The 72,089-nt window shown below is 41.0% G+C and overlaps 3 protein-coding genes across 3 annotated transcripts; 2 read left to right on the forward strand and 1 right to left on the reverse strand.

The window, feature by feature from the left end:
* Positions 1 to 2,137: 2,137 nt before the first annotated feature.
* On the forward strand, positions 2,138 to 24,840 carry SPL7 (squamosa promoter binding protein-like 7). Its single transcript, XM_010281129.3, has 10 exons — positions 2,138 to 2,862; positions 5,894 to 6,066; positions 6,347 to 6,573; positions 6,707 to 6,781; positions 6,886 to 6,993; positions 8,767 to 8,884; positions 18,027 to 18,162; positions 21,782 to 21,944; positions 23,052 to 23,606; positions 24,321 to 24,840. The coding sequence occupies exons 1-10, from the start codon at positions 2,327 to 2,329 to the stop codon at positions 24,630 to 24,632; spliced, it is 2,403 nt and encodes an 800-aa protein (XP_010279431.1). The 5' UTR covers positions 2,138 to 2,326; the 3' UTR covers positions 24,633 to 24,840.
* Positions 24,841 to 25,995: 1,155 nt separating this feature from the next.
* On the reverse strand, positions 25,996 to 27,447 carry LOC104613332 (protein VAPYRIN-LIKE-like). The gene has a single exon (XM_010281114.3). The coding sequence runs from the start codon at positions 27,445 to 27,447 to the stop codon at positions 25,996 to 25,998; it is 1,452 nt and encodes a 483-aa protein (XP_010279416.1).
* A 16,875-nt stretch (positions 27,448 to 44,322) lies between these two features.
* Positions 44,323 to 50,363, forward strand: LOC104613317 (Major facilitator superfamily protein). Its single transcript, XM_010281093.3, has 18 exons — positions 44,323 to 44,639; positions 45,184 to 45,246; positions 47,531 to 47,620; positions 47,712 to 47,771; positions 47,848 to 47,913; positions 48,066 to 48,131; positions 48,223 to 48,298; positions 48,375 to 48,439; positions 48,547 to 48,639; positions 48,726 to 48,806; positions 48,926 to 49,010; positions 49,100 to 49,143; positions 49,219 to 49,281; positions 49,368 to 49,427; positions 49,515 to 49,568; positions 49,665 to 49,724; positions 49,875 to 49,989; positions 50,079 to 50,363. The coding sequence occupies exons 1-18, from the start codon at positions 44,460 to 44,462 to the stop codon at positions 50,192 to 50,194; spliced, it is 1,437 nt and encodes a 478-aa protein (XP_010279395.1). The 5' UTR covers positions 44,323 to 44,459; the 3' UTR covers positions 50,195 to 50,363.
* The last annotated feature ends 21,726 nt before the right edge of the window (positions 50,364 to 72,089 follow it).

Below are 72,089 nucleotides of genomic sequence, written 5' to 3' on the forward strand. Positions count from 1 at the left end.
TTGGTCCAATCCAATATGTCTTATTCTGTCCGATTTAATTTTGGAATGGACGGGGTCCAATCCAAAACCGGTCCATTGACACCCTTACTTTATTCATGCGCGTCTACAGGAAACCAAGTGGCTCACAACCTGGCGAGGCTTCTCTGATACAAAGCTTTCTTAATTACTTGGTCTTCTTTACCTGAGTTTATTGCCGACCTTCTACCATAATTAGAGCTTTGTTTTCATAAAAAAAAGCCACGTTTCGATTTAGATTACGGGAGAATGATTATCGTCTAATGGATGCTAGTTTTATAGATAACATTTTACAAATAAGTATTAAACAGTGATTAAGAGTGGTAGATTAGATGATCTAATCCGCTTAACGTAAAGGGGTTTCCCCAATTGTCGTTCAATTATTTAAACAACTTGTAATAATTAATACACCAACTTGGACAAAAAAACAAATCAGCAAATAGGTGGATAGAGGGTGACCAATTATTGCCGTTAAAATATTTATTCAGGTCATTAAGAATAGAGGGACGTGTGGTCACCACGCGGACCTTTTAGGCTTTTAGATTAAGATGTTACCGACTACTTGGTAGTGGGTGGACGGTGGAGACTTGAGAGGTTAGCTTAATCACTTCATAGCCATGTGCATCCCACACGCACTAATTACTTGATTCCACAAATTAAGGGTCCATTTGATTCGTAGTTGGAATTGAAACTTTTTGATTCAGAATTGAAATGGTTTATTCTTATTATGGTTTTAAAAATTGGATTGGATCGGACGGTTAGACTAGAAAAATTGGATTGGATCAGGTAATCGAACAGTCGGATAGAATAATGGTTTTTGGCTGTTATTTTTTTTTTATTTTTTTATTTTTTAAGTCAGAATGGGCCATCTGTTCAAATCAGACGGTCAGACCGTTTGATTAAAAAACTGGTCCCTGGTTTCCTGTACAATCCGATTTTTAAAAACCTTGATTCTTATAATCTATTTGGTTCAGACAGGAATAGAAATCGGAATTAGAATTGAAATAAGCTGAAATAGGATTTCATTCTCAAGGAAAGGGGAGGAAATGACCATTCCCTAAAATGGAGAATGTTATTCCACCAAAAATGAAAATGAGATTTCAATTCCGCCCAACCAAACAGTTGCAATCAAAATGAGCCATTCCTATTCCGGTTCCGATTCCAAACCCTATTCCCGCGAACCAAACGGGACCTAAACTCCGTGGGTTTGCCTCTTTGATGATTTTTTAATTAAATCGTATCCTTGGGCCCATTCTTGTTTTAACAACAAGCGTTCAGCCCAACCCAAACCAAAACCTTGAAAAAGAAAATGATGGAGAAAGCTGGGCCCAGAATGGTGACGTTTTGCGATCTTTTTCTGTAATGACGTTAGATGAAGAAATGGGTCGCGGGCCTTATGGAGCATTGGATTGCAGATGCAGCATTAGTGGAGGTGGCATTTATGCCAAAGGAAAAGGTGGGTGGAGGCACGGGGCCCTTTTACTTGATTCCAATTTTACGATCAAAAAGGATGTCACTCATGGGAAGAGAGGGGATCGTATACATAGGGAATCAAATCCTTTTGATGTGGCCTCGTATCAATATCTCAATTCTCAAGTCAATGCTTATATTCCCTTTTCTATCTGGCCCAAAACCCAAGCTTGGATAGTTGGATATCATATTATAGGTATTACGTTGAGAGAACTCGCGAAAGAATCCGTCTAACCTGCCACGTGCCCACCTTTAATAACGCATTTTTTCCACCCCAACCAAGTGCCAGGACAAAAAGAAGAGGAATTTGCGGGTTTTCCTGAGAGCCTGAGACAAATGGTGTATAGTCATTCTCCCTAAAGGAAATACCCACTTGGACGTTGTCTCATACAAGGGGTTTACTTCGTGTGAAGCGAGCTTTACAGTGATTTAAACAACAAAGAAAAGATTCCATATCAACGGTATGTATAATTTGATGATTTTGAGAAGGGATTATCCAATATCCACTCCTTTGGCCGAGGATATTCAATATTGACCACCTTCATATTTTATTTTATTTTGGAGGCAAAAGCCGTAAGCCACAATAATAAAATAATAACTAAAAGAACAAGGCCTAAAGTGTTTTTGTTTGAAATTGTTGAATTCCAATTTCCAAAGATGTGGACAAGGTAACTTCATTTCAGCTGATTGGCTTCGTCGTTACGACGATATCGAGTACTCTCCACCAACCCCACCACCCGTCAACCGTCGAAGCTGCTTGCCGCTGGCGTCCCCACCCCCCGCCAACCTCTCTCCTGCCGCCTCATGCCTCCGCATTTCTAGGGTTAGGGTTTCTCTTGGCATGGAGATTCCACATCCACCACCATCTGATCAGGCAGTTTCCCTCACCCGGGTCAGGGCTCCCGAAATGGAGTTCCCTCAGATCCTTGACGAAGCTTCCGCCCCTTGGGAATGGGGTAATCTACTGGACTTCACCGTTGACGACCAATTGGTCGTCTCTTGGGATTCCGATAATAATCCTACTATCGCTCAGGCGCCGGAACTTGTTCCCCAGCCTTTCTCGAATCGGGGGACCGACGCTTCCGATCGAGTGAGGAAGAGAGACCCCAGGTTGACTTGTTCCAATTTCTTGGCCGGACGGATCCCCTGCGCTTGTCCGGAGATTGACGAGAAGGACGAGGGGGAAGCAGCGGTTGGGAAGAAACGGGCCAGGACGGCCCCGGTGGGCACCGCCCGGTGTCAGGTCCCTGGTTGCGAGGTTGATATTAGCGAGCTGAAGGGTTACCATCGGCGGCATCGTGTTTGTCTTCGTTGCGCCAATGCCACTTCTGTTGTTCTCGACGGCCAGTCTAAGCGATATTGCCAACAGTGTGGCAAGTAAGATAAATTTTCTTGTTTGGTTTGTCGGCTTTGAATTGTTTGCTCCAAAATCTCTCTCTCTCTCTCTCTCTCTCCTCCTCCTCCTCCTCCTCCGTTTCCGTTCGTTTCTTTTGGAATAATTTGGAGACCAGTCAAAAGTATTAACCTGAATTACGGGCAACCTTTTCCTTACCCATGAGCTTTGGAGGAATCAAACAAATAACGAGGAAAACGAGTCTTCATAAACTCGAAACTTATTGAGCAGCAACTGTTATTTCTTGTAATTAATCGAACAAAAACGGTTTTATTGGTCTAATTGCTAAATTTAACGTCAAAATAATGGTTTGGACTATATTGTCTCCCACGAATTACGTTCTTTAAACCATTATATTCATGTTGTAAGCATCTCAAGTCGACTATTGGGGCCTTTTGATTGCTATGATTGTTATATGGCTTTGAAACATTAGCAAGAACCATTTTAATGGTTCTAATGGCTTGAAAACATCAAGGATAAGCATTCTTACCATTTCAAATTCAGAGGACAGTCACATTTATTTATGTCTATTTCTTTTGAATAAGATATTGGTGCTGCCGAGGAGCATCCTGGCATTCTTGAAGGAAAATTAACTTCTCTGGGCCTCTTGAATATCTTGTTCCCATTTTTCTAATTTTCTTTTGTCTCAAGTTATTTCATGCTGAGGTCAAGGTGCTGTTGAGTTTCTTTTAGTGGTTTGTCTGTCTAAGTTAAGAACCAGTCTCCTCCATGTTTAGAAACTGTTAGGTTGGTCATGAACTCATGATAAATAGTATGCAGCTTTGCACCACTATTAGCTTCAATATTGCGTGCAGGAAATGGGATCTTAGTTGTCCATGAAGTTTGATCCCTATTACTAGGCACCATACTGGTTGTGGTTGACTCTGTCTCATTTTCCTTTTTTTTTTCAGCAACACAGAAAAAGATTCATTCATTAAGAAATTTTTAATAAAAAAGATTACAACAAGAAGTTGTGACTTGTGAGAAACCAACAAACCCATTACAAACTGAACCGACCAACACTGTATTACAATTGTGGCCCAATACATATGCTGTCTTTGAACCCTTTGCTTAGCTAAGTCATCTGCCAAGCTGTTAGCAGATCCCCTAACCCATCTTATCTGAATGTTCATGTCTTTTGCTAGCCATTTGAAGTGCCTGAATTCATTCCTCCAATTCCTGAGGGACCCGGATTGCCCACACTACTACCATCAAAATTCAGTTTCATCCAACCACCCTCTAGGGGTGACCAAATTCCTGAACAATTCTTCCACCTTGAAATCTGAGAATAGTTTCAAGGTCTTTACTTGATGTGCAACTCTTAGGGTTATGAGCTCAACACACAATTTCTCGCATGAAGGTGTCTGTTTGAGAAAAAAATCAATAAATCAAAGCCCCTAGGACTGATGAAATACTTAAAAGCAGACCATTTAACATTTGGACCACCATGCTCTGTGGCTGAAGTTTTTTTGGTTATCACTGTGGCAAGCTCATGCTTCAACCTCATGTAGCCCTTTCAGTCTTTCACTTTATTGGTTCTTATTAAACTTCATGCAACCTCTTTTGTGAATCTAAGACACGAGGTATGTTCTAGTTTCAACTATGAACAGTTTCAACAAACACACCTGAAATCATAGGACTGATGGAGTGTGTCAAATTGTGTCCTTTAACCTTTAGAGCTGTTACAGATTTCTTGTATTCAGCAGTAGCTAATTCTTGATGTTCTTAAGATGCATATATCCCCCCTCTCTCTTTCTTTGTGTGCTTTTATATTTTATACTAATGTTCTTCTGTAAAGAGACTCAATTAATGGAACCCTTTAGTTATCTCTTATTGGATGACCAATGAAAAGATGTTTCACTTTGTTCAGGTTCTGTATGCATAGATGAAGGAATGAAGAACCAACTCCCTATTTCAACTTATCAAAAAAAAAAAAAAACGAATTCTAGTCCTTTTTTTCTGGCATCACTTTAGGTGGTATTTTTTCATTAAGCTGGTTCCTTTCTTGTTTAGACTGGATGAATTTACTAAATGCATCACAAAATCAAAAGAAATTCCTCCTAGAGAATTGCCACCCAGATTATAAGCTTTAGCTTTTAACATTTATATGATATAGGTAGGCTTATGTATTCTTAATCTGAATTCTGGGTTTATCTCTCTTTACGTTTTCAGTAACTGGTGTTTCTACTTTCTATCCTTGTAAATCTGCCAATTGTTCTTGATTGATAGGCTAAGCATGCAGTAATTGAATCTAGCTGGTGCTTATAAAATTTGTGTAATGGCTATTTATCATCTGAAGACTTTTCTATGATTTTGGAAGATTTTTTCTGATTATCAACTTATCCAGCAACTTTATTGATAAGAGAGAAAGAATGATGTACATGAAGAGCAGAATGGTGCCCTCTCAAAAATGAGAAAACTCTTGACTCAACTACTTTTTCTCATTAAACAACACTTAGCTAGTGGATTACAACCTTTTGCCCCAAAGTGCAATAAGATTCATTTATTTAACATCTCCCCAAGCTAATGTATTTGCCATACTGTGTGCCAATATTTGAATCTATCAAAATGTGGAGTTGATGGTTTGAAGCAAAATCCCACTTCCCTGATAGTATGTCTGTTGATTTGCAGCCACCAAATTACTATCTGAGAATTCCCTTCCACCTCAAGATTATTATATTCAAGGGAGCATCTGAGTGTCAGCCCTCGAAGTAGGGCTAGTAATTGGAGTATTTACCTGAGAATATAGCAAGCATATCTCCCTGAAAATAATAGTTTTTTTCCCTGATAAGTAAAGACAAATTTTATTAAAAACCATTTAAGGCATTACAATCAACCCCAAGGAGAGGCACAGGGTACTACCTCTCACAATTTAAAATATGATTACAAATGCAAATTACAATTGATCCCTGTTTACCCCTATGTGCATACTGATTGCATTTTATTTTCACAGATCATTTAACATTCAGGGTCACTAGGAGTTTTTTGTCCTAACAATTCCTTCTCTGATGCCAGGTTTCATATATTGTCAGATTTTGATGAAGGTAAACGCAGTTGTAGAAGAAAACTAGAGCGCCACAACAAGAGGCGTCGGAGAAAAGCTGTTGATTCTAGAGGTGCAGTTGAAAAGGAAGGTCAGGGGTCCTTGTCACCTGAAGATACTTCTGGTGATGCTGAAGCAGGGAAAGGTATTATTTTCTATAGCTGATGTAACTACTCTGCCTGTTTGTACGACAAAAGGGGCTATCATTTTTTGCAGTTAAGGCAGCCTGGATATCTTTTTGGAATTTGGTATTAAATTTGTTGTAATTGGTATATACTGTGAGTTCCTGCTACAGATAAAAGAAATGAGGCTCTTAAAGAGATCTATACCACAGAATCATATTAATTATATTATAATTGCCTAATACCTTGTGGTGATAACTTCATAGAGACTTTAATGGGTCTGAGAGAATTGCTTTGGCACAGATACCTTATGCTTGAATGATCGGGTGCCACAGAGAGAAGTGACATTGGAACCTGAAGATGGACATGTCTCCCCACCTTGTTCAGCTCCAAGTTCACAGAATGTCCAAAGTGATAGTGTTGTATCTTTTGCTGCTTCTGGTGAAACTCCTATGGATGGTAGAAAAGAGAACTCTAAAAATGCTATTTCATCACCCTTTTGTGACAATAAGAGTGCTTATTCATCTGTGGTAGGTCTAGTTGAAACCCATCCTACCTTGTTATTTTCTTGCATATCTCCTTGTGTTGGGTTTTAGAAGGTGCATCTTTTCTAGTATCTGAAACCTTTCTTTAACTTTACTGATACTGCTTATTTGATTGTAGTGTCCAACAGGTCGGGTATCATTCAAGCTTTACGACTGGAACCCAGCTGAATTTCCTAGACGACTTCGGCATCAAGTATTTCTAAAAGATTATAATTGCAGTTTAGTATTTGCAGGAGAATGCATTCATCGCACTAGCAATATGATAATTTGATTAATGGGTGATTGTTATCTTTGCAGATATTCCAGTGGTTGGCTAGCATGCCGGTTGAGTTGGAAGGATATATTCGTCCTGGATGTACCATTTTGACGGTATTCATTGCAATGCCACAAGTTATGTGGGACAAGGTATTAGTTTATTAATTCAGTTACTGCTGTAGCTAATATCTGTTTTGGGAATGCTTTTTTTTTTTTTTTTTCAACTTTTAGGATGGATCAATTGTATCCTAAGTAATAAAGAAGAATTTTGTTAAAAGAAAATTCAGATTACAATTGAAGCTTAAAATATTTCTGATTTATGATCATTTTTTTATTGGATATTTTGCAGTGTAACTATTTAGATGCTTTTTAATGATAGTTAATAAACTCAGCACTCTTCCAGTTATGATAATTCAATGTTAGGCGCTTGCTGATGTTGGAATCAACAAAACTATCTATGCTTGTTAAAGATGCCAGTTTCTGTTGAAATAAACTCTATCAAGCATTTGAAAAAATATAATGAATTAAAAGCATATGTGGCTCTTTTTTCTTTCTGTTCTTTGATATTTCTTCCTTGTTTCCTACCTTAGTCCCCCCCCCCCCCCCATTGGTGGGACCTCCCTCCCTCTATCTCTGCAATTTCCTCTTCATATCTATCAAATTTCTGTTGATATGCAATTTTGGTAATGCCATCTGGTGGCAACCTGTTGCTTTCCTTCTATCCAGCCTTTTTTCTCTTCCCTTTTATTGTTGATGGTGGTGACAATGGAGAGGATCATAAGCATCTAATATCTCCAATTAATGGTAGTAGTCCTTTTATTCTGGTTTGTCTTGCTTATATTATGATTTTTCCTGGTTTGTCTGCTTGGCACTGATGTTGGTCTCTAAAGTCTAAATAAATGGGGTTTTGGGGTTTGACCACTTTCAGGGTGTAGCCCTGCCTAAGATTGACTCCCTGTAAAATAAATGGGGTTTTAGGGTTTGCCACTGATGTTGTGTGCCTTTGAAACTTCCACACACAAGTTTGTGCATATTGGGTGTCTCTTCCCAAGTTAGGTCTTTATTTAGGTCCTTATGGTTTTCATCATTGTGTTCACCTTAAACTTAGCTACTTAGTTTATTGTTTTTGGTTGGCTTCCTGAACTCCACTCTATTTAGAGCTACATCTTAAAAGTATGAGCCTTACAGTTTTTCCTTGTTGTCTCTTAACATCCTTCTTTGATCTGTCCTGGTTTAAAATATTCCCCTGATTGTCCTTTTAGAGATGACCATGCTTTCTTGGTTAAATTTCCTTCTCGTCACTGGGTGTTCTGTTTATATATACTTCTGTTTATCTTATCATGACTTAAGCCTTTGACTGGTCCCCTTGTTGGGTTTGTTGCATTGATTTGACTTGTTGCTTTTGTGGCCTAGACACTAATTGAGTATTGTGTAAACCTTTTCAATTTTTACTAATGCTTCAAAAGCATATGTTGCAAATACATGGACCTTTTAGGTTTGTGCGAAAAAGAGAATTTATTGCATAAGCCTTATCTTTAATTCACAAGCAGGTTGATCTTGTTATGGATAACAAACCGGATGCACTCATTAGTTCCTAAAGGAAGTTATTCTTTTTGGATGGAATATAAGTTTGCTTTTAGATGGTGGAATCACAGCCAAGAACTGACAATCTATTTTTTGTCTTGCTTATTGTTCAATATGGTTATAAAACTTATTACTGGTTCTCACTCTTTCAGTTTTTCCTTAGATGGCCAGCTACTATTTCAATATTATTCAACCAAATCTCACTCTTTCGTTTTTTGCTCCCCCTTTTTGTTTTATGGTCCATGATTTTCTTCTATGCTATTGTTGTCTCCTATGTTATTATGGTCTGTTCTCTTCTCAACTCAACAAAATATAACTCCATCTTGTTGCATTAAGCAGTTGTCTCAAGATGCGGCATCCTATATACATGGATTTGTTACTTCACCTGAAAACATACTTTGGAGAAAAGGCGTGATGCGTGTTTATTTATGTAACATGATTTTTCAGGTTCTAAAAGGTAAGTTGGTATCTGTAGGTCAGAGTTTATCTATTTGTAGTTAACGATCAGAATAGTTCTATCTTACTGGTTCATATTTATTAAATAGGGAATTCATTTATTATCCTTTAATCTTTATTAAGAGTATGTTTGCCTCTGCATTGAGCATTGTTGAATGCTGGTGTTATGTTTTGATTGCTTGGATGAAAAGAAGCTATTTCTGGATATGCAGAATAATTTTTAGCTTCTGCTGAGTTTTATTTGTCTTTTATTTTTATACATGAAATACATTTTTTCCTTTGAATCTTTGTGACCTTAAGGATGTGTTGAATTTGGATTATGGGAGGGGTTATATGTGGATTATACATTTCAGCTGAAAAGTCCTGCTTTGGAGTATCCATGATGATAAGTCGACCCAAATGATGGAATCCAAGCATGGCCTTTGGTTAGATAGAAATGGTGTTTTTACTCCTCTTTTAAGTAGCTTCCTATGTTGACTTAGTTTTAGATATAATTTCCAGCAAGCCACTAACATTTACTGTAAATTCTTTTGTGTTATGTCTACTTTAAATAGTATTTGCACAAAATCTAGGGGTCAATTCCAAGAACTTCCCCCTCTCCCAATGTTTGGGAATCAGGTGTATGAATTGATATTTTCCTCTATCTTCAGAAATCAGTGGGAGTGAGAGTGAAAAAACCATTATATGGAACTCTTATGGTGATTCTAGAATGAATTGATGATATGCTGTTTCTACTGAATGGTCCACTGGATGGGGGCTGGCCTCTTTCCTCTCTATCTTTATTAGACCTTCTATTGTTAAATTATGGGCTTTCAAATCATTCACTACTTCAACCAAAACCCTTTTGGCCTGCCTCCGTCTCTTATAGACCCTTAAATTTCCAAAAGGTTACTGTTGCAAAAGACTAGTTGTTATTTCTTTTGTCAATAGGTCTGAAATTGTATTACTGAAGTAGTAGGATATGCCTGGACAAAGAGCTCAACAAAAAGAAGACTAGAAAAGAAGTAAGGCAGGGCAAGACCACAAAAAATAATGAACACTGGTCCCTATGCCAGCAATGAAAGATCCAAGTATTTTTTTTTGGTAAAAGAGATAATTTCATTAATATTGCCATAGCTATGGAAAAAACCAGTACAATCAAAGATGCATAAAAAACCATAACATGGAAACAACACCCTAACAGGAAATATCTGAACTAGCTAAATTAACAACCACTCAGGGCATTCAAAAAGAAACTCGCTCTGATCTACCAGACCTCTTTGAGGTACAGCATGAGCCACCATGTTACGAGATCTCTTAACAAGAGAAAAAGGAGCAAGAAAAACAAACAGCCATGGATATGATATCTTTGAACAAAAAATAGGCATCAGCACCAACATGAATGAATCCTTTTTGAGCACCATTACTTGAGCTTCAGCTGTTGGGCTCCACTATGATCTTTGAAAACCACATCTCTTGGCAGTCTCCAACCCACGTCTAGCAGCAAAAGCCTCCATCAACAAGAACCCAAATTGCGATAACTGCAAAGTTTTCGTTATTTGGAGACACAAACCCTCCATCAACAATTATCTTAAGAAAACCTTCTTCTGGAGGCTTCCAAAAAGAAGAAAGGGCTGAGCTATCCACTTCAGGATTGGAGTAGCCTTTGGAGCAGGGTTTCAAATTCTCTATTGTGCTCTTCATGATCATGTTAATTTGAATCATATTGTCATTCATAACACCATCAGCATTAGCGTTTTCAGAAATTATTCTATTCTGAGATTTCATATGTTGTCAGTGTTATTCACTTATTTTTTATATTTGCTGTTAGTGTGCTGTCAGCCTAGGATGCTGTCAACTTGTTCTTTTCTTCTTTTAATTAATTTATTATTGTTGAGTGGGCCGACTTGTGTTTAGTTTATTTTCTTTTAAATTAAGATGTTGTTGGGCCTTGGGCCCATTAGTTTTTATTTTTTTTAAAGAGCTGTAATTACTTAGTTTGAGTTGCCGTCCTACTAAGGGCATCCTTGTAATATCTCATACTTAAGTTAATTATAAATTGAATGAGGGGCTGGCGGCTAGGGTCATGTGAATCTATCCTAGTCGACCTTCTTCTCTCTTCTTCCCTTTCCTCTGTCTCTTGCTGAAATCCCCAACTTTCTACTCTTCCTTTCACAAGAAGCTTGGCCGAAATCAGCACATAAGGCTTTCTACTTGGTATTAGAGCAGGTTGAAGGTTCTTGAAGAGATTCGTTCCTACAACCCTAGATCGGCTGACTGCATGGAGATTCAAGAGGTTGATCGAAGCTTTCAGGTAAGCCCAGTTTTTGGATTTTCTTGATGGATCTGTATGCCTTGTAGCTGGTTTAGGGTTTCTCATCAGAATTAGGAAAAATTGGAGAAAGGGGAAGAGTCCTGATTTTGTTGGACTCTTCAATTTTGACCTAGGTAGTGGCGCCCTATTTTTTTAGGGTTCCTCTGGGTTTTTTGTAAGGGGCGATTCAAGTTCCATGTGGTTTGGAGGCCTCTAGAGAGGGCGATTGCTTCTTCTCTCTCTTCTCCCCATCCCACCAAAAAGGAATCTTTCGTGGGAAGAAAGTCCAGGACACCAAAGGAGTGTCGTTGGTTTTAGAAGGTATTCTGTTTATTCTTGTTGCATTTTTTAGCTGTTTTCTATACCTCTTTGAGACACATGGAGGGACACCGAGTTGAATATAAGCTCGGGAATGAAATGAGACCAGTGGGAGGAGGTGCTGGAGACCCCTTCGGAGTCGGAACCATTACTACAGTTAGGTTGGATGGTACAAATTACTTGGAATGGTCCCAATCTGCAAAGATGGCCATTGGGGCTCGTGGAAAATTGAGGTATATTACTGGTGAAGAGGTAAAACCCGAAACTGGCAACTCCCGGTGGGTGCAAGAAAATTATATGGTAATGACATGGTTGTGTAATTCTATATTGCCACATATAAGTAAAAACTTTTTATGGGCAAACACTGCTAAGGAGATATGGGATGGGGTTGCAGAGACCTATTCACAGAAGGAGAATGTTGCTAGGGCTTATTAACTGAGAAATCAGATTATTGCTACTAGGCAGGGAGATAGATCTGTTGCAGCTTATTTTTCAGTTCTTAAGACCCTGTGGCAGGAGATTGACCATCTAGAGTCCTTTGCTTGGGAAACCACCAAGGATGTAGCTACCTATCAAAGACACTTAGAGAAGTATAGGGTGTTCAAATTCCTTGCTGGCCTTAACCTTGAGTATGACATTGCACGACAACATCTTCTTTCTAGGGACAGTGTCACTCTCTCCCAAGCATATGCATTCGTGTCAGGAGAGGAGTGCAAGAGGGATGTAATAATGAAGAATCTCATGTCTGATCAGTCTGCTATGGTAAGTGCTGTGAAACCTAAACAGAATGGCAATGAGAACAAGAAAGAAGACAAAAAGGACTTAGTCTGTGACTACTGTAAGAAACCAAAGCATACAAGAGATACTTGCTGGAAGCTTCACCCACATCTTGTGCCAACCAGATTGAATAATAAGAAAGGAAATGCACATATGGCAGTTACTAGTGACACTCCGGCCCCCCCTACTACAACTGCCTTGGAGTCTGTTGCAGCTGCTGCAGTAAGGGCCGAGCTTGAGAGGTTTGGGTTACTTCTGAATCAGAGGGATACAGCTAGTTCCAATTCAGCCACAACCGGACAACAAGGTACAGGTAGCACATGTGGAACTCACTCTACCTCCCTTGCCCACACAGGTAGTCCACATGTCACTGCAAACTATGTTTCTGCTTCAGGTAAGGGGAGATCTCCTTGGATTATAGACTTTGTAGCCTCAGAGCACATGACCCATTGCTCCACCATTTTCTCCTCTTACCAGCTCAGTTCTGGCAAAGATAGGGTCTCCACAGCTGATGGATCCCATGTTCCTATTGCTGGGAAGGGATCTGTCAAGATTAATGATTCCATTTGTTTACCTTCTGTCCTCTATGTTCCTAGATTGAGCACCAACTTGTTATCTGTTAGTAGTTTGACTAAGAATCTGAACTGCTCAGTAATTTTTTCTCCTGGACATTGTATTTTGCAGGATCTGGATTCAAAGAGGACGATTGGGAGTGGTCGTGAAGTGAATGGAATCTACCTCCTGGATACTCTTCCAATTCACCAAAGTCATCATGTTTGCAAGGACAGTGAGTCAAAACTTGTGGATCGGATTATACTTTGGCATAATCATTTGGGTCATTTGTCTTTTTCTTCTTTAAGTTCTTTGTTTCCAAAACTGTTTGAGTCTGTGAGTCTGTCAAGGTTGAAGTGTGAAGGTTGTGAACTTGGAAAGCATTGTAGACAGTCTTTTAAACCGAGTAATAAAAGATGTTCTTCTCCTTTTGATGTTATTCATTTGGATGTGTGGGGCCCTTATCATGTTCCCTCTATGGGCGGCTATCGCTATTTTCTCTTGTTTGTGGATGATTTCTCTCGATATTCCTGGATTTACTTGATGAAATCACGTGATGAGGTACCATCATTGGTGAGGCAATTCCATCAGATGGTATTAACACAGTTTGGAACTAGAATCAAGATGTTCAGATCTGACAATGCTAGGGAATATTTTGAGAGACATCTTGCCTCATATCTGTTGGAGTATGGTGTTGTCCATCAGAGTAGTTGCTCCTACAGTCCACAGCAGAATGGTGTTGCAGAGAGAAAGAACAGACACATTGTTGAGACGGTAAGAAGCATGATGATCATAGCGACAATTCCGGTTCGTTTTTGGGGTGATGCTGTTCTCACGGCAGTATATCTGATTAACAGGATGCCTTCTCGTATACTTGGATTCAGCACTCCATTCAGCCTTCTTTTTCCTCAGGGGGAGATGTTTCATATTCCTCTAAGGGTGTTTGGGTGTGTCTGCTTTGCGCATATTCTTGGTCCTTACCGTTCGAAGCTTGATCCCAAGGCAAAGAAATGTGTCTTCCTTGGATATGCAGAGAATCAGAAAGGGTACCGCTGCTATGATCCAGTCTCTGGGAACTGGTTTGTTACTATGGACATCACTTTTTTCGAATCTACATACTTCTTCTCAAGGAATCCTTCTCAGGGGGAGTGTTTTGGGGAAGTAAGTTAGCAGTCTATCCCTCTCCCAGTTCCAGTTCCTGTGTCTACTACTGTGCTTGACAACCATCCGATGTCACTTACCTTGCCACCCCCTTTGCGTTCTGTCTCAAAGTATTACTCACGGCAGAGACTTCATAAGGAGGTTGATTCCACTACAACAGAACTCACACCACTTCCTGTCGATCCCTTGGAGACTCCAGATTCGGCTGATACAGATCCAGGTATTCTTCTTGATCCCTCTACTATTTCAGTTCCCATTGGTCCCACTAACACTGTTACAAATAACCTTGATCTCCCTATTGCTCTTAGAAAAGGGAAGAGGAAGTGCACTAGTCATTGCATATCACAATACTTATCCTATAGTGGACTTTCTCCTTCCTATCGTGCTTTTCTCTCTTCTTTTGATTCCGTGTCTATACCCAAGGGTGTTAGTGAGGCTCTCTCCAAACCTGAGTGGAAGGCAGCTATGCAAGAAGAGATGGAGGCTTTGATTAAGAATCAGACATGGGAGATTGTGGACCTACCAGAAGGCAAGGAGATAGTTGGATGCAGATGGGTTTACACAGTAAAGTATAAGGCAGATGGAAGCATAGAGAGGTACAAGGCAAGACTTGTTGCAAAAGGATACACACAGACCTATGGCATTGATTATCTAGAGACCTTTGCACCAGTTGCAAAGATGACCTCTGTTCGGATACTCCTTTCTCTTGCTGCCTCGTACTCTTGGCCCTTATTTCAACTGGATGTGAAGAATGCTTTCCTAAATGGGGATCTGCAAGAAGAGGTGTGTATGGATCTTCCAGCTGGTTTTTATGATAATGCTAAAGAGGGAAAGGTATGCAAGCTGAAGAAGTCACTATATGGCTTGAAACAATCCCCCAGAGCATGGTTCGACAGATTCAGAAAGGCCCTGATTGTTTTTGGCTACACTCAAACTCAATCTGATCACACCTTGTTTGTGAAGCGCAGGGGATCCTTGGTGTCAATCCTAATTGTTTATGTGGATGATATTGTTGTCACTGGGAATGATCTGAGTGAGATTGATAGTCTGAAGAGGAACCTGCATAAGGAATTTGAGATTAAGGACCTTGGAGAACTGAGATACTTCTTAGGCATTGAAGTTGCAAGATTGAAACATGGAATTTTTATCTCTCAAAGGAAGTATGTCTTGAACCTTCTCCAAGAAATAGGGAAACTTGGAACAAAGGCAGCTAGCACCCCCATTGATCAGAACCATAGAATCAGTGCATCAGAAGGTGAACCAGTAAAGGACCTTGGGAGGTACCAAAGACTTGTGGGTCGGCTACTATACTTGTGCATGACAAGACCGGGCATCTCCTATGCAGTAAGTGTAGTGAGCCAATACATGCATGCTCCACGAGACCAGCACTGGAAGGCAGTTGACAGGATCCTTGCTTATCTGAAGGGACATCCAGGCAGAGGCATATTGTTTGCTGATCATGGACAGCTCAAGCTAGAGACCTATACAGATGCGGACTGGGCAGGATGCCTCGATGACAGAAGATCAACTTCAGGAGTGTGCACCCTAGTTGGGGGTAACCTAGTCTCATGGAAGAGTAAAAAACAAATAGTTGTGGCAAGATCAAGTGCAGAAGCCAAATATAGGGCCATGGCACATGGAGTTTCATAACTTCTCTGGATCCGTTCTCTGTTGGAAGAAATCGGTGTTCAGGCAGAAGAACCTATGATGCTATACTGCGATAACCAGGCAACAATTAATATTGCTCATAATCCAGTCCAACATGACCGAACTAAGCACATTGAAGTAGATAGACATTTTATCAGAGAAAGGGTAACTTCTGGAGAAGTTTGTCTTCCATACATTTCTTCTGATCTGCAGCTTGCTGATGTCCTCACAAAAGGCGTTGCAAAGAATAAGCTGGAGCATGATCTACACAAGTTGGGGATGTATGACATCTACTCCCAACTTGAGGGGGAGTGTTGAGTGGGCCGTGTTTAGTTTATTTTCTTTTAATTTAAGATGTTGTTGGGCCTTGGGCCCATTAGTTTTTATTTTTTGAAGAGCTGTAATTACTTAGTTTGAGTTGCCGCCCTACTAAGGGCATCCTTGTAATATCTCATACTTAAGTTAATTATAAATAGAATGAGGGGCTGGCAGCTAGGGTCATGTGAATCTATCCTAGTCGACCTTCTTCTCTTTTCTTCCCTTTACTCTATCTCTTGCTGAAATCCCCAACTTTCTACTCTTCCTTTCACAAGAAGCTTGGCCGAAATCAGCACATAAGGCTTTCTACTATTATTAGGTGTGCCACCAGGGGTATAAATGTAATCTTCTACTTATTTTATGTTAAGTTATTATAAATAAGAAGCTGGGCGCCACCAACAACACCTTTTGACTCTCAAACCTTTCTCCTTCTCTCTTCTCATCCCTTCTCTCTTTTCTCCTCTCATCTCCTCTCTCGTTTCTCGCTCTTCTAGAAGGAAAATACCATATAATCTAAAGGGGATGTTTGGTATCACTGCCGTTTTCTCAGACAACAGCCACACCTTGGAATACAGTAAAGTAAATCCAGGTTCTATGCATGTTTCACATTTTATATTGTTATTTGGTGCCAGTTAGGCACCACATGGGCAAAAAGGTGAAAATGTTGTTTCCATTGCAAGAAAAATCAAAATGACGTTTTCTCCAAAAGTTGCTCTCACTGTCTTACAGAATCCTAGGCATTCGGTGTTGCTTGAAATGGCTTGAAAGCGTTCAATCAAACCAGAAAAAGTGAGGAAGAAATCTAAAGACCTACATGGTTGTGACATGGTGGAAACACCTTGGAGAAATGACACTGGTACCAAAAACCTTCCAAGAGTGATCAGTTTTCAAAAACACCTTTTGATCTTTAACGGCAGTACACAATTTCATCCACTCAAAAAACCGGTCTTCAAAATTATAGCTATTAGGGACTAAGGACATGCGAGAATTAAAAATACTGCTAAACCATATTCTTTGAGCATGATCACATAAGAATGAAGCATGAGAGACTGTTTCAGATGTGCTTTATGCAGATTGGACATATGTCATAATCAGTTAAACCACACTTGAACAAATTAGCTTTGACCACTATTGCTTCATGCACACATTTTCGTAAGAAATTTTAATTTTTGGTTCCACGGGTATTGACCATAACAGACTCCATTGGGCTTTAGTGGTATGATCTTCCCTTTCTTTTTGGTCATCATCATGCAACATGGATCTAACCAAGAACTTGCCCTGAGCATCCGGAGACCACATGAGCTTATCATCCCATTCCTCAACTGCCAAAGGAATGCCAAGAATTTTATTAGAATAGAACTCACTAAGCAAATTTCTAATAACAGGTTCTCTCTAATCTCTTGTCTCAGGACCTATCAATTCACTTACTGATAAGGGGGAGCTTGGACTTAGCTTAGGTCCCAAAAATTTGAAACCATTGACATCTGGAATCTAGGGGTCTTCCCAAATGGATATCACTGCCTCTATTCACCCTCCAGAAATAACCTTTGAGAACACCCCCCTCCTCACTGGGATACTCCTCCAATCCCAAGAACCCTTGGTTTTGAAGTCATCCCTCAAGAATTCTTGTTTTTAATATATTTTGCTCTACTAACCTGGGTCCAGAGATTGCCTTAGATGCTATTCTTCAAGCTAACTTTGCTAGCAAAACAAGGTTATGACAATGTGGGATGGGTAAATTTGTATTAATCCAGTGAAAAAGCTAAGCAGGGTTTCAGCCTAAACATTTAAAATGCTAGGATTTTAATTTGAAATGCACGATTACTTTTTAGCTTGGAAGTTCAGACATGGAAGGGATGGGTTTACGTTTACCATAAAATATTTGTGTCATCTAGTTCATTGCAAGACTTCTCTTAGGAATTGGTGGAATGTTTGAAATTGTAACTGAAAGTTCTCTCTCTTTCTCTCTCTCTCTCTCACTCTCTCTGATGTGATGTTATTCTCTTATGAGGTAAAAAAGGAAATTTATGGTAGTAGAGTTTATTTGTGACTCCTTACATGTTTGTTGATAATGTAGATGGAATGTCATTAGTGAATATTAAGATGGAGGTGCGAGCACCAAGGCTTCACTACATTCATCCTACTTGTTTTGAAGCTGGAAAACCCATGGAGTTTGTTGCTTGTGGTAGTAATCTACAGCAGCCTAAATTTCGGTATGGTACTTTTCTTTAATTCTGAGTTTTTTGATTGTTAATTAGATGGGACATTTTTATTGTCTTTTTTTGATTGGTGACCAACAGAGTATTTTATTAATTTGTTAAAAGAATGAATTGCTATAGTACACCAGAAAGTTTTCTGTTGTAGGCTAGCATACACTATCTACCCCGATCTGGCATTTCTTTTAATCAAGTCCCCCTGGGACTGACCCCCCAAAACAAGTCTGTTCTGTTCACTTCTTGTCTGGCCAAAGCATCAGCCATGCTGTTAGCATATCTAGGAGCCCATGGGAAAGTTGCATTCAGCTCTGCTGCCAACAATCTGATTTCCCTTAGCATGTATTTATCCTTCCAAGTTCCAGCAGTTATATTTCTAAACCATCCCACCACTATTTGTCACATGGCATATATTTGTCATTTTCACAAATTTACCACGTGTCATATATTTTGCCACATGCCATATATTTATAAGTATCAAACATGGCATATATCTTGCCATGTTTCACAAATTTTTCCATGTGGCATATATGTTTGCACCTTGTACATTTTGTGAAAAGCATATTTGGCCCAAAGTGCAAATCAAAAGCATGAAGTAACCCAGAATTACTTAGTGATTTTTTTTATCAATAACAAGAGACTTTATTAATGATATGAAACTATGTGAAGCTTAGGTACGAAGGGGAGGTAAAAAGACTTAACTCCCCACCAAAAGAATGTTTTTGTTTTGGGGTTTTTTCTCCAAAAAACACATGTTACCAAACACTAAAGCATATTTTTTTGCTGCCAAAGCAATAAAGTACTTAGAAAAAGCTTACCCAAACATAATTATATAAAAAAAAAGCTTACCCAAACATAACCCTATTTAATTGAGTTCCAAGAACTGCCAACTTGGTTGCCGAAACAAGTAATATGATCGATTGTAAATCTAACATTACATGCGGCAATTATCAATTTTATTTATTTATCTTATTCTGAAGTTTTAGTAGCTCATATTTCTTATTTATTTCTTTGAGCTTGTGCATGTAATAGGAAATTTGAAATAAGGACACGACTATTTACAGACAAGGAAAGAACCACAGAAAACTTAATAAAGTTGATACACTTAAGGGTAGCTCACTGGTTGAAATCTATGGAGATATTCTCTGAATTTTCTATGGCTGACTTGTTGAGAAAGTGGAAAGAGGTAGCTACTGCTGCTCTATGTAAGAGGACCTATAGACCCTCTTGGACCCCCCCTCCCGTTGGATTCATAAAACTGAATTTCGATGGAAGTAGTTTAAGGAATCCAGGGCCTTATGGGATTGGGGGTGTGTTCAGGAATGAGGATGGGGTTTATTATTGCCATGTTCTCTGGACCAATTGGAGAGGGTGACTCTCTTAGGGCCGAGACAGTTCTTGAAGGAATCCAAAGAGCAAGAGAATTAAGCATCAGATGCTTAGTTATTGAGGGGGACTCGGAGGTGGTGATTAGGTGGCTGAAAGGAGACAATAGTGGTTTGTGGAACTACAGCAATGAAAAGAACAAATTTAAATGACCGAGTAAGGATATAGAGGTGAAGTACAGTTGGGCGAAGAGAAGTGCTAATTCAATGGCTGATGGGTTAGCTAAGCAAGGGGTGGCTAAGGAATCTTTGTTTTGGCTAATTTTTGTTTTTGTTCTTTGTCCTTTTGTTGCCGGGGAGTTAAGATAGTTTACCTCATCTTTTTTGTAATTAAAGTTTCACAAATATTATTCATTAATAAAGCTTTCTGTTATTGATAAAAAAAAGAAATTTGAAATAAGGAATTATATATAATGAAAGACAAGGGATTTTTGAAGCATAGGCCTATAATTTATTGGATATGATCCACATTGACATGTGCCATTTTTTCAATATCTTATTATTTTGAATTTTGAAATACTAAAGAAAGGCCATTGTCCAATGTTGGCTCCAGATTTTTGGGGTCTTGGGAGATGTGGACTGGATACAAGACTAACCCTTTGGCATTTTAAAATACTAAAAAGACAATAATAGTTAATTTTGCATATCAAGATTCAAGACACATTGCGTTTTTAATTTTATAAAGATAACATTACTTATTCAATACGTAATTTAATTAATTCCACCAACGGTTTTCATATGGAAAGAAGTGAAATAGATAGGCAAAACAAGTCAATAGTATAGAATCCATGCAAATACATCTTACAAACTTACAGTACATTGAATTATCTGAGTGAATAAGTAACAGCATATTGGATTCAAACAAGGACATATTGCAGTAAGGATCCAATCAAATAAGTTAAGTAACCAGCATATTAAGGCTGGAGTGGGAACCACCAGAGGGCAATAAAGTGAAACTGAATTTTGATGGGAGCTCCTTTGGAAATCTGGGCATTTCAGGATTAGGAGTATTCAGAAATTCTGAAAGGAGGATATTGGGTATGTTCTCAGGACCAATTGGCACCGGAAACTCACTGAAGGCTGAACTTTTAGCATGACTACAAGGGTTAAAGTTAGTCAAACAGTTAGGATACAGGCATGTTGAGGTGGAAGGGGACTCAAAAGTAGTAATTTCATGGGCAGCAAACAGCAGCCATACCCTGTGGATGTTTAAACATGTGATTAGGGAAGTGGAAAAGATTGCAAAGGAGGTTGAGGCTGAATTTAAATGAGTCTGAAGAAGTGCAAATGGACTAGCTGATGTTTTAGCAAAACAGGGGGCATTAAGACAGCAACTATTTTGGGCTGCACTGTAATGAGGGATAGAATAGAGTGATTAAAGGGATCAACAGTCCCATTACCAAGTTGTATTAACTGTTTACAATCTGAAATTTATCAAGATACATGTTTACTGATAAAAAAAACAGCATATTAATATTACATACCACATGATCTCTTAAGTATTATGGAACACAAATAAAATACAAGGTATAGAACTTTTCATATGGTGCCTGCTTTGCCGTTTTACTTGCCTAAGAGGGCAAGCTCCCTCCCAACCAGAGGGCTCCTAACATGTACAAATATGGCATGTACACAAATAGGTGGTTTAAAGGCTGTTTTTTCCATAAAGATTACTCATCTCCTTTCCTAACCTCTGCAAGCAGAGTGACTTTACTTGAGAATCACATGAAACTGCTGATCAAATTGGAAAAAAAAGTATTTTTTTGGTATTATAATTATAAGAAATTTATTAAAATAAAGAATACAAGAGAAGGGGATAAAACATTATGAAGCAAATTGAAAGCAGACAGAACTACCACTAATCTATAGAAAAACTTTGAATAATCATGAATAGAGAGAACAAGAATCTCTGAGTATCCAATGGCAGGATGCCACTAAAATTGAAAAAGACTTGACTTCTTCAATATTCTTGCACATGAATATCTATTTGCAAATTGAAATCCACTCCTCTTCCAGTCAACTGCCACTGTCCAATTTCAATTACCAAATAAGAATTTCAATTCTTTGATATCGTACTCATGCTGTCTTATACAATACATATCTTGGAAAAAAATTATTCTGCTTGTTAAAAATTTTTGTGTATGAGAATATCCAACGATTACAAATCATTGCATTTTGAAGACGGTGAATTGACTTTTACTTGGTATTAATAATTGTGTCTTTTATGGCAGCAGGTTTCTTGTTTCTTTTTGTGGAAAATATCTTTCATATGATTATTGTCTTGCCATTTCGCCCACACAAAATGTCAGTGATGATACTCATAGTTGTGACCATCAGATGTACAAGATATATATTCCTCACACCGACCCCAAACTTTTCGGACCTGCATTTGTTGAGGTGGGTTCTTGGAAATGTTCTATTGTCTTTGGAAAAAAAATCTGTGTGGCACCCAATCTAAATGGTAATGAAATATAAGCATGGCTATTGATGTCATTGTGGTTCAAATGGTTTTGTGCCGATGTAATGCCTATCTTGTTGGTGTTTTTAGTGATTTTTTCTGGATGTATTACATAATTGATTAATGAAGTTTTAGCCAAATCCAGGAATTTGATTTTTCACTTGTCTCCCTTTACCATTGTGCTGCTTAGCTGCAACTTGATGCTTGGTAAAGCTTTGAACACCCCATCGGTTTGGACGATACCAATCACAAGGATCAAAATTTCACAACATATTGGACTGTCACCGATATGCTGTTTTTAAGGATTTCTTAAGAAACTTTGTTTTAAGCGTTAAACATTATTATTCTCACTCCTCTCCTGAATTTTGAGAAAAAAAGCTTAAAAAAGGTAAGTGTTAGGTTCAAAGTACCGATACACCCAATCCACTGTATCGGGGTGTATCAATATTTTGAACCTTGGCCAATCATATATGTAAATCTGTAATAATTTAGATTGCTACCGTGGCCTGATTATGATAGTTCAGAATAAGATCATATTTGGGTAACAGAGCCATTCACTCAAATCCTTTGTTCATTCTCTTGGATATATTACATTCTTACTTGGACTTCATTCATTCTGTACCTTGTAAGGTGAATATATGTATGCATATGCTGATGGTGTAAGCTTACAATAAAAAACGAGGATAATCTCTTGTAATGTGCTAAATTATTGAAAATATATTCTTCTGAGACAAGTATCTACATGATATATTCCTCTTACAAGTGGGATTTTGTTATCTTTTTGCTTTTCCTGTTTGGTTATTTTATTTGGCTAGGTGGTTAATTTTTAATTTTGGTGAACTCTACAAAGAATCTCTTCATAGTTACCAATAAGACTAGCATATTAGTGAATGCCTGAGTCAGGTTCAGGTATCAAAAGTATCTACTACATTAGTACTAGCTGGAAACATGCTGTTATGAGAACTTATTATTTCTATGGAAGGTTTGCAAATAAATCATTTGCATAATTTACTAAATCTTGTTATTTTCAAAATTTTGTTTTGTAGGTTGAGAATGAGTCTGGGATATCCAATTACATTCCTATCCTCATTGCAAACAGAGAAATATGTAGTGAAATGCAGGTGTTACAGCACAAGCTTGATGGATCTTTCTGTGCGGAGAGACCTCAATTAGCAATTGCTGGTTCCCTTTCTGATGAGTGCGAGGTACTTGTATTGAGACAAACAGCAGTTTCTGAACTCCTTTTAGATATTGCATGGCTACTTAAGGAGTCTGAGTTAGGAAGCATCCAAAGCCTCTCAACTTCTACACAGATACAGAGATTCAATTCTTTACTGGATTTCCTAATAAAGAATAACTTGACCATGGTTCTGATGAAAATATTAGAGGCTATGAAGGTTGTGGACAAAGAGTTAAATAACACTGTCAATGCAACTGATGATGCTGGCGTCAGGCTATTTCATAAATATATGGATCATGCCAGTGAAATTGTCTGCAAGAAAATTCAAAACATTCAGGATTTACCAAAATATTCAGGAAGGGATTCTTATTCTAAAAGCTTTGACAAAAATGACATGATCAGTGGCATGCCTAACAATCAGGTGAGCAGTCAATTTTTATCCTCGAATTTCTGTGGATCTGATAGCCTGTCTTCTTTTTTCATGTTGAAGCCGAAATTTATTTTGATTTGGCTTTTGCTTGCTGCCTGCCCCCCTTCCCCCAATTCTGCCTTGTGCTCCAAATTCCTGCAATTTCTAATATTTATTTGGAGTATACTTTGGCCGCAACCATGATGTACCCTATGATGCCCATGTTTTCATGCTTTTATCATGTGAAGTGTGATATTCTTTGGAACATGAGCGAAATGATTGTGTTTTGATTGGACTTGTTATGCCATGGTTGCAGTCATATTAAACTTTGTTTTTGGGCTTGTAATATGGAATTGCTACAATTTCTATCGTTAAGAAGGGAATATTATAATTTTCTTTTGAAAAACTGTAGTTGGTGACATCGTCGACGAGTCTGAGATTAACTATCATATTGCACTAATAGAAACTTAAAACTGGAACTGTATAATATGACTTGTAAAATTGTGCAAAATTTCCATGGTTCAGACCTAATAGCAGTCTGCATATTTTTTACATTGATGTGTTGGCTTGCATATATTCCATTTACTTAATAATTCATGCTAGAATATTCTAGGTCACTATAGAGCTCTGCTTTGGTAAAATTGGTCAGTGCATGAGAAACTGCAAGTTTGTTAATTCAAAAAATTGACTCTTTTGGTGGTAACCCTTTTCTTTTTTCTATTGCAGGATATCAGCAGAACCGGTGGGGTGGAAATTTTTGGAGCAGTAGCAACTTCAAATTCAGGAGACAGCAGTGTAAATGTCCCATTAATAAATAGAGACGTTGTTATGAATGTGAACTACGAGCCACGGAAGTCCTGTGGTTACATTCTTTCTAACACGACAAGGAACTCGCGCCCCCTTGTATTCATTGTTGTTGCTACCGCCATGTGTTTTGGAATTTGTGCTGTTCTCCTCCACCCTCACAAAGTTGGGGATCTTGCCATTTCCATTCGTAGGTGTTTGTTTGGCAATCCCAAGCCTTATAAACTGACCTAGAGGTAGTGTCTGTTGTTGATTTTGTATGTATCCAACATTGTAAATAGTACAAATTGGACCAACTTGTGTAAGGACTGATTTTTCAGTGGTTTTTGGATGTCATACCCGTTGAAGGCTCATAGATTGTTGAGTGCTGCTTATAACTCACAAGCACTCGATTTCTAAAGATAAAGAATAATATTCTATTGCGTGGAAGGATGTAGGTCAAGTAGTTTTGCATCAAATCAAATATGAAACTTTGGAGGCAGGTATTGATCAAAATTTATGGAATTTGTACTTATGTTTTATCTATAGATGTGTCAAGGATATTATCAATTATTTTGGAATAGTATTTCAACTATTTTCTTTTTCTTCCCCTCCAAAGAACTCAGCAGCATAATTTAGAATACATATTATGCCTGTAGTTAAAGCTCAAAGTGTCATACTCATAACCGAACAATTGATGCGGATTAAAAATCGGAATTGGAACCGGAATTAAAATTGTTTATTCCCATAACCTGTTTGGTTCAAATGGGAATTGGAATAGGAATGAAAATCAGCTGGCATGGGATCTCATTTGTAAGAGAAAATGGCATTTCACAAGGAATGGAAATCAGATTCTGATTCCATCCAACCAAACGGTTGGAATCAGAATGGCCAGTCCGATTCGATTCCGATTCCACCCCTATTTCACCGATTATCTAGCCTGATATGTAATTTCCCCACCTGTTGCCAAGTTTCAAACTTTAAAGATATCCCTAATTTCTAGTAATTTAATGTAATGTAGCGCCAAATCCGAAGAAAATCAGTGTATGGTAATGGCACTTTCCTCTAGCATCTATCTATTCACCGGCATTACTGAACTGTAACAGAGAAGCTTCTTCACATGAAATATTGTTGGGCTAAAACAGTGAAACCACGGCCTTTGGTGCCGTGATTCACTTTACGCCACTTTATCCAATTCAAAGTTTGGCTACACCAATACATCAAGGGCCGTGATTCACGGTTTTAGCCGGTGAAGAGTGATATCAGAGGCTGATAAGTAATTGTATTGCGGTCTTTCGGGGAGTTTCTTGGGGATAACCTGACATGCAAGTTCAGTGTCTTCAATTCATTTTGTGCCTCTGTGTGTTTGTATGTATTGAAGAGAGAGAGAGAGAGAGAGACCGATTCCCATTTCCCCAGTTTTTTACACAAGGACACTTCTGCAGGCCCTCAATTAAGCGTCAAGACATAACCCAGTGTCCCAGTTACAATTCACTTGAGTGAAGAGTGAAGATCGACACTAGAGATTTCTCTCAGCAGTCAGCAGTCAGCATCTTTGTCTGATTGAAAAAGAATGATGCACAGAAGAATTATAACAAGCAGGTGATCTGTGGTCGATTCAAGGTCGTCGTTCATTTTCACGACACCCAAGGGAAATCGATGCAGGATGATTCTTGAAATTGTCCATGCTAGGAGAACACAGACACATGAAGCTCTTCAGGTTCGCACAGGCTCCATGCGAAATCAGATACAGAGCCACCTCTGTATGCCCTGCCTCCACCGCACAATGCAGTGGCGTGTAACCAGCATCATCAACAAGGTCCACTTCAGCTCCATGGCTGAGTAACAGCTTCACACTCTCAAGTCGACCCTTGAACGCAGCTCGGTGCAGAGGCGTCCACCCGTTCTGATCCCTTCCGTTCACCTTCGCCCCCTGAGCCAGGCAGCTCTTCATTCCATGTACATCATCCAGCCTTGCCGCCCGCTGCAACACATCACCCAAACGTAGCAAGTCGAGCAGGTCTGAATGCGAGTGCCCATTATCGATTGCAAGCGAGAATGCGGTCTTCCCATCTTTAGTCATCGCGTATTTCGAATACCGAGAATGTTCCAACAGCAACTCCACACACTTCACATGTCCGTCCGCGGCGGCACAGTGCAGCGGAGTCCACCCGTTAGAGTCAGCCAGCTCGGGATTGCCGCCTTTCGACAAGCAGAACTCAAGCAAGTCGATGTGGCCATGAGAGGCTGATACGTGGACCGGAGTCCGACCAACTGGATTAACGGAATTCACATTAATCCCGCCAAGGCCCCGGTACAAAGCGTCCATCAAATCGATCTGGTTCAAGGCGGCCGCTTCGTGCAAGAACCGATCAGCCGAATGGTCAATTTGATAACCGGATACAAGTAGAACCCTAACAACATCGATGTGGCCAGAAGAAACAGCCAACGACATGAGCGACTGTCCGTCGGAATCCCTACTGTTTACATCCCCACCAGCATCGATGAGGGTAGAAACGTGACTAGGGTTTCCGCAGCGCACGGAAGATCGGAGTAGGGTCGTAAGTTGGGACACGGTGCACCGGGAGATCGCTTTGGAGAGGAGAAAATCGACTTCGAGGGTTTTAACCGGACGAAAAGGGGAGAGCAAGAACTGGGCGACGTGGCTTCCGACGAAGAAGATGGGGACGGCGGCGTCCTTAAAGACTTGGGGTCCCGGGTTGGAGAATATACGAAGGAAATCGTCGGGGTTGGCTTTGCCGGTGGGGAGCATGGAGGTGCGGACGAGGAGGGTGTGGGAAGGGGAGGAGAGAGGAGGGTTGTCGGAGAGTTGAGAGAGGAGGAGAGAGAAAGGGGAGGAGGAGAGGGGCGGGAGGATGGAGAAGGGATGGTGCAGTTGCTGCTGGGCCTGGGCGAAGGAGAAGAGGGAGGGTTGTGGGGTGGCGGTGAGGGAGACGGCGACGGACATGGTGTGCATGAGGTTGGTTAACCGGAAGGTAGCGCTGCATCGTTGTCCTGGATTGAAGGTTAGCTCCAGCTCCTTCACGTCTACCTTCACAAGTCTGTCCATCGGGGTTTCCCTTTTCTCTCGAACTAACTAAGCGGAGCTAAGATCAGAGGATTCTCTCTCTCTGTCTCTCTCAACTGATGATGGCTTACGATTTTTGTTCTTTCTGTAGTCGTTGTAAACTCCCCATCACAAACAACCAGCAAGAGGGCTAGAATCGGTGAATTGTAAGTTGTAACGATAATTAAAGCGGGGAAATTGGAGATTTGATTGGCTTTCTTCTCTTCTCTGTTGTCAGTTGTTACAACTTACACAACTCTGAAGTCAGAACAAAGTCGGTCAGACTACCGTCTTCACCGGGTTGTTTGGGAGCCGTATTTGCTGAGCACTTAACGTTGTGTTACTGTGCACACCTCTACATGCCGTGCCGCACATCTCTTTCTTATACCATTTATTCCTGTTAACGGGGGGAGATATTCACAATGTACGACTGTGATGTTTATGCAGACGGATGTGGCCAGCGTTTGTTGGTCAGCAGATTCTCGCTCTCTCGCTAATGGTATTCAAACTGATTAAGGTTATATTCGGTTCGATGGAAAAATGTAAGAAATTTCCTTCACTTTGTCTCCCTGATTATAAGTTTTAATCCAATCGTCTTCAAAAAAAAAATCCAATCAAACATAAGCGTAGGACGGACTGGTCAAAGTCAAACAAATCCCCGCCAAAGCCAATCAAGAGAAATTTTAAATGTTGGATCCAACACGAGGGGCCTAATGTCCCTCCCATTCAACTTTCAACAAGTAACAACCTTTTAAAAAATGACCAATGTCATTATTTCAAGGTGTTGGTGATTTTCTTTTGGATAAATCCTATATGGTTTGAAGGAAAAAGTAGGGAAAGGAAAGAAAAGTTAGGAAAACATTTACAAATCTTGTATAGGTTTTTCTATCCTTTCTTTCTTTTCCCTACTTTTTCCTTCAAACCAAACATAGCCTTAACATAGTCTAAACTCTCAAAACCAGTCAATTTAGTTCCCATCATTAAACACAGTTCGTTAGTTATCTATTTCATATGAATACGATGACATGTGTGGCTTAAAAAATTTTTAAATGTCAAAATTACTTTTTTAAAGAAGACATTCTTTGAGGGTGTTTGGTTTTGTTTATATTTATCAAGTAAAAGTTTTGTATTGGTGTGATTGTAAAACTGAGAAAAGCAATTAATGAGGGTGTTTATAATACATAGGCGCCATTAAAGAATGTTTGGTTTTGTTTATGTTTATTGAATAAAAGTTTTGTATTTATGTGGCTGTAAAACCGAGAAAAGCAATTAATGAGGGTGTTTATAATACATAGGCGCCATTAGGCACCACATCAGCAAAGTGCCAATAAACACATATCTGTTTTAGAAAGCTCCAAAATGAAGCTTCCTACAACAGGAGAGGCGCACAAAACTATGTGGCAGCATTTATTCAATAAACATAAACAGAACCAAACACATACTTCATTATCTTCTACTTGACACTGAATCAGAATAAACATTCTATCAAATTGAACTCAAGGTAAATTCTTTATTAAACTCTCTAATGTCGTAATGGTGTAATAGATTTTCAAGGATTAATCAAATTTTATAAATTTATATAATCCATTTATACCATGGCATAAAGTTTCCTTGTCTCTCGTTGCACATGATCCATATTTGGCCTTCATTGTAATTGCTTATTTTTAAAGCAATTTAAACAACATTTAGATATAATAATTAAATGTGGCAGAGGTATTTTAACTTGAAGTACAAAGCCAAGTGCTTATGTCTATATCTATATTATATGTGGGCCTATCAATATATATATTTATATTGTACAGAAGAAATGAGGGAGGCAAAGAACCTTCTTTCCTCATTGCTCAAAGGGACCTCTTATCTCATAGTCAATGTTGTTTGAGAAAAATCTAATGATGCACACTGGAAGATCTTTGACCAATCAAAAGCCCTTGTGAATCCTGATAAACACCACCTCATTGGCTATCACTTTTATAATTCTGGTTGATTGGTTATAAGTTTTTTTTTTTAATATAATGTCTTTTTTTATAAAAAACAAGAGGAGTTAAATGATACATGAAAAAGAAAAACCTAAGACATCAATTAATAAAAGAAAATGAAACTCCCATATATCTACAAAAGAAACAAACAAAAACCTTTGGTGTTTCTCATTTGCCAACCAATCAACAGCTTGATTACCTGTACGATGAATGTAATTATCGGGGTGTTAGGATTTTGGATTTTGAGAGGGAAAAAATTGGTACAATCCCATTGACTAAGAAACTTGATGATGTGCATTTCGATGGCTCTTGCGCGCACTGGATAGTGAGTTAGAAGCTGAGATGGAAGTTCCCTTGCTAGGAGGTGATTTTATTCTTGAGCTGACTAGGCCGAGCTAAGAGATTGTATGGGTGCCGAGCTGAATAATTCGGCAAGCCGTATATTCTTCCAAAGAGCCCTACAAGGGAGCAATGTCAGAGTGCCTGGGCTTTTTTACCCGGGGTGGGCAATCCGATGCTTAAGTTAGTGAATGCGGAGATTTTGTGAGAGAGTTGAAAGTAAGAGAGCTAGAGAGATACGTTGCGCATCTAACTTGTTACCTTGTTAGGTTGGAGGTTAGGCCTTTATATAGGCGTTGCTTGGCGTAGGTTTCACGCATCGCGTCCGAGTTCTTCGGGAGGTTGTGCCTAATCGGTCTGAAGTCCACGGAGGTAGTCATACACGTAGACTAGTCTTTGCGCCTTGCTCAGTCTCCTCCGGAACATTTGGTACGAGGGCCAACTTCCGAGAGACCCAGTAGTGACAGGTTGTGCATGCAGAATTGGTTAGTGAGCACATCTTGCAGGTTGTCACCTGGACCTCAATTAGGACAAGCCCTCGAGGGAGGTCGCTCCTCACGTCGAGGCCACTTCGGCTAGTGACGAGCTGCTACAAGTTGGCCCTAGACGAGGTGCTTCTAGCCGTCCTAAGTTGTGGTCAAAGTCGCCAGGCCAGCTACAAAGGCAGGTTGCCAGGTCGGGGGGAAGACGAACCACGATTTGGGACTCCAAATCATCGCTTATGTGGTGTTTGTGTGTCATCCGGTCTTTTCCAAGATGGCATGTATCATGATATCACTAGAGGCCCAAATCTGCCCTCATCAATTGCCCCCCACTCCAGAGCTGAGGGAAGATCGGCGAAGGGAGTAGCTTGTTTCTTTGGCCCAGAATGACTAATTTGATGAACTTGAAGCCATAGACGTTGGTCCAATTTTGCTCCCCAAGTCGGAAGAGTCTAAGTGCTGAATGTAGCCTTACGTAGGACCTCGCCGTCTTGATCATTGGGGTACGAGAGCAAATTCATCCACTCGAGGAGAGGTGGAGCAAGTACCTCGAGGACATGTACCTTATTAGGGATGCAACCGTCAAGGAGTTTTGCAATCTGGCTAAGTACCTCAAGAGCGAAGTTCATCATGCCATCCTCAAGTGGGGTTCTAATTATGTGACTGCCTCGTCAGGTCACTCCACTAAGGTAGGCTACAACACAATGTCTCTCAGGACGGTTCTCGAAAGAGTAGCCGGTGAGGTCGATGAGGAGCCTAAAACCAAGGTAGAGGTCAGCTGTGAAGAGATCGACAATTTTGTGTATTTGCAACAGTGCTAAAAGCAAACTAGTTTTCCCTTCCTTCGTTTCTTTTTCTCTCTTCTTTTTTTTTTGTTCAGTGGTTAGATGCTAACGTCCTTTGAGATTGATTTAAGCGTGCTTCCAAGCTAGATAAACCGGGAGGGGGGGAGGCCGACCTTGTGAGGCCAGTCTTCCTGTTGTCGATGTGCTTCAAGGTCAATTTGAGGGTGCATTAGCTAAAAAGCGACATGGCTTTCCCTTAGAACTCAACTTGACCAGATCACCAAAGCAGATGGTCATTCTGTAGTAGCCTTAAATGTGGTTGCTTCTATGTTGTCACTTGGGATTGGCTTCCCCAGGTAGGTGCTTGCGAGATCATGGCGTACATGTACCACCTGCTCTTGAAATTGCTGGTTGCCTGCTCCTACTAGAGTCATGGGAGGCTCTACTATCTGTAGGTCGCCTACTCTCATGGGAACCACGAAGGGTTCGACTTGTGAGGCCGATTCCACATCCAGTTCATTTCCAACTCTCACAGGAGCCATACAGAGCTCGATCAGTAGTGAGGCTTTGCAGTTCAGGCTAGGAGACAATCTGGGCCAGATCGCTAAAGCTTGTTTGGGCTAGTCGTTCATGTTCTGCCCTCCTTGTGATGGTTGCTGATGCATATGTTGCTGTCAACATTGGCTGGTAGTTCGGTGCCATGACTACACTACATCAGCCTGCTGGTCGTTTACTCCTATGAGGAGCCACAAGGAGCTCAGCTTGTGGGGGCAACTCTACTAACTATAGGTCGCCAGCTCACATGGGAGCCTTGGAAGACTCAACCTTCAAGTGTGTTCGTGCAGTCCGTTGCCCACCAACTCCTGCGGGATCCACGAAGGGCTCGACCTGTAGAGGCAACTTCGCGAAATAGAGCTGATGAGGCTTCATCCGAACTAATTATTGTTGAGTATAAACATAGAATGAGTTGAGGTTGGTAGGGCTTCTTCATAGTCTGCTGGTTGTCAAACCCTGCGGAAACCATGAAGGGCTCGACCTGTGGGGGTGGCCTCACTCTGAGGTGCCTGTCATCGGATTGTTGGTTGTCGAGGTCGTTCTATTGCTGTTTGTTCTGCAACAGTATAAATGCACTAAACCGCTCTTCCCATGCCCACATATGGAGATCCATGCTTCAGCTCATAAAATTGTTGCGCTTCAATCCCGATGGGAACCGCTGATGGCTCTATCGCGGGGAGAGGGGCATTCACATGAGGTAGCAGTGTGTTTGTCTGGGGTACTGGGAGTGCTGAGTTTGGCGTGGTTGCTACTGATTGTCACAGGGGGGTTATCAAGGTTCACCACAGATGCTCTTGCCCCCCAAGTAATTGATTCTTGTTCTTGATGTTGGTAGTGCTAAAAAATGTCATTGATTTGATAAAACCGGGAATTATAAGGTGAAAACTCAGCAATCCAGAAGGTGAGAACTTAGACTTTTGTTGCATTTCCCACAGGCGACGCCAATTGATGATGCGCGTTTCGACAGCTCCCGCGCCGGATAGTGAGTTAGAAGCCGAGCTAGAAGTTCCCTTTCTAGGAGATGATTCTATTCTTGAGCTGACTAGGTCGAGCTATGAGATCGTTTGGGTATCGAGCTGAATAATTCGGTGAGCCGTATATTCTTCCAAAGTGTAAAGAGATTGGGCCGAATGGGCCCTAACAACCTTTTGTGTGATATCCTTTATTTTATCTTTTATTTTATATTGATGGGCCTCACTTAATGGGCCTGTTATTTGTTTTTATTTTATTTTCTTTATGTAACTGCCAAGTTGGCCGCCCACTTAAGGGTATACTTGTCATCATCAATTTTTTAGAGATTAATAAAATAGGGTTAGAGGAGAAAGGTGATTAATTCGACTTCTTCTTCTCTTACCTCTTCTCTTCACCATCTTCCTCTCTTATACAGTTATTCAGATATGTTCTATTCTGTTAATCACTAAGTTTAATCTTAATATTAGAGGACTGATTTACATCTTGGTATCAGAGCAAGTTCAGTTCCTCTTCCTTCTTTTTTCTTTGTTCCTGTACACTCTAAAATCAAGAGAGTGTATGGAGAGATAGGTTCTCTATAGTATAGAGAATCACTTGCCTAGTTGGTAGAAGGGTTTGGAGAGTTTAGTTCTGGCCAGATTTTTCCAAGAAGTGATGTTGTTTTGCTGCTGCCTAAAACCCTAGCCGACTAGAGATTTTTGAGGTTACCAGGAAAGGTGAAGCTTGGGTGTGGCGCTCTGTGCTTGGAAGGTGTCTTGTGACTACTAAAGGAGGGCGGTTCAGGTTTGGAAGAGTTTGGGTTAGTCTGGTGGGTGCGACAATGTCTTCTCTCTTCCTCCCATCTGTTGGACGGAGCAAAACCCAATTTTTCTAAGCACCCAAGTTCCGGTTTGACTTCAAGTAAGTTTACATAGTCAAAATTTTTAGTTCTTTGATTTCCGTTTGATTAATGGAGGCATACGGAAGTGAGTTCAAGCAAGTGTCAGTTTCTGGACCTGTTTCAGTAGATTCCATTTTGACTGGTGTTACCACAATTAAGCTAGATGGGACAAACTATCTTGCTTGGGCATAGTCTATAAAAATCTATGTTTGTAGTAGAGGAAAACTTGGGTATCTCACAGGCAGCAAGGTGAAACCTGAAGAGATAGACCATGAATTTGAAAGATGGATGCAAGAGAATTATACTGTTATAGGATGGTTAGTCAACTCTATGCAACCCCATATAAGCCAACACTATCTCTAGATGTCTTCGGCTAAGGAGATATGGGACAATGTAACTGAGACCTATTCACAAAAACTGAATGTAGCTAGAGCATACAAATTGAAAAGTGATGTGAGGAACCTGAGACAAGGGGAGAAGAGTGTGGCAATCTACTACTCTATACTAAAATCCCTATGGTAGGAAATTGATGTTATGGAGACAGTGGTGTGGGAGAGTAAAAATGATGCTGAAATGTATAGAAAGCTAGTGGAGAGAAATAGGGTGTTTGAGTTTCTCACTGAACTCAACCCTGAGTTTGATATTATCCGATAGAACATTTTGGCCAAGGATGAGGTTACTCTTTCACAGGCACATGCTATGATAAGTAGTGAGGAGAGTAGGCGGCAGGTGCAGTTGCAGAGTCCATCTATAGAACATTTTGCACATGCGGGAATGAAACCGAAGGGCCCTACTGAGAAAAGAGAGCAGATGTGTGAATATTACAAGAAACCACATCATACAAAGGACACCTGTTGGAAGCTTCATCTTGAACTTCTTCCTGATAGGTTTAAGAACAATAATAACTCTAAGAAGGGCAGTCAGGTGGGAAAATCCAAGACTGCTAATGCTGCTACAGTGCCTGAAGGGGGAAAGTAAGGAAAGCGAAGAAAAATCAACTATTGAGCAGTTGGCTGCAATGAAGCTAGATTTTGAAAAGTATGGGAGTTTCCTAAATCACCTGGAAGCTACGGTTTCTTCAACTCACCCTTCCAACAGTACATCATCTTCATCGGCTTTTGCTCACTTAGGTATTCGTGCTTCTACGAATCATGCTTCAGCTTCAGGTAATCATAAAATCCCTTGGATTATTGATTTCAGTGCATCAAACCATATGACCAGCCTATCTAACCTGTTTTGCTCATATCACCTCCTCTATGGGAAAGAAAAAATATCCCTTGTCGATGGGTCCCTTGCCCCCATCTCTAGTAAAGGTGATATAAAGACCTCTGACACCTTGTTCTTATCTTCTGTTCTTCATGTCCCTAAGCTTAACACAAACCTCTTATCTGTTAGTAGCTTAACAAAGTTAATGAATTGTAGCATAACTTTCTTTCCCACTCATTGTGACCTACAGTCTCGGAGGATGATTGGGAGTGGCCATGAGGCGAACGGAATATATTTGCTGGACACACCAGATCAAGCTTTGGGACCACCTCATGGAGTTGCCTTAGAGTCAATCGTGTCAGAGTCTGTTAACAAAATTTTATTATGTCATTTTCAGTTTGGTCACTTGTCCTTTTCTGCTTTGAGTCATCTATTCCCATATATGTTTAAAGGAGTGTCTTTATCGAATCTTCATTGTGAATCATGCGAGCTGGCAAAGCATTGTAGACATTCCTATTCAATAAGCAATAAAAGATCATTTTCTCCTTTCCATATTGTTCACTCTGATGTGTGGGGGCCATATCACATGCCAACCATGGGGGTTTACATGTAATTTATCCTTTTTATTGATGATTATTCACGTTACACTTGGATTTATCTCATGAAATCCAGGGATGAAGTACCAGTTATTGTGAAAATTTTTCATGAATTCATCCTCACCCAATTTAATACCCGTATCAAAATATTCCACTCTAACAATGCTAAAGAGTATTTTGAGAGAACCCTCTCCACCTATCTTGAAACTTTTGGGGTTATTCATCAAAGTTCTTGTTCCTACACTCCATAACAAAATGGGGTGGCGGAAAGAAAGAACAGGCATGTAGTTGAGGTTGCCAGATCCTTCTTATTTGCACCCCATTTTCCTATAAAGTTTTGGGGAGATGCTGTTCTTACTACTACCATTCTGATCAACCGTATGCCCTCTTGGGTCCTTAGCTTTAAAACCCCTTTTAGTCTTCTCTTCTTGGATGATGATCTCTTTTCTCTTCCTCTTCGTGTGTTTGGGTGTACTTGCTATGTGCATATTCATAGTCACCAAAGGCACAAGTTTGAACCTAAGGCTCATAAGTGCGTATTTCTAGGATATGCTTCCACACAGAAGGGTTATTATTGTTTTGATCCATCTCGTGGCACCCACTTTGTATCTCAGGATGTCACATTTGTAGAGTTGACTCATTTCTTTAGTATTCTTCTTGAGGAGGAGAAATCTGATGAGTACTTTGCTATGTCTCCAGCTATTCCTCTTCCCATCCCTTGTGAGTCCGATCATGGGGTGTCCACCTCTTCCACTGGACCTACCCCTGATGTCCCTACTCCCCCTCCTGCTTCTGCTCCCACTCTCCAAAGGTGGTACCAAAGGCAAAGATTCAGACATGTGTAGGTTGTTTCCACTCCTTCAGAAGAGCATCTTGCCACTCCCATTATAACTGAGGAAACAGGTCAGCCCTCTACTGACCCATCTCAGACTGTTCCAGACCTTGATCTTCCTATTGCTCTTCGCAAGGGCAAGTGGAAGTATACAACCCATTGTATCTCCAAACACTTATCTTACAACATTCTCTCCCCTTCCTACTACTCTTTTTTTGCCTCTGTTTCTTCCCATGTGATACCTAGGTCTGTACCAGAAGCTTTATCTCAAGCTGAATGGAGGGAAGCTATGATGACCAAACTTGATGCATTGCATAAGAATCGTACCTGGGATATTGTGGAATTGCCGGAAGGGAAGGAACCAGTGGATTGTAAATGGGTGTTTACTATTAAATATCACTCTGATGGCTCTGTTGAGAGGTTTAAGGCTCGGTTAGTTGATAAGGGTTACACCCAAATGTATGGCATTGACTATTTTGAGACATTTGCTCCTGTAGCTAAGATGACTTCAGTCAGGGTTTTACTTTCTCTAGCAGCTACTTTTGACTGGCCCCTACACCAGTTTGATGTTAAAAATGCCTTCTTAAATGGAGATCTGCATGAAGAGGTCTATATGTCTCTACCTCCAGGAGTGTATGGGAAATTAATGAAAGGCAAGGTGTGTAAACTACACAAATCTATCTATGGTCTCAAACAATCTCCTCGGGCTTGGTTTGAGAGATTTCGGGCTGCTCTTGTCTCCTTTGGCTACATTCAAACACAATCTAATCATACACTGTTCTTGAAGAGAAATGACTCTCTGGTGACCTTCTTGATTGTTTATATTGATGACATTGTGGTCACGGGTAATGACATTGAAGAGGCCAGTAAACTAAAAGGATTTCTCAACTCTGAATTTGAAATCAAAGATTTGGGAGATCTTCGGTATTTCCTGGGCATTGAAGTTGCTCGATCTATGGATGGTATATTCATATCTCAACGCAAATATGTCATTGATCTTCTTGTTGAAGCTGGTAAACTTGGAGCTAAACCCATCTCCACTCCCATTGATCCTAATCATAAGCTTTCTGCCACAGATGGTGAACTTTTGTCTGATAAGGGAGTGTTTCAGAGACTGCTTGGGAAGCTGTTATACCTTTGCATGACTCGGCCAGATATTTCCTATGCAGTTAGTGTTATCAGTCAGTTTATGCATTCTCCTAGAGATACTCATATAGCTGCTGCAGAAAGGGTTCTGTACTACTTGAAAGGTACTCCAGGGAAAGGTATTCTATTTGCTAAGCATGGTCACATGAAGCTAGAAGCCTTTACTGATGCAGATTGGGTAGGATGTATTGATGACAGAAGGTCCACCTCTAGTTATTGTGCTCTGGTTGCAGGGAATATTGTGTCTTGGAGGAGTAAGAAACAATCAGTAGTTGCTAGATCCTCAACTGAAGCAGAAAACAAAGCAATGGCTCATGGTGTGTCAGAATTACTGTGGCTACGATCCCTTCTAGAGGAATTAGGGGTGGACTACGAGAAACCAATGATGCTCTATTGTGACAACCAAGCTGCTATCAACATTGCACATAATCCTGTTCAACATGATAGAACTAAGCACATTGAGGTTGATAGGCATTTCATAAGGGAAAGAGTCTCTTAAGGAGAAGTTTGTTTACCATTTATCACATCAGAAGAGCAACTGGCTGATATTTTGACCAAGGGAGTTCCCAGGGGGAAATTGACACACTATATAAGCAAGCTGGGCATGATTGACATCTATGCTTAGCTTGAGGGGTAGTGTAAAGAGACTAGGCTGAATGGACTTTAACAGCCTTTCGTGTGATATCCTTTATTTTATGTTGATGGGCCTCACTTAATGGGCCTCTTATTTGTTCTTATTTTATGTTCTTTATGTAACTGCCAAGCTGGCCGCCCACTTAAGGGTATACTTGTCATCATCAATTTTTTAGAGATTAATAAAATAGGGTTAGAGGAGAAGGGTGATTAATTCGACTTCTTCCTCTCTTACCTCTTCTCTTCGCCATCTTCCTCTCTTACACATTATTCAGATCTGTTCTATTCTGTTAATCACTAAGTTTAATCTTGATATTAGAGGACTGATTTACATCTCTTCCAAAGAGACCTGCAAGGGAGCAATGCCAGAGTGTCCGGGCTTCTTTACCCGAGGTGGGCACTCTGATGTTTAAGTTAGCGAATGCTTCAGAGATTTTGTGAAAGAGTTGAAAGTAAGATAGCTAGAGAGCTACGTTGTGCATCTCACTTCTTACCTTGTCAAATTGGAGGTTAAGCCTTTATATAGGCATTGCTTGGCGTGGACTTCACACATCGCGTCCGAGTTCTCCGGGAGGTCGTGCCCAACCAATCCAAAGTCCATGGAGGTAGTCATACATGTAGACTAGTCTTCGCGCCTTGCTTAGTCTCCTCCGGAACATTCGGTACAGGGGTCAACTTCCAAGAGACTTGGTAGTGATGGGTCGTGCATGCAGAATTGGTCAACGAGCACGTCTCGCAGGGCACCACTTGGACCTCAATTAAGTCGGCAAGCCCTCGAGGGAGGTCGCTCCTTGCGTCGAGGTCACTTCGGCTGGTGACGAGGTGCTATAGGTCGGTTTTGGACGAGGTGCTTCTAGCTGCTTAAGTTGTCGTCGAGGTCGCCAGGTCGCGAGGAAGACGAACTGCGACCTAAGACTCCAAATCATCGCTTAGGTGGTGTCTGCGTGTCATTCGGTCTTTTCTAAAATGCTAGGTGTCGTGATGTCATTGGAGGGCCAAATATGCCCTCATCAAAACCCATATTCTTTTTTAGATTTGTGTGGGAATGGGGAAAATTTATTTTCCTATTTTCTAGGTGGATAAATAACTTTCCCATGTAGGAGAAAGTTGCCTACACTTTTTAGTAATTAGGAGTTGACTTGAAGCCAAATATTCTTTACTTTTAAACAGGTATCAATTGCACTTTCCCCTTCCCCATTAAATCTCTTGTTCTCTCCTCTTAGGGTTGGTTTAGGGGACGGATCTAGTAGGCACAATATAGGAAGCACATTCAATAAGTATTTAATAAATAATCTAACAACCGTCAAAAGTTGTTTTTAATCTTTTTGAAGGTTAGGGTGGGGATATTTTAAGGGATAGTTGTAAAAAAAATTCATGTGATCACTTAACGTGCTTACGATGTTGTGCGCTTGTGCCTATCTAATTTGGTTTGTCGTTTAGGTACCAGAATGTGCCTAGAATTGAAATGAGGAGTAGGCACCTAGGCACAACAATTTACAGGCACAATCCACCGTGTACTGAGAACTTCTTCCGTACTTATATGTTATTATTTACGGGAGATGTTCCCAATGCAAGGTGGGATGTGCCTATGAGGCCATTGTGAGGCGCCTTGTGTGAGAAGCAGAATCCAATTCTGGCCGACTCCAGTGAAAAAATACTGAGAGGTTGAGTGGCTATGGGCCTTATGCATTCTAAGACTGGCATGGATGTGGAATGTTACTATTGGCTCCACAGCCTATTTAACCGCTATTGCGTTCAGCAAATTCTATCTCCCATTCTGATTTCTTGATTGGTTGATCGGAATCCCCCCTCCCCCAATTCCAGAGCTCTGTTAATTTTTTAATATTTTAACAGAAAAACCCATACCCTACCCGACCTCAAATGGGCATGGGGTCAAATTAAGTTCAACTCTAACCTTAGACATGAACCAGTGGCTGTAGACAAACTGAGGTCAAAGTCCAAGGTTGCCAACCCAAACCTCACCTAGGTTAAACCCAACACAATTTGATATGTGCTCAGATGGGTTTGGTTGATTACAGGTGGCTTGGGTTGTTTAGGTTTATAAAACTGAATTATTTAGGAGAAATGGTGCTTTTTTTCCTTTTGTTTTTTTTTTTGTTTTAATATAAATGTTCGTGTCATGGCTGAGTTAGCCCTGTGAGACACTTGGCTGCTCAACTATCGTCCTGCCATGTCATCCTAACTCGGCCGAGTCGGTATAGCTCAGTCATGTCGGGCTAGCCCAATCGAGCTACGCTATTACTGTGGAACCCCATTTTATCCTTCCAGCCACATCAACTACACGTCATATGGATGAGTACAACTACGGGTAAAGAGGAGTAAGGAAGATGACTCCGCTGGGGAATGGGACTCTATCCCGAATACCTTGGCAGCTAACTTCATCCCGACAACCCCGGAAGCCCAGTCTGACTAGGACACGGATCTTCGGCTATAAAAAGGTACTCCATGCTCGAGGTAAGGGATCCAACTTCTGAGACCTACACTGCTACTTGGCTCGGACCGATATCCTTATAGCTCGACCCGACTATCCTATCACTGTCTACTGACTTGAGCGTCAGAGTTCTTACCCGAGGATAACTCCTCAGGCCTTTGACTTCTGTTTCCTTGAACACAGGTTTTGAAGCGCGGCCTTATCCTTGTAGCTCGGCCCCGCCCTGCCAACAAGGACTATCTGATTGCCCTCCTTAGTTCGTACACCACCTCAGATTGAGCAGCATCAATAAATGTTGATAATATATAATCGTTTATTTCAATTATTATATAACAATCACTTAAACACTATAAAACAATAGTTAAATAGTAATTTAGGATTGGATCAGCTCCTCTTTCGTCCGTGATGTAAAGGATTATAACCTTCAGTTTGCAAGGAATTTGGAACCGGAATTAGATTTGGAAACAAAAAGTTCCTGGTCAGACGTGTTTTCTACACCGTCCTGCAAGTTGGAGATAGGAAATCCAAACTATTGAGGGAATGTTATGATCTATCGGTTGTTACCCCTCCTCTTTGAGGAGCCCATTGCATCAGGGGAAGGGGTAGAAGAGGTAGAGGAAGAAATAGTTTAGGCTGTTAATTGAGGGTCTGTTTGCTCTTTCTTCTTTTGGAGGTCTCTTAGGCTTTGAGCTTTTAGGCTAGGCTGAGGAGTTTGGTTTCAGATCTCCTCACTGGTTCATATTGTGTTGTTTTGTGGCCCTTGAGCTTTGGGCTCGGGTTGTAAGTGATTCGTTTTGGTCTTCTGTGGGGTTTCGATTTTTGTATACTTCTTGTATACTTTTCTTTACTTTTGAATAAATTTTACCGTATCATTTTCAAAAAAAAAAAAAAAAAGTTTAGGATTTTTCCTTAAAATATTCTATTGTCACCTAACACTTTGTTTTTTATTTGGTATACATATAATTTTTTTTTCAAATAATCTTTTATCAATTTTTTTATTCAAATTCGTTAGTCTATATATCTATACTATATAGAGGAAAGAAAGTAAGGTCAAGAGTTCCTCACCTCCTCAATGCTGCACGCAACCTCCTCCTCCCCTTTTCACAAATGTGGTTTTTATTTTTAAATTAAAAATATAAAAATTCTTTAATTTCTCTCTCTCTCTCATTCTAAGGGTCTGTTTGGTTCATAGTTGGAATCGGAGTCAAAATAATCTATTCCCATAGTCAGTTTGGTTCAGACAGGAATGAGAATGGAAATTAAAATCAGCAAATATGAGATTTCATTCCTAAGGAGGGGCAAAGAATGGCTCTTTTTCAATTGGGGAAATACCATTCCGGCAGGAATAAGAACGGGATTCCAATTCCACCCAACCAAATGATTGGAAACGGAATAACCCATTGCGATTCCGATTCCAGACCCCTGTTATAGCAAACCAAATGGGGCTTAAATTGATTTGAATCCAGCTGCTTCCTCTGATAAACTAGAGGTATAAATTGGATGAATTGGTAGAATTAAGACCAACTAAAACCCATCCCTAAACATAAACCATGGGCTTGACCACAAACTTAGGTCAAAGATCAATCTTCCCAATGAAAATCCTACCTAAACTAAACCTATCGCAACTTAGAATAGCTCCGGTGGGTTTGATTGGCCTTGGACAGGTTGTTCAACTTTGAAAGTCTTTTCATCAGAGGTGATCATTTCTAGCCTGATCTGTCTGATAATATATATTATTTTACATTTATATAAAGAGTTCAATTATGATACTGAAAAAAGTATCATAAAAAGTTGATCAATCAGGTGGTATTTATCAATTTCAGATGAGTGCTTTGATTGGTCAAATCTCTTATGATACCATGTCTTTCCGGTATCATAGATTCTCCATTATATATAACATATATTTTATATACATTATATGCCATAAAATATAAAGTTGTTATATATAGGGTTATAGGTCTTGAAGCTCAAGCCGGACCCCTGTACACCCGGGCCTAGGCTTATATTTCAGCTTGAATTGCAGGTCAAAATTCTCTAATAATTCTTTATTATTTGGTATGCACATAAAATCTAATTTAAATCAATTTGAACTGATTAAATAGTCCAGACATTGAATTGAACTGATCCATCTGTAGTATACTTGACACCCTATCCTATTGGGTTGGGCTTTTGCTAAAAATTTAAACGAGACCGACCCCAAGCCTGACCCAAAGCCCCACCCATGAACAAGTCTACTATAAAGTAATACAATCTATAATTTTTAGGATTTGATGTGATGGTTCGAATCTTGGCTGGGCCATGGCTAAAAAGACGAATGAAACCATGAAATGCTGCTAACCCTGGTCGGTCATTGGTGAGATGATTCAAATAATTAACCAAAAGCATTAGTTTGGATGTACACAAACGAGGACCTCTCCGGGTAACGTGGCCCACATTTAATATCTGAATCATCAATTGGGCGTCCAAAACAAGGTGCTGCACAAACCATCGATAGATTGGCGATGTAAAATAGCAATCTGATACTGATTTCAGACAGAACTGGCTGTCCGCCAGTATTTCAGAATGACTAGGTCCGGATCTGGAACAGCAAATTAATGGATCAAAATCGAAGAAGGGATTGCAAAATTATGAGACCCTCAAAATCATAAATGAGACAAACAAGGCTGAGTCATCCCTTGCAAGTTGTGCAATTACTTCAATTAGTTTACAACTCAATGGGTTTTGTCCCTGTCTAAATTTTACTGTTAGAAAAGCGTTATGTTAGACCAATAGGCTTAATCTATGCTCTATGGGTTTAGATCTGCAACTCTTGCCGACATCGTTTCAATCCAGATGTAGGACTACGTTGTTATGCTAACACTTAGATAATCAATTTGTTTATGGTGAAAATAGGATTCCATATGGTTTTGATAGTTATTAGTGATTCCATATACCTGGTCTACTCAAACCAAAATTCCAGAATTCTAGCCTGAGAGAGGGAAGGAGTGAGGCACCCCTCTTTCATGCCCAATGAATCCCCAATAGCATGATTTGCTTCTCTTATAAAAGAGTTAGATAGAAGAATGGAGTAAAGCTTACATCTGATCCTCATATCATTGGATCTGGCAAACCAATGAACACCTCATAGTCAAGAATTTTGCATGATTTGTAGTTCCCAGAAATGCTTTGAGTTGGAGTCCAACGAGTGTGGTGGTATCAGGATTGCCCCCTCACACCTCTTTTGGAACCAATTATTACTAAAGATGAGATAGATTAACTAAAATGCACTCCTTGGTTTGTTCTTCATCTTTGAACACTGACTTGGGTGATTCTAGGATTTTGGACCTACTTAATTAGACACCATATGCAAGTCAAGGATTTTGGTCCAGAAAAAAAAAAAAAAACCTTAGATTATTAAACTCAAGCTGGCATTATTAGTACTTAGATTAATAATATGGTTAAGTATAGCACCAAGTTTATGAAGCAGAAGTGGGTCCCCCCCTCCTTCAATTGTCGCTGGTACATTTATAACATAAGGCTGGATTAGGCATTATCAACTGATGAACAATATGGGCACCTTCCAAATGCAATGAATTCCGAGATTGGCTTCAGTCAGTTCAAGGCCCAAATCTCCCTACTTCTATGCTTTATTTGGGGAGATATTCCTAATGCAAGCCTATGATAGTTATTTGAACGGGCTTTGCACTGACTGAATCCCATCTCTAGGAGGTGCCACCAACATTTTGGGGTCTGCCCAAATGGGCCATTAAAATATAAAAGCTAGCTGTATAGAGCTGAACAAATCTCTTCAGATTCCAAGTTCTGGGTCAGGGATTTCAATCAGAGAAAACACATGTTCCTAGTTTTGGAATAGTGCCCCTGTTTTTACTTGATTGAATGAATGGCCTGGTATGGTTTAGATTCCACGTCAGTGACAGCTCTGCACCCACATGCACTTTTTTCTGGACTCTTAAATCTTAATATTCAAACAATCTAAGCCGCCCAAATATCTTAACACTTTTGTATTTAAACCCTTCCATTTAGATTATTGCACTGCACTGAATAACCATCTCTCTACATACTCTCTCTTCTTTGATTCTTTGGCTCTTTCTTTCTTTCTTTCTTTGTTCTTTTTCTTGTTCTTGTTAGTTAGATATCTATAGATTATAGATAAATATAGCGATGAAGCAAGATGTGGAAAAGGGTGAAAAGGAAGAGCTGATACAACCACTCATAGAGCAACAGAACATTGTTGCTTGTAAGGAAGATGGGAGTCACAAGAATGAGAACAGAGGAACCATAGGAATGGTTTTACTTAGTACATTTGTTGCAGTCTGCGGCTCCTTTGAGTTTGGGTCCTGTGTAAGTAGCAGCTCTCAATTAACACTTCCTTCTCCTTTAACCCCTGAATTATAGGACACCCAACCCCTCTGTTTGATCCTGTAGTTCATGAATATGGACTAAGGATCTGGTTTGCATAGCACCAACTTTGGGCTAATTGATTATTCTGCATGAGAACTCTTCATGCATTTCTCAGATCCTTCAAGTAAAAATGCCTCTGCTCTTGAATCTGTCTTTTTGAACAACAACTGCAATTCCCAAAGGCCAAGTTCAGATCAATTGCACTCCATGAATTCATCTGAACACAGTAACTAAAATATCAACCAAGTCTCCAACCAACTACTTGACAAAGACTGATTTCTCTTTCTGAAGTGCTTCAGTCTAGAAGGGAGTCCATCAATCTTTGATTTTTCCAAACTGTGTCCACTCGGGCAAGCTGCAAACCATGGAGTCAAGTTGATGAATCAAACTTTGCTCCACATAATTATTTACTATTAGCTTTAGAACTGAACTGTCAGGAATAAAAAAATACGCGATTTTGCTAAGCCTAAGATGTTGTTTGCAGGTGGGCTATTCGGCGCCCACTCAATCTGCTATCCGGAACGATCTTCATCTATCTATATCTGAGGTTAGTCAGTTGTTCTCTTTACTTGGGCAATAAGAGTTAACATTATTTGTTGAAATTCCCCTTAAATGTCGTTCAGGACCCAACTGGGTTCTAGGCCACCTAGACCAGATCCTGCCGGTCGCCGGAGAATGGAGATGCTTGTCAGTTGTCACCACCGGTGGCACAACTCACAAACCCATCACCTGGTGTTTGAATAGCAGCTTTCCAAGAGCTGGAATGAGAATTCAACACATTCATATCAGTCAAATCAGTCCAAAAATCCCTAAAAAAATCCAACTATAGCACCAAAACCAACAAAAAAGCCGTCGATGGGTCAAATATACCCGATAAAGATTCAAACCGACTAAAATTGCGGTTTCAATTGGATTAAAAACCCAACCAATTATATATATAGTTAATAGACCTGTTCATGGGTCGGGCCAGGCTTTGCCTTTACATTAACAGAAAATGTTCAGGCCCGAGCCTGAGCCTGGCCCGATGATAAAGCCCGAAGCCCGGGCCCCGAGCCTGAGCCCAACTAGAAATTTGGAAAAAAGGATTTTTTTTTCTTTTTAATTCAATTAAAAGTTGTTTTATTTATACTAAAAGACCTCAAAACCTAAAAAAATAATGAAAAGTCTCATTATTACTTGAAAAAAAGAGAAGAAAAATATATTATATATGTTTTTTTATTATATAAAATATATTTTTATTAATATAATACATTATCAAGTCGGGCTCGGGCTTGGGCCCGGCTTTTTTGAGAAATCCCGAGCCCAATCCAAAAAAAAGTCGGGCCCAATATTTTAGGCCTGAGCCCGAGCCCGTGGGCCTGAAATCTTGTCCAAGCCCCACTTAGATCGGGCTAGGCCGGGCCGGCACATTGAGCTACCCGGCCCATGAACAGGTCTAATAGTTAATAATATATAAAGGTAGTTTGGTTTTCTTATAATTGTTGTAATATTTTTTATTTAAAATTATAAATTTCAAAGTTTTAGTTAAAAACTTTTGTTTAATCAATATGTATACAATTTGCTGTTAAAAATAGTGTCATTTTTATTATGATTATCTATACTATTATAAAGTGGATATTTGCCTTGGTTTTGATGTGGGTCATAAAAAGTTAAATCACATTAATTTTATTTTTAGTTGCACATGTAAAATACCATGCGCCCCTTACACTAGTATTATAACAAAATGAAGTTCTTAGTTATTATTATTGTTACATAAAAAAAAAGTTATTATTGTGAGTAATTGATTGAAGTATTTTGGTTTTAGGTCTATTTTATAAACCCAGTTAAGTAAGACCCTGTTCGGTGTCTTTTTGTGGGTCTATCGGTTATTTATAAGCTTGGCAGACTGCGATTTGATCTTTTCCGTTTAGTTTGTAGTAGATTTAGCCGTCAAAAGCTGATGTTTCAAAAGACGTGAAAAGTTTAAATCGGACAATTTTGAAAAGCTCTAAATAGAGTTTTTGTATTTTTTTTTTCTATTCATCTTCGCACAAAAAGACATACCTTAATCAAACGGGCTTCAGACTATTCAAATCTTAATGCAAAAATTTAATGTATCTTTTGACTGTCAAAACTACCCAAAGATCTTTTCAAAAAGACTTATCCCTAATTTATTTCAGATTAATCCACCTTGTCCAAACCAAGACCCGACCCATAGTACATCAGGACCAACCTGTATCCCATCTGACTCAAAGACAACAGACAACAGATAAGGACATCTTTCCTCTTTGGGCGCCACAAGTCAGCAGCATATTTTTTCATGGTTTTGGATCCTTCCCTTCATTCTTTTCAGAGAGCGGTGATTATAGTGTTGTTGGGATCGATGCCAATCGGTGCCACTTCAGAACCACATCAGCAGTTTAAAAATGGCTGATTATTTTGGTGTATGATTGGCCAATTTCTGTCAGAAAACAATTATTAAAATGAGACTGAAAAGAGATGTCACCAAATTCAATGATTCCTCTTTTTTTAGGCCAATTCGGATTATTCTTGGATGATATGGCATCTGACATGGGGAGAGAGAGTTTCGATAAACACAAATCATTGCTAAAAATCACTACCAAACAAAATTCATAACTGATTTCTGACAGAAATGCTACTCAAACAAATAATTTCTTTTGATTTCTAAGAAATCAGCATCGGTCCCATATAATATTGTTACTTGAATTTAAGTTTTTCTCTTTTAGTAAACACTGTTAAGTGCTAACTAATGGTTAATTTTATGAAAATTTGGCTCAACAGTTTCAATATAAGTTAGTACTTTTTGTGACTTATATACTGCAACTTCACAGTATTCATTGTTTGGCTCCGTACTGACAATCGGTGCAATGGCTGGGGCAGTTACAAGTGGTCGCATTGCAGACTTCATTGGTCGTAAAGAGGTAACTGCAGACTACAGAGGCAATCTAATAATGTAAATAAACCTAGGGTTCTCCATTTGTTTGAAACATGTTGGCTTGTTCATGAAAACAGGCAATGAGAATGTCAGCTACTTTCTGCATTACAGGATGGCTTGCCGTTTATTTCTCCAAGGTTTGTCTCTGCTTCTGGGTTTTTGAACCTTTTTATATATTACCCATTAGAGTATAACAGAAACCAAATTGGGCAGGGAGCTCTACCACTTGACACTGGAAGGGTTTTCACAGGATATGGAATTGGAGTTTTCTCGTATGTGGTATGCATCAGTGAATCAGATTTCTTCTTCCCCTTCATTTTGAACTTGGAATCTCCTTGTGCTATTACTTAATCTAGGTTGGACATTAATATAATCATGTGGATCTCTTGATACTCATCATTCCAAGTTTTAATAACCAAATCCATGGATAGGTGCCAGTCTACATAGCTGAAATAACTCCCAAGAATCTCCGTGGAGGGCTGACGACAGTGAATCAGGTAGAAGAGCTTGACACTAAAAGGAAAACAAATGGAGGTTCATTTTTAATACACTGGTGGTGATAATTAGTTATCTGTGATTGTTCTGCAGCTCATGATTGTTACCGGATCATCAGTTGCCTTCCTAATAGGGACAATTGTAACATGGCGAACACTGGCTCTAACTGGTAAGAATTCTAACACCCAAAGACAAAATTGATGCAATACAATGACATGGGACTGATTGAGGGGTGTTGTTTGAAGGACTTATTCCATGCATTTTCCTGCTCTTGGGTCTCTTCTTTATTCCTGAGTCCCCCAGATGGCTGGTAAGCACTGATAGATAAATGGAAAAACATCTATTAGGCTGCATTCTAAACAGGGTAAAGAATGATACAGATGCGAGATGCCATATAATTATTATCTGTGTTTGCAGGCAAAGGTTGGCCGCAAGAGAGAGTTTGAAATTGCGCTGCAGAAACTTCGTGGCAAGGATGCTGATGTTTCTGATGAAGCTGCAGAAATTCAAGTTTGTGAATTCAACTTCTGAACCCAAGAAAACATGTTATAAACAAGGTTGAATAATAAGGTACTGACTGTTGTGTTGCATAACAGGATTATATAGAGACACTTCAACTTTTGCCGAAAGCTAAAATGGTGGATTTGTTTGAGAGGAGATATATACGTCCAGTCATTGTAAACCTTTTTTTTTCCTTGAAAAAACATTCTAAATCAATAGCTTATGGCTTATCATTTTCACAAAATACATCCATTCCATAAAAACCTTACACTATAAACGCACTGTTTGCATTTAGGTTGGAGTTGGACTAATGGTGTTCCAGCAATTAGGAGGTATAAATGGAATAGGTTTTTATGCAAGCGAAACATTTGTAGAAGCTGGTAAAGCACATTTCTAGTTATCTTCTTCTGGATGATCTACACATTCTTAATACATTTAATGAAATTCTGAGCTCGATGTGGAATTGCAGGTTCATCAGGAAAAGTTGGAACCATAGCCTATGCTTGTCTTCAGGTTTTCATTCTTCCCACAGTCCTCAAATATTGAAAATCTTTTTTTTTATCCAATCTCACTATAACTTATTGACAGGTCCCTATAACTATTGTGGGTGCATTCTTAATGGATAAGTCTGGAAGGAGACCACTTCTAATTGTAAGTAGTACTAAAGTAGTTCTTAAATTTTACATCTATACAAGACAGACACCTGGGATGAACAATGGAGATGGTATCAATTTCAGGTTTCGGCAACAGGGACATTTCTAGGCTGCTTTTTGACAGGAATTTCCTTCTATCTCAAGGTAAACATGATTACCATTTCAAAGCTTAGATAGATTTCATTTGTAACTTCTGTTCTTTCAGTAACAGCCTGATGATTTTGTACACAGGGCCACCAATTGTTACATGCATGGGTCCCAATGCTAGCTGTGTCTGGAGTATTGGTAATTCAATTATTATTCTGGTTGTTTTTACAATGTTTGCTGTGGTTCTAAGTCTTCTGTGGATCTTAACCTTGAAATGCCTTCGAATGGAATCAGATCTATATAGGTTCATTCTCAATTGGAATGGGAGCAGTTCCCTGGGTTATGATGTCTGAGGTAACTCAATTTTTTATCAACTGTCATTTTGCACCAATAACTAACAAGCAATAACTGTTTTTTCCTTCTTTTGTTTGGGTGAAGCAGAAGTGATAACAATTCTTTGAGTGAAAGAGAGGTTATAACATCTATTAATATTGTTTGATACAGATATTTCCAATAAACATCAAAGGAGCTGCTGGAAGCTTGGTGACTTTGGTGAACTGGCTTGGTGCTTGGGCAGTTTCCTACACTTTCAACCTTCTAATGAACTTGAGCTCCTCAGGTGAAGAAAAATTTTCAATTCAGCATATAACATAGAAAGCATGAATTCACATAGTTTAACAGAATATGCTATATTTATTTGGTTTTCAGGTACATTTTTATTCTATGCTGGATTTTGTGCATTAACCGTTCTGTTCGTAGCAAAGGTTGTACCAGAAACCAAGGGAAGAACTTTGGAAGAAATCCAAGCCTCCATGAATACATGAAGATAGGAAAAAAATATTAGAGTTGAATGAATACATCAAAATTGTTTAATGTAGGTCAATAACACTTGTGTAGTGTGAAAAGTTTCTCCCATCCCCATGGAATTGGAGTAATGTGCATTCTTTCAAAAAAACAAATAAAAAGAGCCTGATGGAAAATTCTTTATTTGGTGAATTGAATGCATGGAGTAAGAAAATCTGAAATAACTATAACAAAGCAAATCAAGTTAGTGATGCTCTTACAAGGAGAAAGCAAATCAGCAAGCCTGATCCAAGATTTCACAAATAGTAGATTTCCCGGTTCATATTAGGTTGAACATAGTTCTTGATAAATGAGCTATTTATCTTAAAAGCTGGCTATAGTCGATCATTTGACTTGGATAATTTTTAGGGTTGGGGCTTCCATTTTCTTTTGCAAGTGTTTTATGGTACAAGAATAATAAAATAAAGATAAATAAAAGATGCTTCACAGTTCTGCAAAATCAAATTCTCTCTCCCCCTTCTCTTTTGCAGTCATAGCTCAACAATGGCCACTAGGTTTTATTAATCCCCCTCTTTAAAAAATTAAAAGCCAGGCAATCTTTATTGATTTTCTTAGTGTGTTACTAACAGGATGTTATACATAATTAGATCAAGCAAGGGAGCTTCCTTGCACAACTCCACCTATTTTTGCAATATGAGGGGATCTAGATAGGTCACATGTTCAATCCCAAAGTCTGTCAGCCCTATAATAACCTTGTATTGGAATTTTGTATCATTGGTAGTAGCAATCCTACTTTTAAATTTTTAATGCAGAAGTTGTTCACAGAAGAGGATCTACTTTGAACAAGAATAAAAAAGAAACATGGAAAGAATTCCTTACAAGAAAAAAAAAATAATTTAATTTTGGAGGGCATTTGTGCGATTTTATTTTTCCAAAACAAAAGCAACCGCTCAATAAGTAAAACCAATACGATTTTGTTGATGTGGCAATCAAGAACAGTGAAAGCAAAAGGGAAAGATGAGATGAGAGAACTACTTACCAGTAATGCAAGACTGTTCTTTGCGGTAAGGAACAATCACACAGAACCAGTAGCAAAGGAGGATGCATAGGAGCTGTGTTATTCACTTCTTTTGTTGTAGTTTGTGGTTCACACGGATCCAGTTCTTGTGTAAGCAAATCTTTAACTAAAGTCTTGCTAGAAACAGTCCATGCTTCTATGAATTGATCACAGGAAAAATATAAAACAATAAAAAAGTAAGGATACACAAAATCCTCCTTTCTTCTTTTTTTTTTGATGAATGAAGAAATAATCCTCCTTTCTTCTTTTTCACCTATATAAACAGATTCAGGATTTAATTTGTGGGCAAGGTTCAAAATTTCGTCACGTATCGGTGGATCACCACGAAATATAAAGAGTTTTGGGGTAAGACCTGTTTCAGGGGTTAACCAGGGCTTTAACCGACCCCCTGAACATATTTTGAAAAAAAAAACTAAAAAAAAATATAAAAGAGGGTTGATACAAAGTCCGGTACACCCAATTTGGCGTATCGGACTGTATCGAAACTTTGAACATTGCTTCTGGGTTCTAATTTGGATAGGCGGTTTATGAGGTGGGCATTCAGAACTCAATTTTACCAAGTTTTACAAGACATCAACCTGTAACTTAATTGTTCTGATTCTAGATACTAATACAATGCTAAAGTCCATTTTGGTGAAAGCAGTATCTTTGATCTTACAGATGGGATACTCAGCACCAGCTTAATCCACCCTAATGTGGCTTGCCTTTTGTATTTAGATATATTTTATTTTAAATATTTTGTTGATTTGGTGAGTACATACTCTAGATACTAACTTCTTAAGAATCATCAACTCATCTGGTGAGAAGTGACAACTTAGTTGCAAATTGATGAGGGCAGATTTGGCACTCCAATGGGATTACGACACCTGGCACCTCACGACAGCCCATCAAAGAGCTCGACAGCTCTCCAAGGAGCTCGCCAAGGAGCTAGGCAGCTCTCAAGGAGCTCGACAGCTCACCAAGGAGCTCGGCAGCCCACCAAGGAGCTAGGCAGCTCTCCAAGGAGCTCGCCAAGGAGCTCGGCAGCTCTCCAAGGAGCTCACCAAGGAGCTAGGCAGCTCTCCAAGGAGCTCACCAAAGAGCTCGACAGCTCTCCAAGGAGCTCGCCAAGGAGCTAGGCAGCTCTCAAGGAGCTCGACAGCTCACCAAGGAGCTCGGCAGCCCACCAAGGAGCTAGGCAGCTCTCCAAGGAGCTCGCCAAGGAGCTCGGCAGCTCTCCAAGGAGCTCACCAAGGAGCTCGGCAGCTCTCCAAGGAGCTCGCCACCAAGGAGCTCGGCAACTCTCCAAGGAGCTCGCCAAGGAGCTCGTCACCAAGTAGCCATCAGGGAGCTCATCACCATAGGCAGCTCGCCACTTGTAGGGTAGCTCGGTACAGAAGAGCAGTTTGGCATATCACAGGAAGATCTCCTGCCTGACAACCGTACCTGACAGATCTGGTGGCAGCACCCATATCTCTTGCCAGGCGGCGTCGTGTCTGCCGTCTCTGAAAAGCATAACACGCCTGACGAGTCCGTACCCTGCAGCAGCAGCCTGCACCTGCCACCTCAGTCCTGGCAGTAATGGCTAGGGCAGTGGCGGTTACGCCTGATGTGACTAGGCACCGCTATATAAGGACTCCGACCCCCAAAGCCAAGGGGGAGAGAAGGAAAAAATGGAGGTAATCCCTGCTCTCTAGCTCTCTAGCTCTCTCATTCCTCTAATATCATCTTCAAGCTCTCTACAATCAGAGTGCTAACTTAGGCATCGGAGAGTCCCCGTCGGGTAAATACCCCCGAGCCCCCTGGTTCAGTTCTCGCAGGTCCCTCAGCTCCCGCCGCCTACAAAGGAGAGGGGATCACCTCATGCAGAGGATAGTCGGGTTGCGCTACACTAGGGAGCTCCACCATCCTCTAAGTTACAAGCCGCATAGGAGCAGGTCAAATGACGAGTCCACCAAGGTAGCTCACCACCAGGGAGCTCAGCATAGCTCTCCCCCGGACAGTTCACCATCAGGGAGCTCGGCATAGCTCTCCCTAGCTCGGCATAGCTCGGCATAGCTCTCCCCCAGGCAGTTCCCCATCAGGGAGCTCCACCATCCTCTCCTGGGAGCAGGTCAAATGACGAGGTACTTAGCCAAAAAATAAAAAAATTGGTACGTGACCAGAATCGGTTACATCACAAATGATTGCCCAATAATCATCCTGTTAGTCATCTTAAAGGATGACCTTCCATAAAATTAACAGAAAAAAATGTGTACCTGTGCAATCTCCCTCATGTTTACACTTTGCCCTGTCTGCAAAGAGCTTCTGTATAAAATATAAACAGGCAATTTATGTACCAACGGTATATTTACTAAACAATTGATCAAAATAAAAAAATAAATAAATAAAGATTTGGGTGGAGGAATATCCCTGAACAATTTATGGATTGCCATCCATCCTCTGAGAGTCTTGTTAATTACTGCTTCCACTGGCTTGTTCTTTTGTTCAAAGATTCAAGGGTTCCTATATAGCCATAGAAGTCCATATGACAGTATGCCAAATTGAAGCCTATATAATCTTGTAACTCTTATTATTTTATCCTTTGATGTGCCAACCAAGCATCAGAACTTCTGATGTCTAGTGAACCACAGTGACAGTGAGCCTTTACGAAGTGATACCATATCTTTGCTGTGAAGCTTATTTGAGCTTTCTTACACCTGAGCACTGAGAACATACTGCATGTTTTCCAAGCCCATAATTTATGTTCCTTCTGAATCTAGGAAGCCACTCATTCCCTATGAGATTTCATATTAGTCTGTCACTTTTGCACTTCCACTTTGAGCTACCATAAACAGTGCTGAAAAAAGCTCCATGAGCAGTGAAATGGAACACCAAGTCTTTCCAAAAGTGTTATGGCTGTTCCTTGAATTCTTTGTTGCGACTTGCTTCATGAATCCACTCCAAATTAAGTTGAGAAAAGACCTGAAGGCAAATGGGGTGCAGGGGCTCCAGTATGGACCTAATCCATATTCAACTTATGGGTCCGACCCGAATACAAAGGGTTATGTATTTTAGTTTTTTTTTTATTTTGTATACTTGTCTCTTGGCTTGTGAGAAAAGTGAAGCGACATTGGGTGTATTTGGGGTTTAGGGTTTTCTGTGAGTGAGGTTGTGGGTGCACAGCTCTGTATTCTTCTCCATTGCTGATTTTGTGGTGGATTTCTGCTCCTTCACCCATAGACATAGGGTATAAACCGAACCACATAAATCTGTGTGTTCTCTCTGTTTACTTCTCTTTATCTCTGTTTTTCTTTTGTTTTTTAGGTGCCATTCGAATCTGTATTTCTGTTTTTACAACAAAAAAGCTCACCTTAATTCAATTACTGACCTTATATTTAATTCCTTTGATAAATTGCAGAAAGGCCTTGTCAGTACCTTGCTGGCTTGCCATAATGCACAACCATAGAATTGCCTGAGTTCAATTGCATCCCATCCATTATTGTTAATACCATATTTCATAGCAGCCTCCCTCACTCTCCTGCATGTTCTCTGCATTATCTTTTTTAAAGGGGGAAAAAGCTTATAGCTTCAACAAATAGAAATGGAAGGCGAGCTTTTCAAGTCTAAAAGGATGCACATTGGGCAAGAGAGTGGTTACTGAATTCCATCTTGGAGTCTTTTCTCAGAAGATAAGTTCAAAAATCCGATGAATGGGCATTCTTCACTGAATCAACAGATGCTCATATACTTTGGGCATTCTTCACTGAATCAATTCGGATAGCTTTCTTAAGCAAGAATCATCTTTACACATTTCCACCAGAATGGCTCCCTTACCACTAGAAATCTTGATTCCCTGCCTCATGAATTTATCCAAGTGGAATTCAAGCTCTGAAAGTCGACCTACTTGAATTAATGTCTTGATGATGCTACTTGCAATCAGTTCATCTGCCTCTAACCCTAACATTGTATATTCATCCAACATTGTAATGGCGTGGTTAAGAAGGCCAACTTGCAAATAACCATCCATTATATATGCATAAATTGAAGATGATGGATGAATTTTTGACCTTCTCATCTCAAGGAGATAGCTTCTGGCTTGATTTAGCTTGCCAGACTTGCTCAAAGCATCAATGAGAACAGCATAAGCATCAATGTTTACACAGCAACCACTATTCTTCCACCTGTCAAACATCCTCAATACATCTTCAATCAGACCCAGCTCTCCATACATTGACATCATATACAAGAATGGCTCTGCATTTCCTCCAAAACCCACTGTGCTTTCCATTTCATTCCAAAAAATTTCCGCCGACTTCTTCATTTGCGCTCTCGAATACACATAAATCATAGACGTATACACCGATTCTCGATTCTCAACAGAAGTTGAAGATTTTACTCCCGCAAATATCTTCTCAGCAACATAAATCAGCCCAATCTTCCCACAGCCACGAATCAGAGACGCATAGACACATCCACTGACGTCCAAACCGGATTTGCACAGGTCTTGTACAAGTTGAAAAGCCGTCCATGGCCTCTTTGTTTCTTCCATTGCCTCCGCATAAACAGCCAAACTCTTCATATCCTTGAGGATTCCTTCTTTGAAAAAACATCCAGCTTCCAAAACCATACCTTCTTTCAGAAATCTCCTCAGCAAATCCATAGCCAAACGCTCATCAGGTCTGCACCCAACCTTCCTCATCTCTTCCAGAATTACCCAACAGAGCTTAACCCACCCGGCTTTACAAAGAACTCCTAACAGATTCCTATAAACCCTTTCATCTGCAAGAATACCTCTCTCTTCCATCTCCAGGAATAGCTTCATCGCAGAACCCGCATCCTCCTTCTTCCCGTAGACATCCATCGTGCACGAGTAAAACTCTAAAGTAAGTTCCCGCGACCTTGCCCTAGCTCGTTCTGCAACCAAAATCGCCTCTTTATACAACCCGTGTTTCGCATAAATCGACATGGCATAATTATAAGCACACTCGTCGAATTCAGCTTTTTCCAATAGCTCCCGGACAAAAAAATCGGCAATGTCAACATAACCGGGAACAACCAAGCAGAAGAGGCAGCAGAAATCATCATGGGAGAGGGAAACCTTGTGCTTCTTCATCTCACCGAAGTAGAATAGGATCTTGGGGAGATGAGGATTGACAGACTGAAGCTGAGACTTTATCAAAGAGGAGAAGAGAATCGAATCAGGTTGGAAGACGGGTTTCAGCGACCTGAGGAATCGATAGAAATCGAAAGAGATGAGGGGATTCGAAATGGAGGAAATTAGTGTTGAAGCTTGGGAAGTTGAGATGGTGACGGGAGAGCATTGGAGGGACTTTAGGATTTCGCAAAGATGAGGGTTTTGGTTTTGCTGGGAAGCGGTGGAAAGAAGCTTTAGAAGGCGACGTACGGCTTGTCTGCCTTTGCGGGGAGGAGGATTGTTAGGGTTTGTAGTCTCAGTCTGCGAGGAGAGGAGAGAAAGAGAAGCGGAGATGCTGAGGGTTGCGGGGGTTCGAAGCCTTGAGTGACGAACGGAATGACAGAGAAACATTTCTGGCGGAAATTCCAAGCAGGGAGTCTTTCTGAGACTCTGCATTACCAGGAAATCGAGTATTGACGAGAGAACAGAAGTAGAAATGTAGAAGTAGGGGTGCAGCTTGGGCGGGCTCAACTCGAGCCCAGACCGGCCTAGCCCGCAATTTTACACGGATCGAGCTTTGATTTTCGGTTCTTGGACTAGAATTGGGCTGAAAATTTTGGACTTTTTATTTTCGGCCGGGCCGGGCCTAATCCTTATAGCCCGAACCTAGTCTGAGCCTGACTCTACTTTATATTAACCTAAGCTCAGCTTGTCTATGTACATACATAGTCTGAGTCTGTGGCTGACCAAGTCGAGCCTGGCTTGGGCTTGAGCCCAACCCAACCCAAGTGCATAAAATCCCAAATTGGACAGTTGAGACTTGACCTTGGACTCAAACATTAGGCTCAACTCTTAGGGTTGGCCTAGATTGAACTTAAACCTGGCCCAACTTGCCCGGCTTGCACCCCTAATTAGGGGTGCCCATGGTTCGGTTCGAACCGTGGGGTAATTTTCTGGACTGAATGGAACTGTTCGGTTTTTCAATTTAACCAAATTGAAATCAAACCGATGCAACCGGTTAAATGGTAGACCGGTTAACCGTGGTTTGGTTTTTTAGTTTTTTTATGCCCTCAATATATTAAAAAAAAAGGGGAAAACCTTCCCTACCGATGGTTTGGAGAGAGTGAACACTGAACAAGTGGGCTGAACTGTAAATTGAGAGTGAGAGAGATGAGAGAGAGAAAGGGGTGGTCGGAGATGAGAGACAGAACTGTGAATTGAGAGTGAGAGAGATGAGACAATTGTGAACACTAGTTGCCTGGTCAAAGTGTCGAACGTCGGTGAATGGTGACTCGATCATTGGAGGCCATCAGTGTTTCAGTCGAAGGGCGGAGCACCGGAGGCTGTTGGTCCGTTGGGAAAGAAATAATTGAGAATCTGAGAGAGTGAGACTGTGAGAGATTGAGAATCTGGTTTGAAGAAGTTGGTGGAAGGAATACCATCGAGACAAAAGAGAAGAAAGGGAATGGTGTGAAACTTTTCTATTTTCGAGACTGAGAGTCTCCAGTCTGGCACTCTGCAGAAGCCAATAGTTTCTCTTTGAAACTTTCAAAGAGAAAGCCTGAAAGTGCTCATTATATAATTCAGCATTCAGACCGCCGAAAGTGCTTATTCGATTAACCGCTGGTTTTTTTAAATGGCTAACCAAAACTGAACTGAAACTATCAGCTTTTTAAGAATATCGAACCGACTGGTTCGATTAATCGCTTTTTTGGCCAGTTCGGTTTTTCAGTTTTTTTTCTCACCCCTACCCCTAATCAGAGGAACGAGATCTGCTCCTCACACGGAGGCGCCTCACATGCACATCCACTGTGCATTGGGAACATCTCTCATGAATAATAATTTATAAATAAGGGAGATGTTCCCAATGCATGGTACAATGTGCATGTGAGGCACGAGTGAGGCACCCTGTGTGAGGAGGAGATCCGGGTCTCCTAATCAGAAGAGGTTGCAATTTGGGTTGGAATGGACCAAATCCAACAAGGGCTGTCAACGGGTCAGATATATGTAGAACTGGAACAGACCCGACAAGAAGGGTCCAATCCCTGAACTCATCATTCCTCTTCTGTACAAGGCATCCAACACGGTGGCTGAAAATATATATATACATTAGAAACATCACCTCCATCGCCGACCTCTTCAACGTTTTTGCCCATTTTTTATTTTTAATTATTTTTAAATTTTTTGTTAGAATGGGTCATTCATTCGAATCAAACGGTCAAATCATCGACCCAAAAGCCAGTGGCCAAAATAATTCCGTTTCTGGGTTTTTTTTAAAACCATGCTTAATAGCATCCAACTCTATATAAATCCTGTGTACCGACTATTGAGTTCCCCAATTTTGGCTACTCTTTAAGACACTCCTAGAATTAGTGATAGAAACCAATATGCTTTCTCGTTGTTCCACATCAGGAATCACCCAGAATTACTAATGGAAACCAAGCTGGGCATTAGGAATGGCAACGGGGTGGGTTCAGGGCGGGGATTACATTCTCCATCCTCGACCTCGACCCCCAAATCACCCCCCTCCATCCCCGACTCCGATGGGGATGAATTCCCTATCGGAGACCCGAATCCTCGACGAACTACAGACTGAGACAGTGAGAGAGAGAGAGAGAGAGAGAGAGAGAGGGGGGACCGTTGCGAGAGCTGAGGTCGGCGATGAGAGTCTGAAGGGCAAGGCAACGGCAATCGGCGATGATGACATAGGTTGAAGGAAGATTAAAGAACTGAAACTCTTCTTTGAATATCTATTCTCTATCCTCTGTCCGATGTCTGATGGCGACGGACGGTGAATCGACAACGAAGACGAACTAACGAAGGAAGACAAAGCTAGGATTCTGTCAAAGACTCAAAGTCAAAAGGTTTTACTATTGAGTCATCGAGTGTTTTACTTTTTTTAAGTTTTAATCTTTTAAAAAATGAATAATAATTATTATAATATAAAATATAAAATATTATATTATATTATATATAATATTATATTATATATTAATATATATATATATTAATCGAGGCCGGGGCAGGGCGGGGATTGTATTCCCCATCCCTGTCCCCGAACCTGATCGGGGATTTAGGGCTCGCCCCATCCCCGACCTCAACCCTGCCAAATAACTCCCCATATCCGACCCCATCGGGTTAGGGAGCCCGGGTACCCGACGGGGACGGGGAAAATTGCACCCCTTCTGGGCATAATGTTTGTGTATTGGGTTGGGCACAACCCTAGGCTTCTTTCTATCAACAACTATTACCTTATCAAGATCTGTTACCTTAAAATGTAGAGCTTTTGTTTAATAATGGATCTTTGCAATGTTCTTTGTTCCAGTGTGAGATATTTTCAACAGGACCATGACCTATTATACTTAGGTTTTTGTCTACTACTTTTATATCCAATGTTTTAAAAACTGAGTTGAAACCAAAACTGTTCTGGCCACCCGTTTTCAGGTTGATGGTTCAACTATACAGTTTGAATGGATGGCCCATTCTAACCAAAAAAATTAAAAAATATAAAAAAAACTCATTAAAATAAAATTGGCCAAAACCATTGAACAGGTCGATAATTTGACCACTCAGGTCAATAAGTTGTTGAGCAATTCAACAATTTTTAGCTGTAAAACGAAACCAGTTGTCTTGATGTTTCTCGGACTAGACTAGAGTTCTCTAGGAGGCTGTAGCCATCTCGTGAAATCCTCCCTTAGAAACATGGATATAGGAGGTTCCTTGACAAAATCGGTATAGGAACATTGCATGTTTGCCAACGGGATAGGAGTTGAATCAACCTCCATTTTTACTTTTTCATCAAATAGTGACATGAGGAAAAAGACCTCGTTAAGGGAAAAGGCCTCTGCTCGTAAACAATCGACAACGAGTAGAACAAGAACAATATATAGTAGGATTGCTTGAATAGGAACAATCTAGAATAGGATTCACTTCTTCAGTTATTGATGAGGGTGGATTTGGCCCTCCAATAACCTCATGACACATGGCATCTTGAAATAGCTGGACAACACCCAAATGCCACCTAAGCGAAGATTTGGAGTCCCAGATCGTAGTTCATCTTTGCCTCGACTTGGCGACCTGCCTTTACCACCGACCTGGCAACCTCGACCACAACTTAGGTCGGCTTGCAGCACCTTATCCAGGGCCGACCTATAGCACCTCGTCATCGGCCGAAGTGACCTTGACGCGAGGCGCGACCTCCCTCGATGGCTTGCCGACCTGACTAAGGACCAGGCGGTGACCTGCGAGATGTGCTTGCCGAAAAATTCTGCATCCATATCCAGACACTCCCAGGTTTCTCGAAAGTTGACCCGCGTACTGAATGTTCTGGAGGATGGTCAATGTGCATAGTGGTTACCTCCGAGGATTTCGGAACGGTAAGGCACGACCTCCTGAAAATCTCGGATGCGGTGCATGAAGCCTATGCCAAACAATGCCTATATAAAGGCACCAACCCTAATGACACAAGGTACGCGCGATTAAGTGCATTCTAGCTCTCCACTTTATTGATTTCTAGCTCGCAAATACTTATAGAGAACTGACTTAAGCATCGAAACGACCTCGCCGGGTTAGTCACCCCGGGTTCTCTGATCCTTCTTTCTTGTAGTTTAGGCGATCCACTTGGCAACCGATGTCCGAGCTGCCTTACAACTAGGAGCATCCAGATCACGCACGATCAATTGGCGCCATCTGTGGGAAACGCTACAAGAAGATAAGTTCTCACATTCTGAAAAGCTAAGTCCTCATCTTCCAGAAAGCTAAGATCTCGCCTTTTAAGAATTTAAGTTCTCACTCTCTAATTACCATTTTTGATGAACTAAAAGGCATTTTTGAGCAGCACCAACATCCAAAATGAATATCAATTACTCGGGAGCAAGAACATCTGTGATGAACCTTGAGAACTCCCCTGTGACAATCAAACAAGTTCAAGCCGAACCCAGCGTTCCCAGTGCCCCAGATAAATACACCGCTACCGCATGTGAACACCCCTCTCCTCGCGGTAGAGCCATCAGTGATTACCGCCGAGATTGAAGTGTGGCAGTTCTATGAGATGAAGCATGAATTTCCAGATCTGAGCATGGGAGAAGCCCGATGTAGATAGCAGCAGAACGACCTCAACAACAGTCAGCTAGGACGAGGCCTCATCAGCCCCATTTTGCGAGGTTGCCTCTGCAAGTCAAGCTCTTCGTGGCTCTTGTGGGAATCGGCAGCCAACGGACTGCATGGACACCCTTGCAGGTCGAGCCTTCTAAGGCTCCCGTGTGAACTGGTGACCTAAAGTCAGTAGTGCTGCTCCCGCAGGTCGAGCTCCCAGTGGCTTCTTGTAGGAGTTGTTGACCGGCGTCACTATGAGGCTGATGTAGTGCAGCTGTGGCCTCGAATTGCCGACTCACGGTGACAACAACTTTATGTATCAACAACCCTCACAAGGGGGGTAGAACATGTATGCTGTTGTCTCGCAAGCACTCACCCAGGAAGATAATCCCATGGGATGATGTAGAACCAGCCATAGAAGTTACTACAGAATGACCACCCGCTTAGGCGGAGAGGTCAGGCCGCACGTCAGCTAAATAATATTATGGGGAGTGGACTATGAGTCGCTCCCAGAGCCCAAAGGCCATGACGCCGAACAAATAGTGACCTCAGCGCTAAACATGAATAAAACCCAGTCGCCTCTTCGGTAGGAGCAACTTAAGACCCAATCGCCTCTTCGGCATGGGCAACGTAAGACCCTATCACCTCTTTGGCATGGGAGGAATAAAAAAACAATTCGCGTTCAGCCCCATCGGTGTGTTGATAGGTCAGGTACATTCCGTTCAACCTCAACCTCATCGGTGTGCAGAAGAAGAAAGAGAAAAAGAAGCGAAGGAAGGAAGATTAATTCAACACAAGAAAGAGAAACAAAGGAAGGACTAGTTCGCTTTCAGCACCATGACAGATGCAAACTTGGTTGATCTCTTCACAATAGACCTTCACCTCAGTTTCAAGCTCTGCATCGAACTCGCTGGCTACTCTTTTGAGAACCAGCTCGAGGTCCTTACCAACTTGACTAAGGACCAGGCGGTGACCTGCGAGATGTGTTTGCCAACAAATTTGGCATGCATATCCCGACACTCCCAGGTTTCTCGGAAGTTGGCCCGTGTACTGAATATTCTGGAGGATGGTCAACGTGCATAGTGGTTACCTCCAAGTATTTTGGACCGGTAAGGCACGACCTCTCAGAAATTTTGGATGCGGTGCGTGAAGCCTACGCCGAACAATGCCTATATAAAGGCACCAACCCCAATGACACAAGGTACACGCGATTAAGTGCATTCTAACTCTCCACTTTATTGATTTATAGCTCGTAAATACTTATAGAGAACTGACTTAAGCATCGGAGCAACCTCGCTGGGTTACCCACCTCGGGTTCTCTTCTTGCAGTTTGGGCTATCCACTTGGCAACCGATGTCTGAGCTGCCTTATAGCTAGGAGCATCTAGATCTTGCACGATCAGTTATGATGATTGATGATTTCCCTCTTGGGATCAGCAGTGGTCGGAACAATATGGAATAGGATTTCTTGAATAGATATGTTAGCAGTTAATAAGCAAGAGGAATTAAAGCTCCTTCAATTTTTAATTTTTTTTTTAATTTAAGATTAAATTGGACATTTCATTTTTTTCCATTAGAGATTTAATGACAATGGCAGTTGTAAAATACAGTAGGGATAGTTTAAGACAATAATTAAATAATAAGGGTAGAATTAGTTAATTAGCTAAACAATATGGATAGTTTAAGAAATTTGCCCATTATTAATTGGAATGGGGCCAATAATTCTTACTCAAAATAGTAATACCTGTGACCTGCATGAAACTATGAATATAGAAATAAATAAGAATATTTTTTTTTGTGTTTTTTTTTTCATTTTGTTAGAATAATGCTTTTCATGTAGATATTTCCCATATATGTGAAGTATATGTTTGGTTCTTTGGGCATATATTGAAAAAATAATGCCACATCAGCACCACAACATTAGCACCACATAAGGGCTGATATTTATTGCATATGAAACCATTGTTTAATTTCACCGTTTATCAAATAAACACTAAAAAATTGAAAGTACATTGATTTATGTGCATGAGGCATTTGAGAAAACATCAAATTCATATTCCTTCCAATGCTTGTGCATTTCTTAAAATGAAATATTGTGCATTTCTTAAAATGAAATGATGGTGTGGCGGATTTTATCTGAGGTGGAAAATAATTTTGTGAATGTTACTTGAAACGTACATAAAACGTCCAACAAAATAGAAAAAGCTAAAAAAAAAAATTTTAAGTAGCATTTTTTAGATAAACATTTATCTAAAAAAACACCTCAGAAAATACCCACGGAACCAAAGCGTATGTTTGTACAGTCTCTCTAGGGGTACAAATTGAGTGGGTCCAAACCAAGTCTGCACATGGTCAATCTGCAATTTTGTACAGCCTGTACAAATTGGGTGGGCCCAAACCGAGTCTGCACATGCTCAATCTGCAATTTTGTATAGCCTGAGCTTGGATTCTCGCTCTTTTGCTGGGTTTAAGCCCAATATCCAAAAGTTCCTATTTTTAATCTGGGCCCAGGCCTAGTCCTTAAATCACTCAAATTTGCCCCGGCTACACATACATACATGCATATACATACATGATTATTGCCCTTTTTCCCCCAAAGTGTTAGTTGTGGGATTTGATTCCGTGTTAACACTGAAACAAATCAGCTAATACACCAACGAACCAGTCCTAGATTGATTAAAGATTTACATTCTTAATACTAAATAGGGTTAATGCAAATTTTTAATATAATTGGCTTAATAGGCCCACTCATGGTTTTCAAATCTGGACCGGACGGTCAGACTAGAAAAACCAGGAACCAGTCAGGTGACCGGTGGTTCCATTTAAACTCAGAATTTTTATTTCGCTAAAAAACGTTGATTTAGTCAGAAAACCGTTGACCCAGGCAGTCGAACCATCCAACAATTTTGGCCGTTATTTATTTATTTATTTTTTTTGCCAGAACAGGCCATCCGTTCGATTCAAACAGTTGGACTGTTCAAACCAGGAACCAGACCCCCGGCCGGTTCGTTGTCCGATTCGGTTTTAAAAAACCTTAGGCCCACTTAAGCCTAATGAACCAATCAAGCCCGGCCTGAGCCCAGCCCAACTCAAGTAAATCAATTTTTGGTTCTGGGCAGATCGGGCTTGATCCTGGCTTAGTCTTAGTTTGGACCTTAAGCCAAATTCTTAGTGTTGGGCTTGGGTTGACCTCAAACTTGGCCTGACTGCCTGACTTGCGCCGTTAGTTGCTTTGGTGCTTGGGCCGTTTAGGTGTCTTCCCTCTCTACTCTGGAGTAGTCTGCAACAGAGTTCTCTGAAACAATGATTCTTCTCGTTCACTGTTATTACGGTTGCAATTCGAGTTGTATTCAACAAGTAATGAGTTAGCTCTTACAGAGAGCTAAGAACTGAATATGGGTAAACAACCAATCAAGAGATGATTTGCTTGCTATAATGAAGTTTGTAACACAAAATGTTTACAAATGCCTGTCGAAGATCCTACAAACCATTTTGTCTCTGCTCCATTCCCTTCATGTTCTGTGGATTATCAGCTCAGAACAAAGTTCAGAGAATTAACAAGATGGATATGAAGCAACTGAGCAAGCTTTGCAAGCCTCAAAAGATGGCTTCAGATGTATGTCCTGGACATTTGAGTTCTCCATTGAATCAATGGGTTTAGCTTAATTTCCCAATGGAGAATGATTCTTAATATAGACAAAACCACCAGAAGAGAACCCTTATCCAAGGTCTGAAAATAACTGTTGTTGAATAAATATCATCTGTATCAAGAATTGTAAAGGGATGATCGAGAAGACCACCTCAAGTAGTCCAGCCATAAATTGAAGGCTGTCAGGCTGATGGATGAGTTTTTTGATATTTTCATCTGGGATGACTCAAGCTTACCGGCAATATCTGAATCAGTGATCAAGTAGTCCAGCCATATCAGCTCACGATTCAGCTTTTAAAGGTGGTATTTGACAATTTTTAAGTATTTCAATATCGAAATGGTCTAAAAAGGGAGATTTATTTAGACCATTTGATAAGAATTTCTGTACTGAATTTGTCCCATTAACGAAGAGTAGCAAGAAAAATGTGTACTGTGTAGAGCCATTTTGGGCCTGAATGACTAGCAGACCCACTTCTCTCTCTCTCTCTATATATATATTGAGCCCAAGAAGTACATGTACCCAGAAAGGAAGTGCATTGAATCTTTGCTGAAAAACAGAAACGAAAGCCAAATAGTACGAAGGAATATGTTGTTGGCCGGTTCAGAATTCAGACTTCACCTGGGGAGGGATGCATCAAACAAGAGGGCCCAAAAGAGACACACACACATAACTCCTCACCAGCTTCCACAAATGGCAGTGGCAGAGCCATGGAGGCCCAGATTGAAAACAGTCCTGATATTTCTTGGGGTGACAGGTTGATTGATGTGGGTCCATTTTAATTGAGTGAGTGACCCACTGACCCACCACCCCTTTTTTTTTCTGTTTATAGGTTTATACAGTGTCACATGTATAATCCTGATTCTGCCCTTGATTAATGGAGCAAATTTTAGTCCCAAACCCTTCATCCTTGTCAAATGCCCAAAATAAGTCTTACAGTCTTACTTTTTATGCATGTTTTTTAACAAAAATTGGAATGATGAAAATCTGGGCACAGGCTGTTGTGGACTGAGGATTAAACACATGTCCAAACCGAAAAGGCAGATTGGTTCTTCATTCAAATTATTCCCACACTTGGCAGAAGTTGGATTCTTGGGTTCAGAAAAGCTTCTTTTTTTTTCCAAAGTTGAATGTTTTCACATAGAGGAAAAAAAAAAAAGAGAGACAGGGAAGCAGGTGCATTGAATCTTCACTAGCCAAGCAGACAGGAAAGCAGAAATGCATAATACTTGGCGAAGTGTCCTTGGCTGCTGCAAGCCTGCAACCGATTAGAGAGAGAGAGAGAATGATAATTCAATCTTTTTTTTTTCCTGGTCTACGGGTTTGGATGGGAAAGTTAATATCAAGTACGGAGGAAGTGTTGTTGGTTGCTTCAACCCCACTTTAGAGAGGGAGAAGCTACAGGACATAAAACCATCCAAAGCGGCAGCTATGAAGCAAGCCAACAAGAGTACTTGATCTTTTCCTGTCTAGTAGACAGGAAACACAAACTGTCCACTTTAGGGGGTTGTATAGTTGGCTGCCTTTTGAGAGGGAGAGAGAGATTCAGGCAATTGAATAAGTTCTGAAAAAATTTCACAGGATAAAGATGACAATTTAGAGAAGCAAGGAGACGTGTGAGTATGTGTTTCAAGTTTTAACTATTGAAGCAAGATAAAATTTTCTTTATTTTTTTTTAATCGTGTGTGTGATTGACTAAGAAAATTCAAGATATGTGCTGGTCTCTCTCACCCCATATTCGTCTATAAACAATATTATTAGAACCAGCTTCCACCCAGTTGGCAAGGGTGATGTGAAAGATATAGATGAGACAAGGTAATGACTGACAATGCTTACCAAGAAAGTTAGGATGTGGGAACTGGCCAGGTAGGGGAAAGATAAAGGATTAAAATTTAAAGCTGTGGTGACTGGTGATGACAAAGCAGTTCAGTTGTATCTTTAACTTTCCTTCTCTCTCTCTCTTCTCAAAAGAGATGGTGGTGGCCTTAACCACTGAACTAGAGAATCCTGATTCACATCCTTAGGCTCTGCTTGGTTTATTCAGAAAACAAGAGAGAAAGAAATATCTTTCCCATATTTGCTTGGTTCAACTATGACATGGGAAAGATATAATACTGAAAAAAACTTCCAAAGAAAAAAAGTACCAAACTGATAATGACCGGTGAGAAAGCAGATAAGTCTTTAAATTTCCTTCTCTCTCTCCCTCCATTAAAAGAGAAGGTGGTGGCCTTAACCACCGAACCAGAGCATCCTGATTCACATCCTTAGGCTCTGCTTGGTTTATCAGAAGACCAGAGAAACAGCTATCTTTCCCATATCTGCTTGGTTCAACTATGATATGGGAAAGATATAATACTGGAAAAACTTCCAAATAAAAACAAAACAAATATTGAAAATTTTTCCAAAGAAAAACAAAACAAAATACTGGAAAAAACTTTTAACCAATCACTAGGTATCATAAATGTGATAAATTGATAACCAATCAGGTGGTATACATCAAATTTCACATAGGGTTTTGGGCTTTGATTGATCAAATCTCTTCCAGTACTATACCTTCTTGGCAATTGGCATTATAAATTTACCCATTTAGGAAAAAATTTGGTAGATCAGTTTTAATTATTTTGTTAATGATGTAGTGCGATCTAGCTGCTCCCAGTTAGAGGTGATTTGACTTTCAGACGGACAACGAACTGAACCTGCAAGGATATCAGAGAACCTGGGGATGCTAACCCGGCGAGGACGTTCCGATGCTTAAGTCAGTAGGCTAGTAGCGAGCTGAAATTGCTTTGAAAGTAGAGAGCTTGAGAGCAGGAAAATCACACATACCTTGCACCCCTGTGGGGTGGAGACCTTATATAATGGAGTCCTCGCGGGTTTCACGGAGTGGTTTCGGGATCCTCGTCACGATGAGATCCGCTTCCGCATTAATGGGGGATTATTGATAGGGTTAATCGAGTCCGCCTGAACCGGTCGGGGGAGATAACGCTGGCTGTTCTTGTTTGTGATCTGGTACCGAGTCAATCTCGTCCCGAGGTGAGCTTGTTCCAAGGTCAATTTAGTTCGGGGTGGTTGGGTACTCGAGCTGGATCTGTCGTGGACTCGTTAAGCTGAGTTGTCATCTTTTGATCAGGTCGTGTCCACGTGTTCCCCTGTTATGAGGTTGGGCCAAATCACCCTTCATGAATTGCCCCCCATTCCCCGATCTAGGGGTCCATACCTAGTGCGGGGAGTTCATGATGTGACAAGTGGATTTGGCTCGAGGTCCAAGCCGCTTTGTCGGATGAATCGTTGGTTGGACCAGTTCGGCTACTCGGCTCAACCAATGATAACTCGGGTCGCGTCTGGTTTACGCACGGACGTCACGCAATCTACAAACTCTGTGAACGTAAAAAAGCGCGCTAAACCGATTTTAACCTCGGGGATCGCGCATCCGGTTTTCTTAGGAGTCGTCGGATCGCTTTGATCCCAACCGTTGATTCTCCGGTATAGTGGCTATAAATACGGGGACTCGAGGCTCATTTTCTTCGCCATAAGTTCATTAGCCTTCGGTCTGAGGTCGCGTTCAAGCTCCTTAGCTCGGGTCTTCCAGTTCGGTGTTTCTTCTCGATTCAGTCTTTCTCCTTGGTGAGTCTTCCCTAGCTCTCCTCTTCGATTCAGATTGTCTTTTTCATGTCTAGTTTCAGTTTCGATAGTCTTCTAAATGAAGCCGAGGTGGGTGCCGCGGCACAAGTCGATAGTCATACCGAAGCTACTTCAGGTCTGGAAATGGTCTGTTGCCCTCCTAAGATGCAGCCACTCCGGGAGGCACGAGAGGCCTCTAGTAACCTGGCATCCACCTCGCACCGAGGTCGGGTGCCAGACAACTTCGGCCCATCGACAATGACAGCGGACAGGCTTCAGGCCTTAATAGCTCAGTACAATCTCCCGAACAACCTCATTTATAGTCTTCCGCTAGGCAACTTCCCCTGGGAGCATGATCACAACGAGATCATGATCTTCGAGGAGCAGCTCATAGCTGGTCTTCGTCTTCTGTTGCACCCCTTAATTGTAGAAGTCTTGAAGCTTTTCAACATTACTATAGACCAACTGCACCCGAACTCAATCTAGAACATAGTAGGGACCATCTCGCTTTTTCATGACTACAACTTGCCCCTTGACCTCGATATCTTCTCTTCGATCCTGTCCATCAAGAAGAATGCCGCCTGTGTCCTTCTCGAGCATAGGCGGACCTATTACTTATCTCCTCATCCGGGCTACAAGCTTCTGCACGAGCTCCCAAATAGGGTCCTAGCCTGGAAGAGGGGTTACTTCGTGGTTTGAAATATTGAGGGATGGCCCTTCCCAACCCATTGGAGGGTGGCCATTCAAGATCCCGGTGACAGATTGGACCTGAAAATAAGGGAAGTGTTCCAATCTCGGGCGGAGCTCGGCCTCAACTTCGCGAACTACATGGCTGAAGACAAGCTTGTGCAGGCTGACCTGAGTCCTGACAGGTCGTCTCTATTTGTGTTTTTACTTTATTTCTGATAATGTTGCTGACGTTTTGCTTTCGTTACAGTTCCCATGAAGCTCACTGCAGATCAACTCCTTGGCCGGATGAAGGGGAAGAAGAAGCGAGCTGCCAAAAGAGCTCGCGTCAAGTCACCGCAGGCTGTCGTGCTTGTGTCCGGACAACCCTCTAATGTGCAACCTCCAGTAATCGATCCGATCGAGGAGGAACCGTGGAAGGCATCCCCACCTCGCGCACACAAGGAGGCATCTTCGGAGCCCGCCCCTGCAACCGCCGCGTCTTCAGCCAGCGAAGAAGCAGTTTGGAGCATCTTAACTCTGAAATATAGCCTTCTCAAGAGCAAAAGTGCGGCTGGGCCGAGCTGTCGGTCGCTCAGCTCGTAGCTCGAGCGACTACTCACTGCATGGTGGTAAGTTCCGTCTTGACTTCTTCAATTTCATATTTAAGACTTTTTTGGTACTAACTATTGTTCTCTTGGCAGGTGAATTCCGCTATGCACGCTCTGTCGTACCAATTCGAGCTACATTTGAAGCGGGCTCTTGCAGTTGAGTCCTCGTCTCGCGAAACTCATGCTGAGCTGAATCTGGCCCGTAACGAGATCAACTAGCTGAAGAACAATGCCCGGGCTCAGAAGGACCTCATTTCATTGCTAATGTCCTAGAAGGCGGCGCTGAAGTGGGAGGTGGAGAACCTCGAAGCCCATGTCAAGGAACGAACCGATGTACTCCTTTAGGCAGTGGAAGAGTCCATGGCAAAGGCCATCGAAGAGTACAAGAGCTCGGAGGAGTTCCAGGGAGAGCTAAATGAGGCTGGGACGGAGGGCTACCGCAAAGGCTTCAAGCTCAGTAGGTGGTTGGCCAGGCGCGAGTTCCTGCAGCTCGATCTGAGTGCTATCACCACCTCGAGGGTTACAGATGAAATGGCCATCAAAGCCGCCAAAGACCCAGACTTTGAGGCAGAGACTGACGACGAGCTGCTTGACATCGGAGAGGCCGATGTTGACGAAAGGGTTGATCCTCCTACTGAGGCCTCGGGCGAGGGCTAAGATCACTAAGTCTTCCTTGTTGTATATCCCGGGCCTGTGAGCTCGGCTTATAGTAGAGAATTTTCTCTTTTAATTCTCTAATTGGAGAACTAACCAAATAAGTATAGGCTACCCTGAACTGTCGAGCTACCGAGCTGGACTACAAATAGAGGTAACTTCGCACGATGTACCCGAGGTGCGTGGACGTTGTAGGGTATCTACCCGACTTGTCTGCGTGCGGGCTACTTGGTGATGTTAATTGTCCCTTTATTGGGGTTCAACTTTTTCATTATATGCCGAGGTGGGCTAGACATCATAGGGTTTATACCCGAGCTGTCTATACCTTAGAAACGAGGTGAGTTGCCTATGCCGAAGAGGCGATTAGGTCTTGTCTGCCCATGCCGAGGAGGCGACTGGGACTTGTATGCCCAGGCCGAGGAGGCGACTAGGACTTATGAGGTGCCAAGGTCTTTTGTCAGCTTGGCACCTTAACCCTTAGGCCTCGGGAGCGCCTCAAAGTCCGCTCTCCTTACCCTTGGTTTTGCCCATGCCAAAGAGGCAACTGGGTCTTGTATGCCCATGCTGAGGAGGCGACTGGTCTTGTATGCCCATGCCAAGGAGGCGACTGAGACTTATCGTAGTGCCGAGATCTTTTATTAGCTTGACACTTTAGTCCTTGGACTTCTGGGAGTGACTCGTACTCCTCTCTCCAGTTCGACGATCACAAGTAGTATCGCCTTAAGTTGCCAATGTTCCACGCTCGAGGTACCTGTTTTCCTTCTAAGGTTTTGAGCTCATACGTACCTTCCCCGAGTACCCATCTCACTCGATAGGGGCCTTCCCAGTTCGGTCCGAGCGTACCGACATCGAGCTCAAGTACCATGACTTTCTTGAGGACCAGGTCGCCGACACGGAAGTGTCGTTTCTTGACCCAGGCGTTATAGTACCGAGCCACCCTTTGCTGGTAGGCTGCAGTCCGAATGTATGCTAGGTCCCGTACTTCTTCCACCAGGTCGAGGTTGGTACGGAGCTCTTCGTCGTATGCCTCTAGGCGTAGTGTAGACACCTCAATCTCGGCTGGGATTACTGCTTCTGTGCCATAGGTGAGGTTGAAGGGGGTTTCACCCGTGGCAGTCTTAACGGTGGTTCGGTAAGCCCATAGTACACTGGGCAGCTCTTCTACCCATAGTCCCTTAGCTCGGGCTAAGCGGGCCTTTAGTCTACGGAGTATGGCTTTGTTTGTGACTTATGCCTGCCCGTTTGCCTGAGGGTATGCCACCGAAGTGAAGTTCTGTTGTATCCCCATCTCGGTGCACCAACTCTGGAATTTGATATCTTTGAACTGCTTACCATTGTTGGAGATAAGCACCCGAGGTAGCCCGAAACAACACATTATATTCCTCCAAAAAAAATTTTGTATACTGTGGGTTGTGATTGTTGCTAGGGGTTCCGCCTCCACCCACCTCGT

This window comes from Nelumbo nucifera, chromosome 4, assembly GCF_055504915.1.
Source record: "Nelumbo nucifera cultivar China Antique chromosome 4, China Antique-T2T, whole genome shotgun sequence".
NCBI lineage: Eukaryota > Viridiplantae > Streptophyta > Magnoliopsida > Proteales > Nelumbonaceae > Nelumbo > Nelumbo nucifera.

Excerpts from the sequence above, each read along its gene's own strand:
- SPL7 (XM_010281129.3), top strand. The coding sequence starts at position 2,327 with ATGGAGATTCCACATCCACCACCATCTGATCAGGCAGTTTCCCTCACC. Across the intron at positions 6,067-6,346 it reads TGATGCTGAAGCAGGGAAAG|ATACCTTATGCTTGAATGAT; the intron begins GTATTATTTTCT and ends GCTTTGGCACAG. Across the intron at positions 6,782-6,885 it reads CTAGACGACTTCGGCATCAA|ATATTCCAGTGGTTGGCTAG; the intron begins GTATTTCTAAAA and ends TTATCTTTGCAG.
- LOC104613317 (XM_010281093.3), top strand. The coding sequence starts at position 44,460 with ATGAAGCAAGATGTGGAAAAGGGTGAAAAGGAAGAGCTGATACAACCA. Across the intron at positions 48,132-48,222 it reads GGCTGACGACAGTGAATCAG|CTCATGATTGTTACCGGATC; the intron begins GTAGAAGAGCTT and ends ATTGTTCTGCAG. Across the intron at positions 49,011-49,099 it reads CGAAACATTTGTAGAAGCTG|GTTCATCAGGAAAAGTTGGA; the intron begins GTAAAGCACATT and ends GTGGAATTGCAG.
- LOC104613332 (XM_010281114.3), bottom strand. The coding sequence starts at position 27,447 with ATGGACAGACTTGTGAAGGTAGACGTGAAGGAGCTGGAGCTAACCTTC.